This window comes from Pinus tabuliformis, chromosome 6 (assembly GCF_031772625.1).
Source record: "Pinus tabuliformis cultivar Carrire ecotype Pingquan chromosome 6, CPIR1, whole genome shotgun sequence".
Lineage (NCBI taxonomy): Eukaryota > Viridiplantae > Streptophyta > Pinopsida > Pinales > Pinaceae > Pinus > Pinus tabuliformis.
In genome coordinates, this window is record NC_142292.1 from 1,823,118,408 (window position 1) to 1,823,190,496 (window position 72,089).

Below are 72,089 nucleotides of genomic sequence, written 5' to 3' on the forward strand. Positions count from 1 at the left end.
TTCCCAAATGGAAAGATCCTTGTCTGACGTGGGATTTTAAGGTGCTTTATCTATTTCTCCTTCACAAACCCCTTTCCACATCTCATTAAAGATCAAGGTGTGTTTTATCTTCTGAGACTAGTCATGATAGTTCTCTTTTCCAGAGAGAATTACTCCCACATTGGAAATGAGTGAATGCATCATATAATCTAATATATTCCCAAGATAGTTACAATAACTACAACAAAAACTTGATGTCTTTGCAATAAACCTCACTCATTAAGTCTTCAAAAATATCAATTAAAAATATAGGCTCTCAAATATACCTCCATATACTTTCACTACCATAAAATTTCATTACCATATAAAAAGGGAGCGAATTCCACATCCCATACTACAAGCACTTCGTAAACATTATGGGTCCTTATTATAAATATTTATGAATAAAGGGTCATCATAATTAACTCAACTTACTTCCCATAACACCATACACACTTCATATTAACATGTCAATTTATGCCATATGTACTTTATATGATCCAACGTTATAAAAACTTCAACGAAAGTATTCTAAAGGCATCAAACAATTCGACCACCATAATATATGTCATCATGTAAACAAACTCCCATATATAAAACAACAACTCAACACAACATACTACCTTCAAAGACTTGTCAACAACATTCATGGTGTTTTAAAAAACATTCAAGGCACAACACATATACCTGGACCTTCGCATATGAATAGTTGAAACCATTGTGTCATGGTAATATTGAGGCAGTGCTGAAACTAGCCACACCAACCACATTATCTCTTAGAAAATCCCACACTGTTTCATTCCTTTCAAACTAGAGGCAGATTACAAGTGTGCATTCTCAGATCACTGCATTCCAGGTCGTGGACCTGCGTGTGGATGGGTTACAAATGCTAATGACTGCAAATGACTGCAAACCTTGGGAAGGGTATTGTGAGTTGAAAACATCTCCAACTTCAATGTACAATGTTCAACTCTTATACTACAGTAGTTCGTCATGCCTCGACCCAGTATCCACACCGTTCTTCACACACGACATCGCACAAAACACATAACCGACAATCATATGCACCAAGGAGTGAGAATCACTCCAAGGCTAAGGATGACAGGAATTTTTCAGACTGCAAAAATGGAAAGAGGGAGTTACTAGGGCAGAAAAGCTATTTTGGGAGCTGGCTTTGATACCATGTCAGGCCACGAGTAACTCCAAATGAATTTTCTTCCATTTTATTAAGATTGGACATAGATATATACATGGAGAGGGAGCCTATTGGTTTTATCTCCCAATGTCTCTTCTCCTTCCAATTCCGTTTAATTAGCTATTTACAATATTTACATAGGATTGATAATCCCAAATATTAGGTGTTCAACAAATGTACTGGGATCTTGTTGCAACTTTTGAATGAGTGTCCACGCCTCCTTTTAATTCTTCCATTGATACCTTTCTTTGGTTATCCAATCAAGTTGGATTATATAAATGGCACAAAGCAATGCTTCCACATCCTCATCCTTTCTTGTGAGGGTATCTATAACAACATTTTTCTTCCCTTTTTTGTAGATGATTTCAATGTCATAACCCAACATCTTTGTGACCCATTTTTGTTCCCCTTCTGAAGATAATATTTGTTCCAAAAAGTATTTAAGAATATCATGATATGTTTTGACTTTGAAGTTTCATCCCATTAGGTAATGTCGCCATTTCTTTAGTGCATGTAGTATTGCCAACATTTCCTTCTCATAAATAGGTTTGTGTAAATACTTTCCTTTTATTGGATGAATTTAAAAAACAATGGGTCTTCTGTCTTGCATTAAAAGTCACCAATTCGATTCCCTAAGGAATCACATTCCACAATAAAGGTTTTTGTGAAGTCTGGCATAGCTAAGACTGGTGATTGACACATTGCCTCTTTAAGATGTTCAAAGGCCTTAGTTGCTTCTGGAGTCTAAGAAAATTTTTCTTTCTTTAGTAATGTTGTTATAGGTGTTGCCATTCTCCCATAATTCTTAACAAACTTGTGATAATACCCTGTCAACCAAAGAAATTTTTGAAGATACTTTATGGTTGTTAGGATTTTTCATTCCTTAATAGCTTTAATTTTGTTAGGGTCTACTTTAACACCCTCATGAGATACAATATGACCAAAATATTCCACCTCTTATACTCCAAAGAAACATTTGGAGGTTTTTTCATATAATTATTTCTCCTCCAATAGTTTGAGCACCCTATCAACATGTTGAACATGATCCTTCCAAAACTTCTTGTAGATTAGTATGTCATCAAAAAATACTAACACAAATTTTCTAAGGTTGGGTTTGAATCGAATTCATCAAACCTTGAAATCTGGAAGGTTCATTAGTATGGCCAAAAGGGATGACATAAATTCATAACGGCCCTCATGAGTTTTGAATTATGTTTTCAAAATGTCTTCAGTCTTCATTCTAATTTGGTGATATGCTAAACGAAGATCCAAATTGTTGAAGTAAATTGCTCCATGTAATTCATCCAATAATTCATCAATGGCAGAAATGGGAAATTGATCTTTAATAGTGAGATTGTTGAGCGCCCTATAATTTGGACACATACGCCATGATCCATCCTTCTTATGCACCAATACTACTAGAATAGAGAAACAAATTTGACTAGATTGAATTATACCAACCTCTAATGTTTCTACAACCATGCGTTCAATTTCACTCTTTTGGGCATAGGGATATATGTAAGGTTTGATGTTTGGAGGAACACTTCCTCGAATCAAATGAATAACATGATCATGATCAGGAATAGGTGGGACGCCATTGGGAGTCTCAAATCCCTTGGAATGATTGTCCAACACTTTTTGGATATTTGGAGAAATAGATGATTCCGATGCTTGAAACTCTAGTGAGAATAATTGTGAAATTACGTCTTGTTGTTCTTTCTTCAGAATATTTTTCATTCCCTTAGAGCTAATTATATTTCTTGGTTTCCATGTGATACCCCTTAATTCAACTTCCTTTCCTTCCCCAAAAAATTTCAAGAAAAATTCTTGAAAATTAAAAGCTATTATCGCCAAATAGTGTAACCATTGGACTCCTAGTACAAAATTAGCACCACCCATTGGAATGGAAATAATTGGACTATTTAATACATATTTCCCCATGGTTATCTTGATATTATGACACTTTCTAGAGCAATTTATAGTTCCTCCATTTACAACCATCACTTGACACTCTGGTGTTGGATATAGGAAGAAATTCAATTCCTTTACTATCTTACAATGAATAAAATTATGGGTATTTCCCAAATCAATCAAAATAATTATCTTTTTATTCTTGATATATCCTTCTATCTTGAGAGTTTTAGGAGTGGTATTTCCTTCCAATGCATTACAAGATATGGTCAGATTCATTTCTTCTTTCTATGGAGTTGGTTCCTGGCATATATCCTCCTCTTTTGATGTTTCTTTTTCCTTTTCTTCCCACTCTTCACAATCTATGTAAAATAATTTATTGTCAACACACTTATGACCTTTAATGTAGTTGCTATCACAACTATAACAAAGCCCTTTTCCTCCTTTTTCCTCCAATTTTTTTGGTGTCAACCTTGTAGGTTATGGAAGGCTAGGAGAAGCAGCACTTCCATCTTTATATTTGTGAGTGGTAGACTTCCTTGTTGCCATAATTTTTCTTTCAACTTTTCTTGCCACCCTAAATGCCTTCTCCAAAGAATCAGGTTCCCAAAGGTGAACCTAATGTTGGATGTTATCCTTTAAATCCCTATGAAGACACCAATCCTATGCTGCATTGGAATATAATTTACCCTGATATTCAAGTTTTGGAAGTCCTCAATGTGCTTTGCCATTGAACCCTTTTGTTTCGTATTTATCAATTAGCTAAAAAAGGTGTTGCTATTCGTATCCTCATAATGTTCTATCATTTCCTCCATAAAAATTGACCAATTGACAAGTGGTTTATGAGAACAAAGCCATCAATACCATACAAATTGATTGGGTTTTAAATATAAAGATGTAATGCATGCCTTTTTCATGCATTGCACATCATGGAAATCAAGATGTTTCTCCATCTATAGTACCCATGTTACCAGATCCTTTCCATCAAATTTCTTCATATCGGTCTTTGGAATGTGGTGGGTCTTAAAACCATCATTGGAGTCTCTACAATCATAATTCATATTCCTTTTTTCCTCATCATGATTTTCATGGATTGTGTTGTCACCACTGGGAATCCTTTCTTGCAGTAACTTTGTCAACCCTTCCATCTTGACATTCATCATTACTTCCACGTCTTCTTTTAAACCATCCTTAAAACCTTCCATGTCCCTTTTTATTTTTACTTCTAAACCATCCATCTTAACATTCATCATTTCTTCCAATTCATTTTTGGTTACTCTTTGCGAGAGTGAATTTTATTGCACTTGGTCTCGTAATTTTGATATATCATGTTGCATTGCTTCCTTTTCTTCATGCGTCATAGTGGATCTTTCTATTCATTTATTAGGTGTGTCCATTTTTTTTCTTTAAGGAATTTTGGAATTAAAAAATTATATATATGCTTCACTATTCCCGTTTATTCACTTCAAACTCATTTTTCAACCAAAAGTTATTCAAAATTTAAAAACAATACACATTGTTTTCTTTCTTTTTAGGAGCTCAATATTGAAACTATTTTATGTTTGTAATTTTTGCTCTTCAAGGTATGAAATGTTGACTTGTAGTAGCACTCTGAGTCTTATTTCCAATCCACAAGTCAGATCAAAATTGGATTCTTAAAGATGAAGTTACGCCAAATCTACCACGATAACCTAATTATAGACTGGTTCAATACATCAAAGTTGTACAGAATTCCACGTGTCACTGTTTTAGCTTTCAACCTTGAAATTTATACATCAGAAACTAAAGTCTGTGAAATTTTTGTAACTTTTTATGAAATTCAAATCCGATGCTTGAAGATAATGTTATGAGGATTTTCCTTCGACCACTTGTTTAAGACTGAATTCTGGAGCATGCCAAAGCCCTACCTTCTTCGGCCCATAGCTCATAACATATAGAAAACCAAGATCTTAAATTACTACAAGAAGTTCAACAACATTTTATCTCCATGTGGTTGTAATTTTAGCTTTGGAAGCTTCGTAGAAACAAAGTTATAGTTAAAATTCCAAGATGACTTGTTTGAAGCAACGAAATTATTGAATCCAAAGCTCTGATACCAAATGTTATGTAACCAGATCATAGACAAGATAGATCAACGACTTAAAAAATATCCTCTTTGAGGGGGAAACCTCCTTTACATCATATAAATGAAAAATTATTGAATGATGCAAATTATAAGACCTCATTGGTATATATAGGAGTCTAAGGGGTCACAATATAATTAGAGCCTACATAACAATAGTAATGTAAGGGCACAAAAATAACAATAGTTGGCTTCTATGGGGCACAACAATAACAATAAGGGGCTACACTAAAAATAACCATAAGGGGGATACACTAGTATTATAGGGATGTAGCATAAATATTGTGGATCTATACCATAGGTTCTCATAAATATGGAGTTAGAAAACCACTCATAATTTGAGTAAGTTAAATTTACACAAACCACCCTAAAGTCAAATTTACCCAAACCACCCTAACACAAATTCATTTTGTTTTCAAAATTTTAAACAAGTTTCCCTTAATATATGTAACTCAAAGACGTTGTAGTATTAATATCGTATTTTTCAATGAGGGGAAACCGGTCCTTTACATTCAGGAATTTTCCTTCAATATGCCTAACACAAGGAGAGATTGAGTAGTGACATTGTCTACGTTCATGTGTGGAGCTGAGGAAACCTGTCTGCAACTATTAAGACGTAGGCGAAGGTCAACATTATGTTTGAAAGAAATTAGTTGAAAACTAGCATATGAATTCAAAAGTGTCAAATTCAAATGCCATTGGCTAGAAGATTCTTTCATGAATCCAGTATGTTAAACTCTGCCACTTAGGAAAAAATCTGGACTAAGTTTTCTAGGCTACAAAATGGTGTAGTTAAGAAATTTTTATAAGAGGAGAGAAAACTCTATTTTTTTAGGCTCTCAATAGCTCGATTGAGTGCTTAAAATTCTTGATTAAGTGTTTAAGGTAAAAATTCAAATATCTTGATTGAGGGTTAAGAAACCCTCAATCAAGCCCTTAACTTGGTTAACAATGGCTTGATCATTTTTTAAAGCTTGATCAAGCCACCCTTTTTATTTTTGTTCCCATGATGTATTGGTAGGAAATTTCGAAAAAATGGCTCGATCGAGCCCCTAACCTTGAGTTACACAAGAGCTTAATCAAAAATTTATTTGCATGCTCGATTGAGAAATCTTTAAGCCCTCAAATAGCTCAATCGAGGGCTTAAAAAGGCTTGATCAGGTTGCATCTTTTCATCTACAACGAGCCTTCTCTTGCCAAAAAATGTAACCCAGCTCCATGGATAGACCCAAGCCATAGATTTTACTTTATAAAATTTTGTGCTCATAAGCACAATTGATATTCGGTGCCCATTTTTTGAAAATAAATTTGAATATACTCTTTTAAAAAATATATTAGAAAAGGAACTTTTATAATATCATGGGGAAACAAGCTTGGAAGTAAAATAAATCTTCGACTTTCATGTGAAGGAAACGAATGATGAACGGAAATTAAACCTCAAGCGTGCCTCAAGTCTTTGAATTTTAGTGTGTTGTGTGTGGTTTCTTGGATAACACTTCGTGGTGACTTTCATGTGGCACTTGCAGTGTTGGCTTGTGGTTTCTTGGATAATTCTACATGGCGACATTCATGTGGTGTTTGCTATGTTGACTTGTCGTCACACCTTTCAACACAAAGGCATGCGATTTCACCAAGAAAATTTTAGTTCAGAAAGTTTGCATCTCTAATCGCATCTTATCTCTCTATAGGGGTTTGATTCATCTCATTGTCTTCTTCTTTGAGATTGTGATGGTATCCTATGCAATTTTGTTTTTAAATTATAGTTGGCTTCTTCTTGCAGTGTGACTGCTCTTTCTACTGGGCTACCACTTCGCTCTTGTCCTCAAGCTCCTCTCGACCTTTGCTATTTCTCTTGGGCACAGAAGAATTTCAAATGCTTCTCTCCTTAGATTCTTATGCAACATCATGCCTTGACACCATGTTAAAGATTGCAGAGGAGGAAAGAAGAGAAGAGAATAATGTCAAAATACGAAATGGAGTAGTCTCCCTATTATCATTATTCAGTGAATAAGGTTAGATAGGAGACATCAACATTAAATCACTGAAGTCAAACTCAACTGAAACTCAACTAACCAAAACTAAACTAGAACTAATTATGACACATGGATTGATAGTTATGGTACCCAGTGCATAGGAAAAGGTTGTTGGAATTATTTTCTCCAACACTCCCTATTTAACATAAAATAATTTTTTGTCTTTCAGTGGCATTATAGCCTTGGGAAGTTTATGGATTTTCATCTAGGTTTTTTCATAACTTGGGTGGTCTTTTTACATGGGGTTGGAAGGCCTTCAGTTGTACAAACTCATGAATTGTTCTATGACAATTACCCTGAGTACATCAATAGGTTATCGATGGATTTGGGAATAATTTCTTCCAAATTTTGTGGAGGTTCATATTGCTAACAGGTATGGTATCTTACTAGAATTAGTAGTCCAAGTTTGTGTAGACCTTGATTTGATCATGTCAAAAGCCTATATTTATTCAAATGACTAATGGTTTATTGATGTTAAGTTTTATATCTCATTTGTCATGGACACTAAGTCATCATCCCTTTCAACCTTTAGTCTCATGAATTTTCCTTCTCCATTGAATCTATGGATCTACATCCCAATAGGGGAACAAATTGATGGATACAATTGCATATATCATTAATTTTGATCATTTTCAAACTCAATGGTTTGTATTGTAGTGTCCCTTAATCAACTGGGTAATAATTGTCGATTACACATGACAGGTAAATTTAAGTAATATCCATGTCTAAATATGAGATAATCAAATGATTAAAGGTATTTCACTGATTTAATAAGGGATTTTGTATTTTGTTTTCAAGGGGAAGTTCCAAAACCAAAGTGAAGACTTGCTTGGGGTGTACTATAGTGGTTCAATCTATAAGAGAGCGCACATCCATCAAATTAATTGGCATATATTTTCTATAAGAGAGCACATAACCATTGAATAGATTAGCACATATTGTCCCCGGTAGGTTTTAGAGATTTCATCAGTGCTTACCAACCTCATGTAATATACCAAGGCAAAATAATTATGATGCAACACCACAATATTAAAAAATTCTTTGACCATTTTCTTCAAACACTCTGTGTAAAAATAATTCTCATTGAATATTTTAATAAATAGATAATGACCAACGCTTTCTTTGAACATTTCGTTGACAAAGTAGAAGAAACATCCAACATGAGTATAAATGGGCAAAACCATGAATGTCATTAATTTCAACCTGAAGGATTTACAAGGAAAATTAATTGAAACCCCTAAGACTTAGTTCCAATAACTACTGAAATAAATTGGACCTAAATAGATAGAATTTTCTTCTGGAATTGACTTTGATAAACATATATCAATTATAGGACCTGAATATTTGCTCATAAATTACCTGAAATGAAGTACAAATGAGAAATCTGAGTGATTTCTCCATAAGCCAATTAGGGTGACACTCGAATTCCATCAAAATCGACTAAGTACTAGCTAGGGTGGCAATGGATGTCCACCGAAACTAGTTTAAGAGATTCACCTTAAACCCTCGAGGGAAACTTGCTTGACCTCTTGATCAATCAATAATAAATAGTCATAAACCAAAATGAATAAGAGCTGGTATTTTATCCCTTTTTATAACATTTTCTAGATCTTCTCCAATCTTCTATAAATATATATTTTTATTTATTTGATTGACAAGGCCATTTTTCTCTCTAAATGACTTTTTACCCCTTTTTATCCAATGATATTTTTCCCCTTTTATTCAATAATATTTGTGTATTTCTATTTAATAATAATAATACCAAAATAGAGTTGGAAAACTTCTTTGCCCCCTTCATAATTTTCCCCTATTACTAGCTTAAAGGAGACAATTAGGCAACATGAACAATATCTCCATGTTTAAATAATTGGGGATATTACATTCCTCCCTCCCCAAAATTGTTTTTCCTCAAGCAATGTCATTACACATTTCCACCTCATAAACTAATACCATGGTCCCAAATGTGCCATTGAACCACCATCGACCATTGTTTTCTCCTGACATGAATCAATCCCATGATATTAAGTTTCCAAAGCTTCCTAATCAATGTGAAGCATCCCTAGCTCGACTCCCTATCCAACCTAGCATAGACACCAAAAACCCTCTACATAATACCAATGAGTAGAGCATCTTGAAAATATAAAATCTTGATCAACTCCTTCAGAAGATACAATATTTGGAAACTAATCCCATGTACTCTAAAAGTGGAACTGTAAAGATTCAATCCAATCCATGTGGAGAAGAATCATCATTCACATGAACTAGCCATTATCACCTCCTGTTGATCACACTTCCATTCTAATGAGGTGCCCCATATCATTAGTGAAACACTAAGGGGTGAAACGTTCTCCATAAAACCCAATGGAATATCTAAGTGATCCCCCCTATAAAAACCATCTCATCCCTAATGGTAGTTGAACTACCAAGCCCTTTAATGTTAGGGTCCCATGCGAACCTAAAAAATAAAAATCCATGCTAACATGATGTCACTTTGGTGGTTATCTGCTGATCTTATTGGATATCTCCATAACCGAGGGATTACTCACATTAAACATATTGGAGATCATGCAAACTCCTCTTTCCTCCAGCAAGCATGGTTATCCGCCCAAGCTTTAGAACTGCCTACACAGTGGATAAACGAATGGACGGAGTATACTATCGCTCTCACTCAAGCTCACATCAGGCTCACAGAAGGACCTGACGAGATCATCTGGGCGTTCGCCAAGCATGGTGTCTACACCCCAAAGCTAGGATATCTAAGGCTCATGGAACCTTATAGGCCCCCAGACATACTTCCCACCTGGAAAGCGCTCTGGAAGCTTAAGTCAGCCCCCCGGACGAGATTATTGATGTGGAACATCTTATTTGACAAAATTCCTACAGGCACCAATCTCATGAAGAGGTCCTTCTATGGACCTTTTCGCTGCCACTTATGTCATACCGCAGAAGAAAGCACTGATCACTTGTTTCTATTCTGCAGCTCTTCTATTCAATTCTGGCAATCTCTCACCTCACAAGTCCCGCTTTTGAAAGAATGGCATGGTAACAACCTCTCTGAAGCATGGAATAACTGGTGCCATAATCACACAGGGAAATCTATTAACCTGCCTCTGCTGGCTTGCTGGGCCATTTGGATCGCACGAAATCAGGCAATCTTTAACCTCAAAGCCCCTCACTGGCCATCTATAATCCTCCACACAGTTGTTGATTATAACATGCTACCTGAAGAGGATCCCCCCGCCCCGCCTCGAATCATCAGACCTGTACCCATCGACAAATCAATTCCTTGGGCTTTTTTTGATGGCTCGGCCCAAGAAGCGGGCTGTGGGGGTGGTGCTATTCTCCATCTCAATGAGAGGCATTGCTTCAAGCTTCAAATCAATCTTGGTAGAGGCACAAATAATTATGCTGAACTGTGCACGGCCAAACATATCATCCACTTTGCTATCCATAAACATTGCAGACACCTACAGCTATTTGGAGACTCTAAAATTGTTTGCAATTGGCTGAATGATGCATCTCATTGTCATGCATTTTCTTTGAGACACATACTTGATGAAGCAAAGAGATTGACTACTTCCTTTGAATCTTTTGTCTGCCATCACGTTTACAGGGAACAAAACACCGTCGCCGACCAGCTCTCCAAAGAGGCCGCGCACAGAGAAGGAGAAGACTGGTTGATCCAGGAGGAAATCGACGGCATATACTACCAGCACTACCACAGACCTTTTGATGATCATATGGACGATGGGCTATAAAGCCCACACTTTATCAGTTAACTTTTTTGTTTATAGCATGTACATAGACACTGTCTAGACATGAGTTCAGCTCAAATCTTTTTGTTTATATTCAGCATATATATTGCTCTCTGCGAAGAGCATAGTCACAATTTTGATCACTGATAGACATACTAGTTTTTTGGAAATGCTCCCTGCGTGGAGACATCTTGGTTTTACTCTGTCTAGAACTACAGTTTTTTGAACTCGACAGGCAATGCTGCCTCCATATGAATATGCTTCGGCATCTGCAAAATGTAATTTCTTAATACTTAATAGAAATTACGACTTTTTCCCAGGGGAAAAAAAATGATGTCACTTTGGTCATAAATTATTACCCATCATGGTCACAATGAATCCTCCTCAGTTGGAGCCACATGCCAAAATATTTATAAGGTTTTAACTCATACCCATGAAGCACATCCTACTAAGCCATCTCAACAAGGTCAGAGTCTATTGACCTAGAATTGATCTTGAGCAAAAACAGGGGAAGCTTGCCTTCCCATATGGTGAAGGTCTCAATGATAAGCCATATGTCAATCCCAAAATCAACTAGATCACTCATAGTCATAAAGCCGTTCATCAAAAGGTGAAGTGATCCATAGCCAAAACGGAAGCTCACAACTCCCAATCCCTACTAATTGTTGTGGTTAAATACTCAAAACTGATCAAACCCATATATGGTTCATCTTTGATCCTTGTATGCAACCAATATACTAACACCATGTATTGATACGTAGCGTAGTGCATACTAAACCACCCTGCTCTTGTCAGATCGCACAGATGAATCTGCTATAATGTCTCTTGATGATGCACCCCAATACTACTTGGAGTCTAAACACCTTCATGTAAGAAAGGTATACCATACACTTTATCTTATGTTCATATAGTTCCTCTAAATGTCCCATCGAAAGTTAAGTTGCATTAAAATGAATACGAGAGTAGATATAGATACATGGTTTGAAATCAATAAGACAAATCTTAAAAAATTCCGGATAGGGTATGGAAAATAAATGGAATATATCTATATATATATATATATATATATCTATATACATATATGGGAAAAAATAAAAATTTATATTACCATTTATCTTTTAAAATCTAGATTCTATATTTAAAAATACATAATCATCATCATGAATTCAACATAAATAAATCATCATCATCAATAGTTATTAAAACATTCAACATATCATCAAGATTTTGTCTCAAATTTCAATCATCAACATCATAACCAAAAGTACTAATGCATACTATATAGTACAAATTACAAAATGAACTATGACTCACAATCTACTATCATATGGCATATTGTGATATTCAATGTTCATTGTTCAAAAATTCAAAACATCATCATAAATTACATTCACATATCAATAAATATGTCTTCATCCATGTAATTAAGGTACACGTCAACATTTGGATCCTCTTAAAGAGTGGAAACATTGTTTCCATGTCCACATGAAGATGCAATTATTGGTGCCTCCTCATAAAACAAAGTCATATTAGACATGACATTGAATGTCATATCCAATTCAGGAAACTCTGGTTCCACATCCCATACTTTGCTGGGATGAAATTTGTAGTCGTCACTCCATTGTGATGGAAGGCAAAGGATTGAATGAGCATACACTAGTTCCTCAGCCTTCATGGAGCCTAATCAGTTTCGCTTCATCGAATGGATGAAGCCATATGTACTAAAGTTTCTCTTTATTGAAGAGGAACTCGCAACATGTGACAATATCTCGACGACCAATTGGATATGTGAAAGTTCCCCATTAGAGGAAATTTCAGCCTAAAAGTGGCCTCCTAAAGAAAAATACTAAAATACTAGTTAAAATAATACAATAAGAGTTATGAATTTTGGAGGGAAAAGAAGAAAATTAGTTTTTAATTGTATTTTTGGCTTATCTCCTTATAGGTTTACAAAAATTTCAAGTGTATACACTCATTGGATGCAGAATTAAATTTCACATCCAACAAGTACCCATTATGCATACTTTTGAGAAGTCCTACATTGATAAAAATTGAAGATACATTAAAAAACTGCTTTGAGTTTTTAATGAATACATTTTTTTAATGTATCTTCATTTTTTTTATCAATGTAGATCTTCTCAAAAGTATGCATAATGGGTATTCATTTGATGTGGAATTTAATTTTGCATCCAATGAGTGTCTACACTTGAAATTTGAGTAAAACTATAAGGATATACGCCAAAAATACAATTTTAAAAAGTGTTTTCTTCTTCTTTTCCCTCTAAAATATTTACATGTACCTCCTTTTAAATTTAAATAACTTTGATTGGTTTACATATTATCACATGGAAATTTCATGGGAACTTTTAGGCTGAAATTTTCTCTAATTATTAGATCTCAACCCACTGAGATGATCTAAAACTAACTATAACAATGAGTAGATAAAGATGAGACAGGGAGATTAATTCTCTCAACATGAACTGCTCCTTTGACAATATAGTCTCTACTGATGACCATTTTGACCAAATCCTTCATAGGATTAATTATGTTGATGAAAATATCAACAACATATGACTAACATTGCTCCCTTTCATATATCATATCTATAAGAGAAAATGACGTTTGTATGCCTTTGCTAAGAATCATCTTGACTAGCTCCTTCATAGGATTAACTGTGTTGACCAAAATATCAACAACATATCACTAAGATGGCTCTCTATTTCTATCATAGTTGTAGGGGGAAATGAGGTTTGTATGCAGTTCAATATAAGATTCTCCTCATAGTGGGGTTTCACCCAAGTTACCTCATGAAACTCAGTTAACCTAGACCTTAGACCTGGGAACTATTATACTAACAAAGGATACTCCAATCAATGGGAGGGGATATTCCAACAAACCACACAGTGGGATTTGGATATTATTGTACTACGCATAGCTAGGTTAGCATAGATATGAGTTCACAAAAACATACAATATGTACATTCCATCGACCCTACTACCATAATACGAGTAAGAACTAGCAAGTTGTTGGAGTTGTAGCGGTTGTTATACATCTTGGGAGATCCCATTCAGCTATCTGGAGGGTGTGTGTGAAGTGTTTCCGGTGACACCATGGATTTGATCCAAGTTAAAATAATTTTCGTTTCTATAGAGGAATTTAAGGATTGAACCAGTCATGATTAAAAGAAGCATAGCTCATGTCACCTCATATCGGTCATACCGCTTGTAGTTCCAAATGAATACATTTTCGTGTCAGCCAAATTTTAGTTTATTATTATTTTTCCTAGTATGTTGCGACAAATTCACCAGTACATGTTGTATGTATCAACACATAAAATCTTGGTTTGTCCTTCCCCACTACATGGATGCCTAACTGAAAGAAACTCAGTAGTTTGAGTTTATCGCAACCTCAAACATACCAAAAAATGTGGATGGCAAAATATTTTGACATGAACCAAGTCAAACTATTGTGGTTAGATTTTCAAAATAGTTTGAAGTTTGCAATGAACAAACTAAATATGATTGTGTGTGTGTGTGTGTGTGTGTGTATATATATATATATATATCTTAAATTCTAATATATTCACCACATATAGTAATAATAAGTAAAAATTATTTTAGATTTATAAATTAACATTTAAATATATTGTTATTTAATAATAAATATGTTGTTATAATGTTAAGGGAATGACTTTTCTGAATTAATCACAACAATATTTTTGGGTCAACGTTTCAAATCCTCCACTGAGGTTCAGCACCAAGACATATATGGAGGACCTTACTAGCAATGAATAAATAATATGGAGATACTTCAAAAAATTCAGTGAAAAATAAAAAATAAACGTGAGAACGTTAACCTCAATTAATAAAAAAACTAATAAAATAATTATATATTGAAACATATAAAAATTAAAAAGAAAAATAAGAAAAAATATTTATAAAAATGAAAATATACCAATAAAATAAAAACATTATATGAATAGAAACATTTCTTAAAGGGAAAAATATAAGGGAAGGGAACTATAAAACAATAAACCAATTAATATTTTATTAAATGCAAGAATAGATATCTAAAGCAATAAAATTTAAACTAAAAATAAAGAAAGAAAAATTATATTTTTTTACAAAAATAGAAATAAATAATTGAATACCTATGAAAAACGAACTCACCGTTACTATTTAAATGAATAATAATAAAAAAAAATCATAATTTCCTTTTTATTCTTTATATTTATTTTTCTGGATTTATTATTTATTTAAATAATAATGGTGAATTATATATATATATATATATAAATAAATTTTCTTTCTTTATTTTTAATTTTGATTTTACCAATTTAAATATCTATTCCGCTATTTAATCAAATATTAATTGGTTGACTGTTTTACGATGACCATCTATCACATTATCATTATCATCTTTATTATTTTTTTAATTCATATTATTGGTTTATTTTTATTTTTTAATTTAATATTTTTTATTTCCATTTTAGTTATATAGTTCTTCCTTGAATTCCTTATCTTATTTTTATAAATATTATATTTATAAATACTTATATAAATATTTATTTATTATTTTGATTCTTTTTATATGTTGAAATATAATATTATTTTATTAGTTTTTTGATTAATTAAGGTTGACTTTCTAAAATTTAAGTTTGATTTTTTTTAAGCATTTTTACATTATTTATTCCTTGTTAAACTAGGGCTTCCATCTATGTCCTTATGATGTGCCATAGTGGAAGGTTCTAAATGTTCACCCCAAAAATATTTGTTATCATTAATCCAAAAGAGTCATTCTCTTAACATTATGAATCACAGAATCCTAAGTTCACAAATGTTATAATTCAAAGCTTTGACTAAATTATCAAAAACTAAAATTCCAAACTAAAATGAGTATACATTGCATTAAATGTACGCCCAACATCATCAATTTCTAGCAAATACATGGGTGATCACATCGTCAATTTTCCATATTGTCTCATGGACAGTTTAACCAAAAAAAAACCAATACATACTATAAGCTTACAATTTAACCAAAAAAAACCCAATACATACTATAAGCTTATATCAGGCTATTGACTTATTACAACTTTGGAACTGAAATATATACAGAAGAGCAGAAACTAACTCAAAAATATTACATAATTTTAAAGAGTCCAAAAAACACAAGAAGAAAGAATTATGCATGTCCATTAGTCACCTTTGGATGTTAGCTTGTTGAGGTCGTTTTCATGCTTTCAAGGGACTTCCAAGAGGTGATCTTGTTCTGGACGAGAATTTTTGTTGATTGACAGGTTTGTTACAATAACCCTAGAGCATCCTTCTCATCTTCCAATCCCTAAATTCTCCTTGGACACTCAAAATTTGGTTAGTAGGTTCAATTGCATGTTCGATTTGTGCATGGTACATTTGGCAAAACTTGACCTGCATATCATACTCATCTTTTTATAGAGCTTCATGTGTAGTGAGGTAATGGAAATGGGGCTAGCAGCAGAAGAAGAGTTAGATTTTGAGTCTATGTTCATATTGGTACATTGAATAGGAGGATTCATGCACCAAGATTCAGAACGGAGGAAGTCTGGTGACCCAAGAGAAACAAGAAGATTCCGAGAACACAAGGGATGAGACTGAATTTCATAAACCTAATGTAAAAAGCCCCAATTATGCAAATAAACTTGTGAGTCAGAATAACGTTCTCTCGAGTCCTCAACTTGACAGGAATATGTTTGATAACCATAAGATTCTAAATTAACATGTTTATTACGAGCCCAAAATGTCCAAAAACTTCTTGCAAGGGGAAATATATATCCAACTTCCCCCAGATATTCTTCTAAAGTGATAAAACTAGAATTATGATTCAGAATGTTAGGAGTAAAGCCAATTTTGTAGGGGTTTCCAATCATGCCCTTCCATCTACAAGTTACCAAATAAAATCGTGGAAGCCAAGTGTTATCTTCATGAGGTGAAGCCCTTAGCCGGTTGTAGCTGAGGATTCTGGGCGTTTCCAATGTTTCTTAGGATCTAGTGAGACCTCTACACCAAACTTCCCATGAACTTGAGTGTCGATTCAACAAATTTGTTGACCTGAGAATGAGAGATTGATACCGGAACCAGAGCTCCTCGTAGAGCTTCCCACAAAAAGAACGTCTAGACACCATAATGAAACTAAAAGGTAGAGCTTTTGCTAAAGATGTGAGCCACAAAGGTGGTGGAGTGATACACATAACTTCTTTAGGAGAGAATGAGATTAGTTCCCGACTATAGGAAAATTTAACATCCATATGATTGTCCATCCACATGATTCTAATCATATTGCCATTAATTTCACCTATGCTGCTACCAGAGAGGTTCATCATGGTTCTAAGCAGAAGAGGGTTTCGAGGTCTTGGTAGAAGAGTTTCATAAATATAAGCATGCGAAGAGGGGCAGAGTTCTATTGGATGTCGGCGAGATGAATGATGTGCCACGTGAGGGAGTTTGCTTACACTAGAAAATAGACATGTTGTATTAATGTCAGGATATTTATGGAGAACTATGACATATTGAAGGTGAGAGGAAATTGAAGGGGAGAAGCAAAGATAAAGGATATGGGGAACGAAGGGTGGGATTAGAACATGGGAACAAAAAATCCAGTAAGGGGACCTATAGTGAATCCATAAAAATAAAATCATGTCGATTAGGGAATTGGGAAGAAACAATTTAAATTATTGATTTCAAGTTTTGATTCCTCCATGGAGCAAGCTTTGTTTGCTTGAGAGGCTTCTTTCATATTGTGATTTTTGAGTATATGGAATATCTCTTGAGAATGGAATATCATATTTCTTATTCTGTGAAGAATCTGGGTTAGGGAGTTACCTTTAGGGGTACCATCCTTGATGAAATATTGGATTGTGAATAATGAGTTACCTAATAAAATAATGTCTTGAATGTCATTGTTAATTGCAATGCCGAGTCCTTGAAGAAGACCATACATCTCAACCTGATTATTAGTTTTCCTTCCTAGGCCCCAAACATATTTAGTTTCAATTGATCCATAGAGATTCAGTAAAATCCCTTCCCCTCCTACCACCACTAAAATTCCAAACTATTAACCATTTAATAATAATAATAATTATTATTATTATTATAATTTAAAAATTAAATATATTAAAAATCATAAATTAAATATATTAAAAACTTTAAATTATTAACCTTTTAATACCATAAATTCTATTTATATAAATTAAAAATTAAATATATTATTCTAATTTAGTTTTTGACTTTTTGTCAATTGTATATTTTTTTACCTCACTAAATGTTTTTTCTTTTGACTTTCAATTTTATCCCACTCCTTTTAATTATTTTTCCTTACCTTTTTCACTGTTAATAATATTATTCTCAATTTAATTGAAAAAAATTATCCTAGTGATCTAGTCTAATTTCTATACCTTTAACTTTTTTAATAATAATAATATAAAGAATAATTTAAAAATTAAATATATTAAGAATTATAAATTTAAAATTCAAAATTCAAAATTATTATAAATTCTACAATTTTTAACTTTTTAATAAGATTGATTTTTTTGTTTAATTCTATTTTACTTTTTCACTTCTTTCTCAATTGTTTTTTACCTTGTTAAATTTTTTCTTTTGACCATTTATTTTAACCACTTTCTTTTATTATTTTTCTATTTTTTGACCACTCATAATCTAAATCTTATTTTAATAATTCTTATCGTATTACATCTGAATAATTCAAACAAAATTAAAAAATTCAATTAATTTGAATGTTTTTGTGTCAACATTTCTTATGTATTACCAAAATATTTTGTAGGTTTCTATTAAATTCTCGAAACATCTTAAGGTTATTGTTATCTTGGAATTTTTTTATAGAGTTCTCACGATATATGCATCTCTCAATTAGTTATTTTTTACTTTGCACTCTTCTTAGTGGTTTTTTTCATAACAGAGTATAGAGATGATATTTGGAACCTTCTGAAATGTTGGATTTAAAACTTTATGAGAATACATGGTTATTATGTTTATTTTATGATTGGACAAAACTACATTCAATACGTTTAGAATGTTTGGACTACCTTATAATCTAACCTAGTACCCTTGTATTTTTATGTATATGTTATAATGTTTCAATGTTTTCGATACCCCACCACATAATGCCTCTCAGAAGTTTCTTGACACTGCAGTTGTTGTGCATTAGAGATACCTTGAGGTTGATTTCACTATTTCTAGGTGGCATAGCTATCCAATTTCGATCCTTAGGGTTACAATCAAATGGCTCCTACTATTCATTAGGAGGTTAGGGTAACGAACTCCCTTGCCCTCGCTGCATTGCGGGATCATTTGCAACTTTCTATACTTCGATGAGGGTTTTGCTACTTTGTTACAAACCCTAGTCAAAATAGTTCTGGAATTAACCCTGCGACTACTCAATCCCTATCTTGGTGAGTTCTTTCTTCTTATGCTAGGGTAATTCACTATTGGCTTCCAAATTTGGTCTAATTTATTGTAGCTTCTTACAATTTACGTTTTATTACTTGGTTTCATTCTCAGCTCACAATTGTCTTACCATTTCTACTTTATTCCTTTGTTGTGTTCTCAGCTCATAGATGGGTTATAGTATACTAAAGGATCTCTTGCCCTCGTCGTCCAATATGCAAGGTATTTTCAGTCAGTGTCTCACTTTGTTTTCTTGAGGATTCCTTTCAGAGTTACTGTAAGTATTTTCTTGCTGCTAATGTTCATAATTTTGTCCTGGGCGGAGTCTACCAACAAATTAAGAAAACCCTAAGGTATTTGTTCTTTTTTGTAATTCTTACGCTTATTATAAATTTTGGGTATGAAAACTTTGTAATAACATTTAATTCGGTCTTGTTCTCATTGTTCATAGATGAGAAACTTGGTAACATTCTTATGAGGAAATGAGGTTAATTCTTTCGGTTGGATTTCACAACCCAATAGGTTTTCACCCCTTGCTCTTCTTTTATAGGTTCTTTTGTCAGCTTTCCCCATGGCCAGGTCATAGGGTTAGCTTGAAGGGTTTACATGATGTTAAGTTGTATGGATTTCATATTTTTTTTAGAAAATAAGGGAACAAGGGTTTCATTAAAATTGAGTACAATATTGATATAATGTTATGCAATTTTTCCTTTTATGGATTTGAGAACTATTAATCTATTCTTAGGGTTTATACCTAGTTAGGGCTATTCACATCTCTCTCTCTCTCTCTCTCTCTCTCTCTCTCTCTCTCTATATATATATATATATATATATATATATATATATATATATATATATATATATAGATCTATAGATCTATAGATCTATATATATATATATATATATATATATATATATATATATATATATATATATATATATATATATCTATATATATATATATATATATATATATATATATATATATATATATATATATAAGTTTATGAAATTGTTTCTCTCATGGTTCTTAAATTAACTCTTTCCAGTTTTTTTTTGAATTGTGTTCTGACGTTTCTTAAGTATTAAAATTTCAATGGAAAAGTGATCACAATTATAAAAACTATACTCGAATCTTTCTCCCTTTTTTCTATTCCACTACTGGTTATCCTATAAATTAACCCCTCTCTGTAGGGGTTTCATCAGCCCGGCCTCCGGAGGACACATCAAGGTCCGGCCCCTTGGTACACAAATGGTTGGATATTTAGAATTGGTTATGCATTGAGATTTTAAATGGCCTACATAGGCCTGTTGTAGATTTTAAATTAATATGTCGGCTTCAGAATTTTTCCAGGTTGTTGGTTCTCAATGGATGATCAAGGGATAAACTCGTTCATATAATTTTTTGGTCTAAATAAGGCTTATTCGACACTAAAATTGTCGATTTATTTGAATAGTGAATTTTTCTGTAGATTTTTCATTGTTAAATTATTCACAAATGGTACTAGAACTGCTATGAGTTTCCCTTTATTGTTTTCACTTAGAGGATACTGTGGTAAAATTTATTGTTTTGATATAAATGTATTTTACAGTTTCTATTGTTTTTTAATTAAATTTTCCTTCCAAAGGGGAAATTTACAATTTCCAATATCCAATTGTGTTCATAATTTACTTTTTTTTTATCTACAATTATGCTCAATAGCCTGTAATATTATTACAAATCTCGGGTTTTGGCAAGACCTGGTTTTGTTGGGACCTGCCATGACCCACTATATGTAGTTATATATAAAATACATAACAAGGACTATTCTGGATGGTAACCTACCAGTTGTCAGCTGGAACTAACCTTAGTTCACCTCAACTATATATTTACATTATTTCTAGAGATATATCATTCTTTTTTCCAACTACAATTTTCATTCTTAGAAAAGAAACTCATAGTGACATTCAAAAAACACACAACAACAACCATAACAGATTTTACATAACCATCTTACTATTTTGGCACAAGAACATCACCGTTCACAAACAATAAAACTACTAGATTGCATCCATCCCACATAATTTAAGTAGCAATACAAGTTATGGAATTTGAGGAGTACTTATTTGTTAGTTCAAATGACCAGGGAATTTACAGAGGAAAAATACCACTCCTCCCAACCAATGAGATTGGTAACCACTACCAATTCTCCCCCTGAGCCTTTTCACTTCTAGAATAGTAGCTTGACAGTGACCTAGCAAGGCATGTCCACAAGCATCAAGAATCTACAAGTCTATCCTAGGAACTCACAGATTCACAATTCTGTCTTAGGGTTTCCACTGGCCAAGAACCAGCTCAAGAATACCCTAACTAGAAGTGTCTTTCCTTGCCTTAACAACGTCCTATTCAAGGTACTCGTTTTCTCTTCTTCATTTTTAAATGCCTCAGTTCTTCTCTCATACCTTCCATGGCTTCTTTTCCCATTGAGTTGTTTTATCTATAGGGAAGGGAAGTAATTGTCTTCTAAATGTCTGGTAAGTGAAAATTTTCATTTAGAGTCTTCTCCCGTAAATTCCATGACTTCCTTAACCATATTTTAAAATTAAAATTAAAACAAACTTTAAACATTTTAAGTTTTCCATTAGGCTTCCACTTAGCCCATAGTTTATCAAGTTACTACAATAAAATTAAATAAAAAAATATTTACAACAAGGGGCATTACATCCCCCCCGGTCTTCAGTGAAACATTTTCCTCGGTGTTTAATCTTGCCCTTGGAACATCATAGGATATGCTTCTCACATAAACCTTTTATCTTCCCTGGTGGCCTCTTCCAGGCAGAAGTTCCTCCATTGCACTTTAACTGGGTGATAGCTCACCTCCATAACATTAATTCTCTCTAATCTAGAATATGTAGAGGCTCTACCTGAAATTTTCCATCCAGTTCAACTTTTTCGACAGTCATAAGAGTTGTCATTAGCTTATATTAATCATCAAACAAAGACATATACATATCAAAACATTTAATCTTCAATCTTACTTACACATGTTGCGGGTTAATGATATGTATAGGATCATATACATACTTATTTAAAAATGAGACATGGAACAAATATGGACTCGTATGTGACTAGGTAGTGCCAACTGGTATGCTACAAGTCCAATTCTTTCCAATATTTGGAAAGGGCTACAAAATCGAGGATCTAGTTTTGTATAACCACCCCATCTCAAGGTGTTTTTCTTGGATTTAACTTGTACACATACATGATCTCCAACTCAGAATTCTCTAGAAGTCCTCTTCCTATATTCATAAGCCTTATGTTTGCCTCGATCAACTTTTAAATTATGTTGAACTTTTCTTACAATTTGTTCCATCTCCGCTAACATATTAGGTCCTAATATAAACTTATCCTCCGGACTACTCCAATTGATAGGTGCCATGGAGTTCCTTCCATACAATACTTAAAATGGACTCATCTTTAATGAGGCATGGTAATTATTATTATATGCATATTCTACCAGGTGGAGATAGTCTTCTGAGTTGGTTGGTCATTGCATAACATACATCCTTAACATATATTCAAGTACCAACTTTACTCATTTAGTTTTCCCATCTATCTGCGGATGGTATGCAGTACTCAATTGGACTTGGGTGCCTAATCTAAAAAAAAGAGCATTCAAAAATGAATAAGTGAAGTTCACTTCTCTATCAGAAAATTTAGGTATACCGTGTAACCGAAAAATTTCTTTCATGAATATGTCAACAATTTGGATTATTTTATAAGTAGATTATACAGGTATAAAATGTGCAAATTTACTTAGTTTTTCCACCACAACCATAATCGAATCATTTTGCTTCTTTGATCTAGGTAAACTTGTGATGAAGTCTAATGTAATATTGTCTCATTTCCACTCAGGAATGGGTAATGGGTGGAGTAGACCAGCTGGGTGCTGGTGTTCAACTTTAACTTGCTGACACTCCAGATACTTGGCTAAATATTCTGCAATGTATTTTCTCATACTAGGCCAAAATTAATTTTTCTTTATTGTAGAAAATATTTTTCGATGTCAAAGATGGGAAACATATGGACTTTTGTGAAATTAATCTAAAATTAATTGTCTAACAATATGTTGATTAGGAACATATATTATTTTCCTATAGGTCAATAAATTATCTTCACTAATAACATATCCAAGTTGTTTTTAGAGATACTTTCTTATTTAGGTTGCTGCAATAGAAATTCATATTCTGCATCTTTTACAGTGGCCTATTTAATATGATATGAAAAGTTAAATTCTATTTGACTATAGGAAATTTCATATACACAGTGTAGTTTCCTACTTAATGTATCAGCCACTCGGTTTTCTTTCCCATTTAGATGTCCAATGTCAAAATCGAACTTGCTAAGAAAAAAATTCCACATGGATTGATGTGCATTAAGGTTGGGCCACTTGAAGAAACTAATTAATATTCTATGGAACTAGTTATTAGGATGAACATTATACCCAACAAATAATTTCTCCATACTTTTAGGGGATGAACTAAAACAGTCGAATCTAATTCATAATCAAAATATCTCTACTCATGATCTTTTAGTTTTAGATATTCATAAGCTATTACTCTACCCTCCTGCATTAGTACCCCTCCTACTCCTTCTTGGCATGCATCTGTGCAGACTACAAATTCTTTTTTTGGGTCTGCAATTGTTAGTAATGAGGTTGTAGTTAATAAATGTTTCAATTGTTCAAAACTATGTTGACATTTCGTTGTTTGCTTAAAATAGCTATTTTCCTTTCCTCTTCAAGGAAGTTTTAGGATAAGAAATTCTAGAAAACCCTTCAATAAAACAATGGTAATAACAAGCTAGACCCTTAAAAGATCAAATGTCTACAACAATTTTAGGGAAAAGCTACTCAATAATAGTTTTAATTTTTTGAGAGTCCATAACTATTCCTTCCGATGAGATTATGTGTCCCTAATATTATATCCGATCCTTATGAAAATCACATTTACTATACCTAGCATATAGTTGATTCTCTCGTCGGATTTGTAATAATATGTACAAATGTTTTTTATTATTATTCCAAACTCCTTCAATAAATTAGGATGTCATCAATAAACATTAGGACAAATTTAACAAGATAAAGATGGAAAATACCATTCATAAGACTCATAAACATTGCTAGAGCATTAGTAAGCCCAACTGGTAGGACAAGAAAATCATAATGACCATAACGAGCCCTAAATGTTGTTTTACATATGTCCTCCTCCCTAATTCGTATATGATGATATCCCAACTACAAGTCAATAATAGAAAATATTATAACACCATTCACTTGATCAAACAGATCATCAATCCTAGGAAACAAATATTTGTTTTTAATAGTTAACTTTTTTAGTTATCGGAGTCAATAAAAATTCTCAGGGTTCCATCGTTCTTTTTAGCCAACAACATAGGGGCTCCCTAAGGTGATGCACCTGGGAAAATATATGCCTTATCAAGAAGCTCATGTAGCTACATATTTAATTCAGTTAATTCAAGTGTGCTCATGCAATAAGGGGCCTTTATAACCGTGGTAGCTCATCGGACAAATTCTATAGTGAAATTAATCTCTCTCTTAGGAGGTAGCTTTAGAATTTCCTTCAGGAACACATCAGCAAAGTCTTGAAAAACTGGTAAATTTTCTAAAGTGGTTGTCTTGTCTTTGGAATTGGTGTATCATACTTGGAAAACATAGATCTGAAAGCCTTTTCTAATGTATTTTCTGACACGGATTTAAACAGGAACGCAAAAAATTACAGAGATAACCATAAACACAAAGATGCAGTGGAAATAATATTTCATTTCATTAATGTAAAATACTAAAATATGCTTAGAAACAACAATAGAAATAGACCAGCTAAGGCGAAGGTAGCTTATCTCTGAGAAGAGATGTGGCAGCTACATGCCTTTGAACTATGTTACAGTGAGGCTCGAAGGCCTATTTATTGTTAAGAAATAATGGAAAACCCTCAATATCTAAAAACCTAACCCTAGAATATGAAACACCAAACTGTGGGCCCTGTTTGGGTAAATTGGTACATCAACATCCCAGGGTCGTAACTTTGGCATACGATCTCCATTTGACGTGTACAATATCTCATTAGAAAGATCTATCCAAGAACTACAACTTTGGGAAGAGCAGCATCGGTCTATGGATCCATGTTGCTCCCAGTTTTCCCAAAAAAATGTCATTTAGGGCCTCAAAATAGCTCAGGAAGTTCAGGACCGGAAAAATTGCTAGAAAATAGTAAACTGTGCTACAATTAAGGAAACTGAAAAGCTGAAAGAAACAATGGTGGCGGTCCAAGTGGACTTGGCAGGTGTCCACCAATATCCACTTGGATCATTCCTCCCCCCTTAGGAAGCAATGTTCCCCATTGCGTTGAGTTCCTCCATGAGATGAGGAAACGTCTACCAAACTTGGTCTCTAGTAAGCCACTTGCCCTGGTGAAGGAATTGGCCTGCTTTGACAACTCGATACAATTGGATATTCTATTAGTGAGTGTGCTTGATTTGTGTGTGCATGATTCGATCAGTTGCAGCTTGTTCTATGCAATATGGATTTAACTCTATGGGTGTGAACTGTTCTACAATGTTAGATGTGTCTAGTAATGGTGGAAAGTATGGCCGAAGACGGTCCACATTGAACATTGGGTGCATGCCAAGGAATGGGGGAATGTTGAGCTCAAATTCATTGTCTCCCACAACCTTGGTAATGGTGTAAGTACCATATCAGAGTGGTCTGAGTTTCTGATAAGCTCCGGTAAGGCGTTCCTTTTGCAAATGCAACCAGACTTTGTCACCCACCTGAAACTTGTGTGGCACCCGATGTTGATCATGTCACTGCTTGTACTTGGCATTTGATTCCTCCAGAATGTCATGGACTTGCTGGCGAATATGTTGGATGTGCTTAATGAAGTTGGTTGCATTATCTGTTTTGGACTGGACATGAGCCGAATTTGCGTGGGTAGCTGCAAATGGCATGGCCACATCAATGGGACATAATGGCTGGAATCCCAAACCCACCCAAAAAGGGTTGTGGCCAGTCGGGCTGTGGAGAGCCCAGTTGTATATGTGTTGAACATAGGGGAGGATCTCGTCCCATGTGCGTGGATGCTTTGAGTTGTACATGTGTAGAATGTGTATGATCATCATATTGACAACCTCTGTCTAGCCATCTGTTTGAGGATGGAAGGCTGTGGACTTAGTGAGTTTGGTGTCCAGCATCGACCAGAGACTGGACCAAAATGTACTGAGGAACATGCTGTCTTGATCTGAGATGATAGACTGTGGATTCCCAAAGTGTACCCACACTTGTTCAAAGAAGAGTTTAGCGGTGGCTTTTGCTATGATATTCTTCTTGCAGGCCGCCATAATGGCCATCTTCGAGAACCTGTCGACGAGCACAAAAACACAGTCATTCCCATGCTTAATGGAAGGAAGGCCTGACATGTAATACATGGAGATGGATTCCCAAGTGTTATAGACATTTTTGTGCCTTACAGCATTGAGCATGAAATGTCCATAATTCAAGGGATCCAAATTCCCTAAAGGTGTTGTTACAGATCCTAAAGGAACAAGGTCAACTAATGACAGCTTCTCCCAGAAGTTCTCCACCAAAAACCACTCAGAAACAGTCAATTCAGGATCAATTCAGAGGCTCCACTAGTTGCCTGCGTTGAAATGCAGAGACTACACTGGCTAGGTGCACTGCAACGCAAGTGGAAGCACTACCAGGGTGCGCTGAGCGGGAAATGACAAATGGCAAGCTCATTCAACAAGGTGGAAAGACCCTGGAAGCTTCCAGAATCTTCTCCAATGACACTTGCCTCAATGAATTCGACTAGTGATGAGTAAGAGGCTCTCAACCTCCAAGTGGAAACAAGAACTGACAGAGAGAAGCCACAAGTCAAAACATAAGCTGACTCATCCTCTCTACTTACATCTATATATGGATCTCTCACCCAGAGGTTCAGAAGGCTGGAATTTTGTACTTTGCAGAGAATTGATGTTGGTTTGAGATTAAGATTAGTACATTGGGTGATTTATGCTTTGTTGGAGGAGAGGAAGGGTTTTCTTTGTTGGGAGGTAGATGCTGGATCGGGCCTCACTTGGTTGTATCTCCTCTTGGACTTTATTATTCTATCAATAAACTATTTGAGTTTCTCCTACATGATGTGTACCAATGATGTTTTGTTATGCTTACATGTTTAGCTTAATCTGATCTTGAGCTTTTTATGAATGTATATCTGTATCTTTGTGTAGTTTCTCTCTCTTGTGATCTTGCAGGAATTCGGTGAAGCTGGGCCGGTGAGGGAGCTGGGAGATGGGAGCTACTGAAGGGAGGAGCAATTGGATCAACAAACTAGCGAAAGACATAGGTTAGTTAGATCCTTTCTCCTCATGTACATTTCATAAAGAAGAATACTCAATTAGTTTACCTTGTTTGTTGCTAAGGCACTATCACCTCTTAGAGTGGGATAGGGGCATTCCGAATTGGATACTTTTCCCAACAACAAATTGGCAACTCCGCTGGGAAGAGTATCTTGTTAGTTTATTTGTGTTTCTATTTTTGTTCTTCTCATAAAATCAGGAGTGCCGAATTGAAATGCATTTGCCATTTTCAAATGCAAAGTAGAGATTTGCCACTCTAGTCAACTCACTGGGCCTGTTTTTATGATTTGAACAAACTGATCCACAAGTGCTCTAACAGCCCTTTGTGATAGATCTTAGTTCTCCTTTAAATCATCCTCCTAATTGTACCTAATTGATAGCTTTTATCCGGCCAAAAGCTGTAGATTAAACTGCAAACCGTAACCCAGAACCCAGAGACAACTCTCGTTTCTGCTTCAGTGCAGACTCTGTGAAGAGGTTCTGCATTTCAACACAGGTCCCGTGAAGGATACCTGCGCTGAAGTTCAGTTTCTCTATGCTGAGGATGCGCTGATCAGCCTTTGCCTTGTGCAGCTGTGGTTCCCTACTTCCTTTTGCTCAGTTTTATCTCTGTTTTTTACAGCCTATTATCAGTCAGTGTACCTATCTGAAACCCCTTTTCTTTGCCTCAATTCTGCCTCAGTTGTATAAAGAAATTGTATTTGTTCTTTGTGTATTTGTTACATCATTTGCAGTTTCCCATTACAAAAGTAAACTAGTCATACTGTCGCCCTTAGATCTAGACCTGTCATAAGTGTCGTCTTGATCTAAGGAGTGAGTTTGTTTGCTGATTGACAGTTGATTGAGCTTTTACTTTTGTCTTTTGGTTTGAATTTATGCATTTCTAGTGTCGAAACAAGTAAATCATAAAGTGTCGTAATCGTCTTTTTGATTTCGAAAAAGGAACTTGTTTGTGTTTTCACTTGAAATCGAATTCAAATTTGTACAACAGCTTTCTTTTTAGGCATCAATATTAAGAAAGCAAAAACAAATACATGCATATGTGCATTTGCATTTTGATAGTTTGTATGTTGATTTAGGAAAAGTGCATTACAGTGTGCTCTATGCGCTTTGAGAAAAGTTTGTGTATTTCTTTTCCCCTTGTAGCTAGTATTTTCATTGTTGAAAAGATATAAAAGCTTGCTTATCATCTTTAGACTGCATTTAGGAATTGTATCATACATCTCGTGGTGATCCAAAAGGCAAACTTATAAGAAATATCAACCTAAAATAAATTGAATGAACTTAACAACGCTTTGTAACTTAACGCACAACATAGAGGTCTAGGCTAGAGACGTGTTCCGGCGTCGTAAAACCTAGTGACTGTCGATCTCGCTTATGGTTGGGTGATTCTTCCTGAGAGACGATAGCGCCAGTACGGATTGTGCTCCCACGTACCATCGAGTATATATTGGGAGACCCCTATAGGCATAAAACATGTATCCTTAGGAAGCCGTGTCGGCCACCCTACTGATCGCAATGCACTGAACACAGCATTCGGGAAGATTGACTGCCCGTACCTTAAAAAGTATTCTACGGTTTTGCGAAAAGTTTGGCACACCTTCTACCTAGAACTCCAGAGCAGTTCCTTTTAGCCTTTTTCAGACTCTATAACGGAAAAATTCCATCCGAGCATTTGTCACTTCGGGCTCGTTAAAACATCGAAGGAGACTAGAGTCATCTTTAGCTTTTTCTCGACTCTTTAAAATTGAAAAAGCAAGCTGTGTCTAAGCGTCGTTAAAATTTATTTTAAACGGAACAATCACCCTTTTTCCTGCGTTGATCTTTAGGTTGAGAAAATGGAGCCCACTAACCAAGGAATTCCCCTTGGTGGAAATCCTAGTCCCTTCTCCTCTTGGGGAGGTGTTGGTGCGCCCCATATGGCCACATTGTCGCTTCCAGGACTGACAATTGGCTTGCCGGTCTGGCTCTTCTCAACCAATGTCATTCAGAACACCACTATTCCTGAACAGTCGAATCAATAGTTAGACCAGTCCAGAGTTACCCACCAGCCCTCTACTTCCTCTAATTCTTCCTCTCCTCCTTCCTCTTCACTTGACGGAACTGGTAAAACAAAAAACCAAGTTCCTAAGGAGAAGAAGGAAAAGAAGAAGAAAGAGAAGAAGAAGAAGGAGCCAAAAGCAACTGGGGGCAAACAAGTGTCGTCTGACAAAAATCCACACACAGCACTGACTAGGCCTAAATCGCCATGTGTCATATGCAAGGGAGACCACTTCCACAGAGATTGTCCCTGCATCCCTCGGATACTAAGGGACTGGTCTCCCCATTTGCACAATCCGGTGGCATCAACCTCTGATAGCCATGTTGAATGCATACTGTCAACTAGCGAAAGTGAAGCCCTTGGACAAAAAGGGAGAACTAGATCTCCCTGTAGACTGTGCGAAGGCAATCATGCCATCCACCGTTGTCCCTTCTTAGATGAAGTGAGAAGAGTTTTGGATGATCGTCCGGTTTCACCGTTACGACTTCCTCCTGGATATAAAAAACTCTTGCTGAGTCCTTCGTTAGTTGAAAATCCAGATGGCCCGCTCAAGTGGTCAGCTGAAGCGCCGGTCATTGAAGATGAACCAGCTGAATCCATTCCCGACGAAAGTCAAAAGGTCGAGGCGGCAGTTGACCCGGTCTTGCCTTCAGAGGAATTATCTTCGAATGATATAGTCACTGAAGAGGATAAAGATGACACCATCCAAATTCTCTTCATCAACACAGACTCCGACGAGCATGGGGGCAATCCCCCCATTCCTTTATCGCAGGAAGGAAGTTCGTCAGAGAAATACCTGGCCGTCTACTCGGTCCCACCACCAAGCAACCTAGTTGTCTCCTTCGACTGGAACCAACTAGGCAGACCCCGTTTGCCAGCAAGCATACCATTCAGAATTATCGTCCAAATATACAGAGTGATCATGACTGGCACCATCATTGATGAGGGGGCATCTGTGAGTATCCTTTCCTCTATTGCTTGGAAAGCGCTTGGTTCGCCAGCGCTTTTGCCTGAAATGACAAATCTGACAGGCTTTAATAAAGGAACCAGTCGACCTTTAGGGATCCTCCCCAATGTGCCTATCACATTGAAAGGGAAGACCGTTCAAATGAACGTGATGGTCGTTCAAGGACCCTTGGATTATAACCTACTCCTTGGACGAGACTATATATATTGCATGGGAGCCATCGTCTCCTCACTCTTTAGAGTAATGTGTTTTCCACACGAAGGAAGAGTGGTCAAGCTCGTGGACCAGCTTTCATTTCCCGGATCACGCATCGCAAATAGTCATATACCTTCCCTAAATGGTCTCTTCACGCAAGAAATGTCTCAACCCACGGTCCGTCCTCCCGATGAGCGCGAGTGATTCGGAAGGATATGACTGGAACGCAGGGGGCATGCGTCCTAGTCTGCTTCGGCAGGAAAACTTCAGGTATAGAGTAGGTTTCCGCGGGAGAATATGACTAGTCTGTACCCCGCCCATGCTCGAAGAGGGTTATTCTAGAATAAGATTCTTTTGTCAAAGTTATGTGAGTTGACAGAACTGAGTCAATCACCTTTGTCTATCTCGGTAGACATTGCCGAAGAGGTGTTTTGTTTGAAATATTAACAGAACAATCTTTAGGTAACCTGAAAGAGGTAGGCCTCTCTCGGTAAAACAATTGTTTTATTGGACTAAAGTAGGGGTAACCTTGAAACTCTGTTTTATACCTGGGGGCATGCAAACCTTTTGGAGTGCAAGCAAGGGGCGGCTATTTATTTTTTAATTTTTTAGGACCTCTAACCCTTTAAACTCGTAGGATTAGTCGTTTCCAAACTTGCATAAAGAAAGGATTCCAGGAGCAAAGCTTTGTAAGGCGCAAGCTCCATAAAAAATGGAATCTTACATGAGACATTCTTATCATATGACTGGATAATCGAGCAGTTTTAGCACATAGTTCATGCTCGTTAAAAAATAAACATAAGACCGAGCAGTGTTTTTCCGCGTTTAAGCTCGTTAAAAAATGAACTACCCTTCGGTAAATAACCACCGTGAATGTAACATTATCAGCCATTAAAGCCTTGGTCGTGTTTGCACTGTCACCTCCACTTTTCCATTGGCCGATCATTCACCTCCATATTGATTGTTTACCCATTTTGAGGAACAGCTGCGAAGAGTGATTTCACTAGCCATCCTTGTGACACTGCCGTGATTGGAAAATTCCAACCCTTACCTGGAATCAGTTGCTATCCCGTCTTATGACTAGTTCCTCAAAAGACGAGTCTTCTTTAAGCTCTTTTCATCTGACTCGTAAAATATGAAAAGATTGCCGAGTTTTGGCCTTCCAGCTTGTTAAAGCGACCGGAAGAGCTATCCCTCCTCTAGATTTTAATCTTTTTGGACCTGAGGGATTATTGCACAAAAAGATCGAGCGCTTGTTTTGTTCGGCTCGTTAAAACTATCGAAAACTCATCCCTTCTGTATTGTTTTATACTTTTTCGGACTTAAGGGATTAGATGACGAAAAAGGACTTCTGGAGTTAACTTTACGTACCTTTTCAGACTCTCTAAAAATGAAAAGGACCGAGTTATCTTTGTCGTTAGACTCATTAAAAAAATTAAATAGCGACAAACTTGTCTTTAGACGAGAACGAGCTTCACTATCGCTAGGCTCGTTAAAACATAGCGATGGGTTTGCCTGAAGGGCAGATTATAGAACAAGCATATGTTATCCTCCTCAAGCTTGACAAAAATAAAGAGGTATTTGTCAGCAATGACTGGGGAAAAATTGGGAAGAAACTCAAAGAACTTTATTGGTAGCAAGTCGCTCTTGAACATGACACTTCCGCTCCGTGCCTGAGTCGGGTTGGGTTGTTTCATTCACCAGTCACATCACCATGGTCTTGCCATACCATCCACCTTTGGGGTAAATGCTACCAATCCATCACATAAGTTTTGCCGATATGTTCAAGAGAAGTCATACAGAGAAGTCAACCGTGTCCCATCCACTACCATACATTATCCTTCATTCTTTCATGACCGCCACCCTGAACCATATATCATCAGATCGTTTTCACCTCCATCAAAATCATTTGCTCCGTTCCGTGTCACTGATGTGGGATACATCAAGGCCCTCCTTTGACGGATCGCTTCTTGTCGACATCAGCTCATTATCCAAGAAGTTGATCTAGGAACAACCCCTTCAGTACTTTGAAGCTTGCATGCCTCAATGGCAAGTTTCTCACTTCCGGCGACAGGTATACATCAATGACCTTTGATCGAAAGATTTTGCGTGGTGTTTGACGCCAAGTCCTTTATTCACACCACGTGAATTGTACTGCAGTACCTTGAGGGTCATTATCATTATCGGTGATTCCTCTCGTGCTTGTTAACGGTTTACATCATGGACCGGTAATCAAGCGATGTCTTTCCATGTTCGACTTCAGAACATTTCTCACATGGATCGACTTGTACTTAGAGTGAAGATTGGAAGAGATTGAAGACCCCGGATCTAGTTTCATCCATCCGGGCTGCGATATATATTCAGGAAAAATAAAGACATTGACATGTACAGCATTGCAGCAGATAATCATCCTACCAAAAGGATGATGATTTCATCAAAATCATCAGTCTACCATCAGACGATTGTCTGTTCTATGTACAGAAAAATGAATTTATAAAGCTGAGCATGGGAAGGCCCGCCTCAGCTAGATCATGAAAACAGTATGAAAAATAATGTATTGTATTGTATCTTCTTACAGGTCTCCTCCCAGCATTGGAAGAACTTCGGATCCTCCTAATAAAGCATTTCACCTGATAAACGGCCTCATACTTTAGGGGGCAACTGTTATAGACATTTTTGTGCCTTACAGCATTGAGCATGAAATTTCCATAATTCAAGGGATCCAAAGTCCCTAAAGATTTTGTTACAGCTCCTAAAGGAACAAGGTCAACCAATGACAGCTTCTCCCAGAAGTTCTCCACCAAAAACCACTCAGAAATAGTCAATTCAGGATCAATTCAGAGGCTCCACTAGCTGCCTGCGTTGAAATGCAGATACTACACTGGCTAGGTGCACTGCAACGCAAGTGGAAGCACTACCAGGGTGCGCTGAGCGGGAAATGACAAATGGCAAGCTCATTCAACAAGGTGGAAAGACCCTGGAAGCTTCCAGAATCTTCTCCAATGAAACTTGCCTCAATGAATTCGACTAGTGATGAGTAAGAGGCTCTCAACCTCCAAGTGGAAACAAGAACTGACAGAGAGAAGCCACAAGTCAAAACATAAGCTGACTCATCCTCTCTGCTTACATCTATATATGGATCTCTCACCCACAGGTTCAGAAGGATGGAATTTTGTACTTTGCAGAGAATTATTGTTGGTTTGAGATTAAGATTAGTACATTGGGTGATTTATGCTTTGTTGGAGGAGAGGAAGGGTTTCCTTTGCTGGGAGGTAGATGCTGAATCGGGCCTCACTTGGTTGTATCTCCTCTTGGACTTTATTATTCTATCAATAAACTATTTGAGTTTCTCCTACATGATGTGTACCAATGATGTTTTGTTATGCTTACATGTTTAGCTTAATCTGATCTTGAGCTTTTTATGAATGTATATCTGTATCTTTGTGTAGTTTCTCTCTCTTGTGATCTTGCAGGAATTCGGTGAAGCTGGGCCGGTGAGGGAGCTGGGAGCTGGGAGCTACTGAAGAGAGGAGCAATTGGATCAACAAACTAGCGAAAGACACAGGTTAGTTAGATCCTTTCTCCTCATTTACATTTCATAAAGAAGAATACTCAATTAGTTTACCTTGTTTGTTGCTAAGGCACTATCACCTCTTAGAGTGGGATAGGGGCATTCCGAATTGGATACTTTTCCCAACAACACCAAGGTCAACTAGGGGTAGGCAACGGGGTATAGAGACCTTGCTTCTTGATGGTCAGTTTGGAAATGGCACAGGAAGTGCATGATCTGATGTACTTTTCGACATCCTATCGAAGATTCGGCCAATAGAAATATTTCTACAGTACTACCACCATTTTCTCAACCACGAAATCCCCAACAACTCGACTGTAGTGTGCTTCCCAAATCATCTTGGCACGCTCTGATCCGGATTTAAGCAGGAACGCAATAGATTATAGAGATAACCATAAATATAGAGATGCGATAACCATAAATACAAAGATGCAGCGGAAATAATACTTCATTTCATTACTGTAAAATACTGAAATATGCTTACAACCAGAAATGGAAATAAACCAGCTAGGGCGATGGTAGCTATCTCTGAGAAGAGATGTGCGGCTACATGCCTCTGAACTGTTCCGAACTGTGTTACAATGAGGCTCGAAGGCCTATTTATTGTTGAGAAACAATGGAAAACCCTTCACATCCCGAAACCTAACCCTTGGAAGATGAAACGCCAAATTGTGGGCCCCGTTTGGGTAAATTGGTACATCAATTTCCGGGGTCGTAACTTTGGCATATGATCTCCGTTTGACGCGCACGATAGCTCGTTAGAAAGATCTATCCGAGTACTACCACTTTGGGAGGCAACATTAGTCCATGGACTCATGTTGCCCCAGATTCCCAAAAAAAACGTCGTTTAGGGCCTCAAAACGGCTCCGGAAGTTCAGGACCCGAAAAACTGCTAAAAATAGTAAATTGTGCTACAATTTAGGAAACTGAAAAGACTGAAAGAGACAGTTGTGAGGGTCCAAATGGGTTGGTGGGTGGCCACCAACATCCACCTGGATCATTCCTCCCCCCTTAGGAAGCAATGGTCCCCATTGCGTTGAGTTCCTCCATCTGCTGAACTTGTCCTGCAATCTCTGATGTGTCCAGTGATGGTGGGAAGCATGGTCGACGATGGTCCACATTGAACACTCGGTGCAAGCGAAGGAATGGAGGAATGCTGTGCTCCAAAGCATTGTTCCCCATAGCCTTGGTACTGCTGTAATGACCATGTCGGAGTGATTTGAGCTTCTGATGGGTTCTGGTAAGGCGTTCTTTCTGTCGATGCAACCAGACTTTGTTGCCCACCTGAAACTTGTGTGGTACCCATGTGGGTGAGGAGAAGTTGTTCCTGTGTTTTATCATGACTGTATCCCTTTTCTGTTGCTGCTGCGTGGAGGAACCCTTTGCAGGGGTCATGGATGTAGCAACGATCTTCCCCTTACTTTGGGAGTGAACCAGGCAGATGAATTTCCTGGTCTGTGATATGAGCTTGCTGCCTTTCTTGGTAGTGAACAAAGATGTGGCGGTAGGTGGGGCTACCTCCGGTATCCTGTATAATGAATTATTCAAAGAAATAATGACAGCACGAGGCCTGGACTCATACACAGCATGTCGCCTCCACAAGTATGGCTGGCCTAATAATACATCACAAACATCCAGAGGTGTAACATCACACAATACCTCGTCTGTGAAGGGCTTGATGCTGTATGGAAGGCGGCACTGCTGGCGAACTTTCAGATCTCGTCCTTCATGAAGCCACCCGATACTGTACGGCTGCGGGTGCGGTGTAGTCGGTAGGCCCAACCGCTTCACGACCTCTGCTGAAACCAAGTTCTTTTGGCTACCACTGTCGACAATGAATCGTAGCGGTGAACCCTTCACCCACATCTGTGAGTGGAAAAGACGCTCCCCCTCCTCTGAATCTTCGAGCTCATTTTTCTTGATCTTGGCAGTGGCAACAGTGGCGCTGGGATCCGCATCAATGATCTGCTTCCCTTTTCCATTCCCCTTGTCGGGTTCTGGCTCAGGGTCAGAACATGCATCTGATTCGGAAGCCTTCAATTCGGCCACTAGCGACTGCTTGGTCCGACACTCACTTGTGTTATGAGTGGGACTCTTGTGGAACTCACACCACTTTCCTGTGTCCTTCTTCGGCTTCATGGTGTTGTTCTTTTCTTGCGGCTTCGACGGGTTGTCTTGGGTCACCCCGCCTTGGCTTTGTCCTTTGGGTTTCGGATTTGCAGATCCAAAGTCTCGCTTCTTCTGTTTGAACTTTTGCTCGATTTTGACAGCGTATCGGTATGCTGTGCCGAGTGAGGGGATGTCCAAGAACCCCATCTCTTCCTGGATGTATCTATGTAGGCAGCCGCGGTATTTGAGTACCAGATGCAGCTCAGAATCTTTGATACCCAACTGTGTGCGAAGGGTATGAAAAATGTTTGTGAACTCCGGCACATCTTGGTCTCGTCCCTGCCGCAATGTGGTCCATTTGATGTATTTGTCCTCATAGCTTCCGACAGGGTAATACTGCTCCTTGATGGCATCCCGAAAGTCATTCCAAGTGGGTGCGGCTGAAAATAGTGAGCCTGTACTTTCATCCTTCTGCTCGCAGTAGATTTCCCACCAGTCCTTGACGTGGGGGGCTGCTTTGAGAAGAGCAAAAACAATCTTTTCCCGACTTGAAAATTCATGAACAGAAAAATACCCATCTAGCAGATTTAACCATTTATCTACGGCATCTGCGTCTATTTGACCCTCGAATATGGGGATTTCAAAATTAACTTGTACCTTGAACGGTGTGGCGTTTCCAGAGTTGCTGTTGGAAGCCGATGCGTCGCCTCTGGGTAGCCGCTGAAGGATCTGCGCAAAGCTATCCATCATCGCGTTCCTTTGCCGCTCGAGCGCTTCTTCGAGCAAGATTTTGATAGGATCTCCTGCTCCCTCGTCTTTCTTCTCATCCGCCATGGGAGGCCGTCGGGATTTGCGAGGCTGGTCTTGCAACGGTTTGACCAGTTCAAGCCCTAACTCCTTATATCCCGACCTCGTTGGGGACATGCAAAGAAAAACAGAGAAAAAGCAGACCGCTCTGATACCACTGATCCGGATTTAAGCAGGAACGCAATAGATTATAGAGATAACCATAAATATAGAGATGCGATAACCATAAATACAAAGATGCAGCGGAAATAATACTTCATTTCATTACTGTAAAATACTGAAATATGCTTACAACCAGAAATGGAAATAAACCAGCTAGGGCGATGGTAGCTATCTCTGAGAAGAGATGTGCGGCTACATGCCTCTGAACTGTTCCGAACTGTGTTACAATGAGGCTCGAAGGCCTATTTATTGTTGAGAAACAATGGAAAACCCTTCACATCCCGAAACCTAACCCTTGGAAGATGAAACGCCAAATTGTGGGCCCCGTTTGGGTAAATTGGTACATCAATTTCCCGGGGTCGTAACTTTGGCATATGATCTCCGTTTGACGCGCACGATAGCTCGTTAGAAAGATCTATCCGAGTACTACCACTTTGGGAGGCAACATTAGTCCATGGACTCATGTTGCCCCAGATTCCCAAAAAAACGTCGTTTAGGGCCTCAAAACGGCTCCGGAAGTTCAGGACCCGAAAAACTGCTAAAAATAGTAAATTGTGCTACAATTTAGGAAACTGAAAAGACTGAAAGAGACAGTTGTGAGGGTCCAAATGGGTTGGTGGGTGGCCACCAACATCCACCTGGATCACGCTCGCTTAAAGGAACACAAAGGTGACCCTTGTGGCATAACAGAGCATCCTGGAGGTGAAAATCTCGAACATGCTAACCCTCCAAGAGTGTCTGGTATGTGTGGCCGAATTCCAGGTCGCTTTTGTAGAGAAGTGGCCAATCAAAAGTCTCGTGCGCACAAGAGTTGAGCACGGTGGTTAACGCCATGATCGGTGCTCGACGGAGCCAATCTGCAACATTATTGGTGCTGCCCTTCTTATACTTGATATTCAAATGGAATTGTTGCAGGTATGAGGACCACTTATGATGGCGATCATTCTGCAATTTTCCTTGGGTCTATATCAACTGCAGGGGTCGGTGGTCTGTGTGGATGACCGTTACCTTCCCCAAAATGTAATGCTTCCATTTTCAGCAGGCCTGCACAATGGAATACATCTCTTTGTCATAAGTGGGATACTTTTGGACTGTGTCTGAAAGTGTCTCACTGTGATATGCCACTAGATGCTTGTGTTGAGTAAGGACTGCCCCAATAGCATAGTTAGAGTCATCTGTCTCGAGCTCAAATGGTTGTTACAAGTCTGGTAATGCGAGCACTAGTGTTGTGCAGAGGCGATCTTTCAACTCTGTGAATGCCTTCTATTGAGATTCAGACCAAAAGAATTTTGCTTTCACTCCTCCCTTGGTGACTTGACTCAAGGGCCAAGTAATATGAGAAAATCCCAACACAAACCCTGTGGTAGAAGTTGGCAAGACCTAGAAAGCTGCGAAGCTCTGTTAGAGTGGTTAGAGATGTCCAATCCGAAAGACTTGGATCTTGGCTGGATCCACATGCACCCCCTATTCATCAATAATGTATCCCAAATACTAAACCTGGGTCATGCCAAAAGTGCATTTCTCCAAATTGACACATAACTTGTGTTGCTATAGTGTTTGGAGAACCTGTCGGATGTGGTGGAGGTGCTTTTCCCAACTCTGGCTGAGGATTAGGATGTCATCCAAGTATACCACTATAAATGAGTTGGTGAATGGCCACAAGATGTCATCCATTAGCCTCATGAAGGTTGCAGAAGCATTCATCAATCCAAAAGGCATAACCAACCATTTGAAAAGGCCCTCCTTGGCTTTGAAGGCATTCTTCCACACATTAGAGGGTTCGATTAGTACCTGGTGATATCCTGACTTCAAATCGATCTTGCTGAAATATTGTGCCCCCTTCAGTTGGTCCAGGAGGTCATCAATCCATGGGATCAGGTACCTATTACGAACAGTGATCTTGTTCAGCGCCCGATAGTCAATACAGAGTCTCCAAGTCCCATCCTTCTTCTATACCAACATGGTTGGGCTCTCACAAGGTGATGAAATTGGACAGATGTGACCTTTCTATAGCAGATCCTAAATCTGCCTCTTAATTTCATCGTTCTCTAGAATGGAGCACCGATAGATTGGTCCATTGGGTAGCGGCGCACCTGGGGTCAAATCGATGGAGTGCTTGACCTCACAGTGTAGAGGAACCCCTGCGAGGGAGGTGAAGATGTTCTCGTACTCCTCCACGACTTTATCCATCTGTAGTTGTCGTGCAGAGGGGACCTGTTTGGAGGTCGTGGCCACTATCTTCTTCTTTCCTTGAGGGTGTATCATTAGGAAAACAAATTTACCAGTTTTGGAAATGAGCTTACTGCATTGTTTTGCAGTAACCAAAGAGATGGTGGTAGGTGGTGCTACCTTCGATATCCTATACAACTTATTTCCCAAAGTAAAAATAACAACACGAGGCCTTGATTCATACACAGCATGTCACTTCCACAAGTATGGTTGTCCTAATAATACATCAGAAACTTCAAGGGGAGAAATGTCACACAATACCTCATCTGTGAAGGGCTTGATGTTGTATGGAAGGCGACATTGCTGGCTAATTCGAAGATCCCGTCATTGGTGAAGCCACCCGATGGTGTACAATTGTGGATGCGTTGTGGTTGGTAAGCCCAGTTGCTTCACGACCTCTACCAAAATGAGGTTCTTTTGGCTCCCGCTGTTGACAATGAACTATAGCAGGGAGCCCTTTACCCACATCTGGGAGTGGGAGAGGTGCTCCTCTTCCTCTGGATCTTCTGGTTCCTCCTTCTGGATCTTAGTAGTGGTAATGGGGGCATTGGGCTCTGCATTGACAATCTGCTTCCCTTTTTCATTCCCCTTGTCAGGTTCTGACTCAGAGTCAGAACATGCATCTGATTCTGAAACCTTTAGCTTAGCCACCAGTTACTGCTTGGCCCAAGACTCACTTGTGTTGTGAGTGGAGCTCTTATGGAACTCACACCACTTTCTTGTGTCCTTTTTCGGCTTCACGACATTTTTATTTGCTTGCAGCTTTGGTGGGTTGTCTTGGGTTGCCTTGCCTTGGCCTTGTCCTTTGTTCTGTTGTTTGGGGGCACCTTTCCCTGGCTTCAGATTCACAAATCCAAAGTTTCGCTTCTTCTATTTAAAATTTTGCTCGACCTTGACGGCATATCGGTATGTTGTGCTGAGCAAGGGGATGTTCAGGAATTCTATTTCTTCCTTGATGTACTTGTTATACTCCTATACCAATAGGTGTCATATTTCATGATTGACTTGTTGATCTCTATAATATGTTCATCCTTTTCCTTGTTGCAAAGGTTTCCATATTATCAAAAAATCAAAAAATGTAAAAAATGTAAAGAGGGTATACCCTAAAAGAAAAATCAAAGGTAAAAAGAATAAAATGGTCAAAAGAAAAGTGAAAGAAATGAACCCCAAACAAAGAAAGACGAAGAAAGTGTGCAAGTCGAAAATGCCACTACTTTTTCATTTTCTGTAAATAAGCATTGTGTGCAGCTTGTTATTTTATGCCACAATTGATTGGCTAGTTCATGTTTTGAATTTCCTATTTTAGAGATAGAGAATAAAATCTGGCCAAGCTGTTTAAACTTGGTAGATAAGTAGATAGGTAGAGAAGAAAAGGAGCTCATCAGTTTAATCTGAGCCCTTGGAAGTAACAAGGGCAGACTTAGGTAGGCTTACCATGAAAAGAAAAGAAAAGTTGATGAGGGTTTTCTAGTCCAAATGCACCCAAAGGAAGATGGAAAAAATTCTAGGCAACGTAGGCAGGGTAGGCAGATTGGTGTTGCAGAATGATACTTGTCATGGATTACGTTTCTAAAAATGTGTGTTAACTTTCACTCCCATCACAAGTGCAAGGCAGATATTTGGATGCAGCTCAAGCGAGGTAGGTTTCATTACGAACTCCCCTTCATACTTTTCCCTAACAATCATTCACTAACTTCCCCAAAGGTATTAAGATCTTCTTAATATCACTCACAAGCCACTCCTTCCATTTCATAAAACATTGCCTAAGTAAATTCCTATTTTACTTAAGAAAATGGCCATATTTCTCATATAAAACCACTTTTCCCTTTTAGCCTAAGTTTTTAACCATATAACTTAGCACTTTCCACTTCAAAAATTATATTAACTTTAATTTATATTATTTAAATCCCGCTTTATCACCCTTCCCCGTATTATGTAAATATAATAAAAACCCCAAATATTAATTTATCCCCGCCCCGGTCGATTACAACCATAGCACCGTTTTAAATAGGGATTAATACGTTTCTCTGGAACTTGTTAATAGCCTCCACCGTGCATAAATGGGTTAATTAACCACCTAGATTAATTAATAACCAACCTCGAACCAATGAAATTGCCCCCGATACATTTAAAAACATGGTTTAATATATCGGGCCCGCGCATTAAACCTCCACCATATTCCATGAGCATCCGCCGTTCGATCCTCGCTCCACCATCCGACGATCGACGATCATTTCACAACCCCCCTAACCACCACTGTTTAACTCACGGGATTCTGACGGTTTTTTCTGCCCGTACAAAGCCACACGTCGCCCATCTGGGGTGATCGCTCCCTCTTCGCCCGAAACCGCCCAGTCCCAAAAGCGGTGCGGGCAAAACCGCTTACTGCCCCCCCTTGCTGATTTCCTCCATCCCTCTGTTGATGTCACTGCCATGTCACCTGCCGTGTCATCTGCCCCATACTCCCACTGATGTAATCTGTCCTTCAAACCAAAAATTCCTGCCAAAACTACATTTTGTCAAATAAAGGGCAAAAAATGCCATTTTTCTATAGTTTGCGCAAACTGTGCTCCAGGCACAACAAACGACCGAGTCTGCTCTAGTTTCCGACCAAAAAGGCTCCATCGATGAGCTCCTCGGCCTGTCAACTGACCCTCCAGTGTACGGTTTCCTCCTCTTTTGACACAGGTAGCTGTAAATTTTCTCAATACATGGCTATCACCGCATCAATTGCCAAGACTTCTCAGCAATCTCCACAGAAAGGTCTAAGTGTTATGGACTAAAAAAAGGTGTAGAACAACCTCCACTATCCCAAACAAACAAGTGTTTAGCCATACTTATGTTGTTACCCTTGGAAAAAGGAAGTTTTGGGTGAAATTCCAGTCAGCGGTTAGCAGGGGGCAGTTCAACATTAAAGTGTATCAGATCCACATCAAAACAAGTCAAAGAGTATTAGTTCAACATTAATGTGTGTCAGAGCAAAATTAAAGAGTAGAAGGTTAGAATTAAAGAGCACAATTAAGACAGATAGTCGGCGCAGAGTTATTACAGATGGACAGCTGCAAGTCGAACCCTAAAGGCCTGCCTCCAGCAAAATATCAGTTAGCTGTTTCTATTTTACTTGTAAACTCTTATTAGTTAAACCTAGATATTATCTCACAGCTGTTATGAGATATAGGTTGTACATATTTTTTGTATAAATGCCCCCTCCATTGGAGTATTGGGGTAGTGTGTGGTGATGTGTGGATTTTCTAGACTCTGCTGTAATACTGAATATTTTGGAATACAAAGCTATTGGAACCAACTATTGTATGGCCTACTGGATGAAGAATTGAAGCAGAGGACTTGTCGCAGAATTCTTGAATCAACCTCCGAATCAATAATTCCCCTATATCTTGTGTTTTACAGTTTTCTGGTTTATTATATCATCTGTGTCTCATAATCTGAATGATAAAGTAAAGGTTAATTTCAGAATATGCTTGATTGCACTCTATATTTAGTATTTATTGTTCTCTGTGTTTTCTTCAGAATTAGAATAAATAGTGAACTCTTAATTGCTCCTGTTTCCTTATTCTTTCATGTTGATTATTTGGTGAAGAATTCTTAACTGCTCTTTCTCAATAATCATCCATTTTCTCTCTTTCAATATGTTGAAGGATTCTTAACTGCCCTTCACCCATTTGAGCCCATCCATCTGTTTCAAGTCTTTCATTTGTTCCCTGTTTGACTACCTTGCTCTGTGAAGCCATCCTCTGTTAAAAAAAAAACCAAATCCAGAGAGCCATCTTCTTTGACTCCATTAGCCCAATGGACTGAACTGCTCAGTTTTACCTCTCTGTTCTATTAAATCTCACCCCCAAACTCAAACAAATCCCTTGAACTTCATAACTAGCCTAATACCTTTAAAACAACAAAGATAAATCATAAAGAGAGAGCCCTCTCTGGATACAGATTGGCTAGATTATGTATCTAAAAGATTGGTCTATGGTTACCTCAGCATCCTTCCCATTTCTTACAACTCTGGGGAAAACTTGAGTGATAACGTCATTGGCGACTCCACTGGGGACCTAAACAATTGTTTGTTACTATTGTTTATTTCATAAGCTACAGATGGAGCTTGAAGTTAGCCAGGTAGCTTTTGAAATGCTTTTGCTTTGCAATTTGCAGAAGTAAATGAATGCTACTTCAGCCTATCTCCGGTCTAGTTTATGGATTGGACAGTTGGTTTCAAATACCTAATCAGTTCCTCTTTTCAAAAAGTCTTTAGGAAAGTTCAAACCTCCCACGTCTAAAAACCTATTAGAAGAGACTGTTAAAGTTGTATTGTCAAATCTATTCCAAGAAAAAACCAAAAACACACCTAGAAACTAGCTTCAGAAAATATTTGTTACACCAGATCAAATCCTGATCCTAATCCTCCACTTTTGTTTGAAAATCCTAATCTGATTCCTAGGATTCTTAGTAGACAAGAGAGCCAAGGAAATTATGCTAGTTCACACTTTGACAAACATTTGCAGAACTCCATTCAACCTAAGCTTACCTCTGAGAGAACAACAAACCTTTTTGTGATTACTACAGCTTCTCCAAGTTCACCATCAGCACCTCCATCTACCCTTTCCACTCCTCCGTCTACAACACACATTCCCATTGTTATCCTTACTTCTCTAGCTGTCACATCTATTTCTGCAACCATGGCAAACCGATATACTCCTCGAAACTTACCTGTCAATCTAGGGGATATGCCTCAAGACTATCAAAGTAAAATCCCTTCTTTTGAAGGTACTGACACTTACACAACTCAACAACATACCAATAAAATGACCGACTATTTTGGCAGATATGAAGTTGATGATGATGATGTTAGAATGAAAGTGTTTGTTCAAAGTTTAACTTGAGATGTTAGAACATGGTTTAGAACCCTCCCTGCAAATAGTATATATGACCCACAAGCTCTTTATCAGACCTTCTTGAAAAAATGGGAAAAGAAGAAAGATCCTCTCCACATTTTATCGGAATATGAAAACCTAAGAAGAAGCACACAAGAAACTGTCCAAGATTATTGTACTAGATTCAATAATGCATACAATGCTATTCCTCAAAATCTCAGAGCTCCTCCAGATTTGGCCTTGATCAAATTCCCTGATGGATTTGATTCTGATATGGCATACCAACTTAGGGAAATAGCTCCTCGAAACTTAGAAGAGATGCAGAGAATAGCTATCAGTGTTGAGGCCAACCTGATATCTAAATGATCTAGAGCCAGAGCTGAAAGGAGGACACCTTTCAAAGAAGAACCTTCTCCCTTTGAACAGAAATTTGATGCTATCATTAAAGGAATGGATAGACTTGGAGATAGAGTAGAAACAATCGAGAGAAAATCCCCTTGGGATGGTCAACCAAGGAATACTTGGAGAAATCCAAATTTCAGGAAGAACCAAAATCCTAACACTGGAAAGACAGGGCCTGACCAAAATATTAGGCCCCCATTTCAAGAAACTTATGCTCAAGCTTCAACTTCTGATGAACCAACAGAAGAAACTCAAATTAATCTGATAGGACTCAACAATGAACAACAAGTTTTCTTGACCCAAGAGGATCAAGAAGTTCACAGCCTTAAACAATTCCAAACTCAGTCAGGTGAATCATTTGACTTTAGGGAGGGATATGATACAGCCATTTATGAAGTCCACAAACAGTACAATCTGAGGAGTAGAAAAATAGATATCCCTGAAATAGAAAGATACCAAGCAGCCCAACAAAGGTAAGAGCAATAACCCCCCTGTACATATTTTTTCTAGAACAGATCCGAGCCCTGATAACCAAATTGTTGAAAATGTATCAGACAATCAGCCACCTAATAGACAACCTTGCATTTCTATTCCTTCTAAAGGAAAAATAAGAGAGCCTCTGGAACTTGATTTGGAAGAAATTTCAGCCCATAATCCCACTCCTGAAGAGGAGAAAAACGCAAAAAATTCAGTTGTCCGAAATACAAGAACTCAAACCGAAAAACCTTTCAATCTTGAGACAGAAGTAGGAAAACTAAAGATAGTTGTTCCATTATCAGAATTAGCTAAACATGATGTCTACAGAAGTCAAATCAGCAGATCACTCAAAATTTCTGTGAACAAAGATTTAGTAAATGTTTTTGATGACCAACCTGAATTGATATTTGGCCCTGGAGTAAATGGAAAAGCAGAAGAGGGAGAAGTTCCTCCTTTCTATGTAGGTTTAAAGATACATGATAAAATACTCCATAATGCCATGTTTGATTCTGGTGCCTCCCATAACTTAATGCCTAAATCTGTAATGGAGAGACTTGACCCTTATATAACTAGGCCATATAAAGATCTTTTCTCCTTTGATTCAAGTCAGGTCAAATGTTTAGGTTTAATCAAAGACCTATGTGTGTCACTTGTCCAATATCCTGCCAAAACCATCTTAATGGAAATAGTAGTAGCTGATATTCCAGCAAAGTATGGTATGTTATTGTCTAGATCTTGGGGTGAAAAGCTTCAAGGGACTCTATAGTTAGACATGTCTTACGCTACTATTTCAGTGTTTGGTCAACCCAAGAGACTATACAGAGAAACCTTAATGAAGTATGTAGTAAGTAGTCAAGAGAAACCTCAAAATTTCCCTATCTACTCAATACATTCAAATATGGATTCTTTTATCCTTTACAATGCTGAAATTGATCCCCCACATGAAATAAAACTTCTAGCAGGTGAAATAGAAAAAATTGCAAATGAAAGGTCTAGCTTCTGAATCCAAGAAATTGCTGAAAATCATGAAAAATCAGATAAACCAGAAGAAACTGAAGAACCAGATCTCCCTATTGAACAGATCCCAAAAAGTCCAGATACTAATTGTAAACAGGAAATCATGTGGTACTTAGAATTTGATGGTTTTGTGAACATATTAGGATTAGGAGCGGGTCTGGGTGCACAATCTTGAAAACAATCATGCTGAAGGCCATGCCTATAGATTAAACTTTAGGTGCACTAATAATATGGCTGAATATGAAGCTCTATTGCTAGGTCTTAAATTGGTCAAGAAATTGGGAGCAACTTGAGTGTCAGTCCTAGGAGATTTTGATTTAATCATTCAACAGATAAAAGGGAAGTTCTTGACAAATGATCCCAGATTGAGAAAGTATAGAGGAACAACTCTAGAGATCCTCAACACATTTCTAGAAATTCAGCTTGCCAAAATCCCAAGAAAACATAACTTGCAAGCTCATAGCCTAGCAATGTTTGCTAGCACTTGTAAATTACCATTTGAACCAAATCATCAATTCACAGCAGAAATTAGACACAGGCTAGCCATACCTGATAATGTAAAGAATTGGCAAGTGTTTGACAGTGATAATCAGATCAACAATTTTTTAACCCTAGAAGAAGAATTTTTCACCACTAATGTAGATGGAGATACGGTTAGTAAGTTTGATCCAACAAATCAGATAGAAACAGACATTTCAGCAGAAAATGCAACTCAAATGCTCCATCCAACACAATTTACCAAAGAGGAAATACAGGATCTTAAAGAAACAAATGTCGAGGAGATTATTAAAGGAGAATCCGAAATTATCAATTTGAAAGACGATTATTTGCCCAAAGGATTAACTCCTTTGAAGGATCTCTTTGATTTCAACGATATTCCAAAGAAACTCTAGATGGAACCTCCAAAATCAGACATTGAAGACCACAACATAGGAACTAAAGAGAATCCAAAGATGATAAAATTGTCCAAAGCTTTGCCCCGTGATAAAAAACTTAAGTATGTTGAACTAATCAAAGAATTCCAGGATGTTTTTACCTGGAGCTATGTAGACCTGAAATCTTATGACACCTCTGTAATTTAGCATACAGTACCCCTCAAGGAAAATCAAAAACCATTCAAACAAAAGCTCAAAAGAATCAACCCTGTACGCTTCCTTTAATTGAAAAAGAAATGAAACGAATGAATGATGCAGGGATAATCACTCCAATTAGATTTTCAGAGTGGGTATCTAATTTAGTGCCTACTAGAAAGAAAACAAGAGAAATCGGATTATGTGTTGATCTAAGAAATGTAAACAAGGTTTCCTTGAAGGACAATTACTCTTTGCCTAAGATGGATCACATTTTACAAAGAGTAGTAGGTGCTTCTAGAATTTCACTTTTGGATGGGTTTTCAGGTTTTAATCAGATTCTAGTTCATCTTGATGACCAAAAAAGACTGTATTTACAACACCATGGGGCACATTTAAATATGTTAAAATGCCATTCGAACTTAAGAATGCAGGGGAAACCTTTCAATGAGCAATGGACATAGCTTTTGAAAAAGAGATTCATAATTTTCTGGTTGTATATCTAGATGACCTCACTATGTTTTCTAGATTAGATCAGCAACCTTTAGATCATTTGAGACAAGTGTTTTTAAAATGTAGAAAGTATGGTATTCATTAAATCCTAAAAAGTCTTTGTTTGGTCTAGAAGAAGACAAACTATTAAGCCATATCATCTCCAAAGATGGCATCAGAATTGATCCTGCTAGGATAGAAGATATTCTGCAAATACCCCACTGCAGAAATGTCAATGAACTTCAAGCTTTCCTAGGGAAGATTAACTTTCTAAGAAGATTCATATCTAATATGGATGAATTAATTAGATTGCTGAACAATATGTTAAAAAGGATTCAAAGGTTAAATGGACAGCAGAAGCCAAACAAGCATTTGAACAAATCAAAATGGCTTTAACCAGAACACCAGTCCTCACAAGTCCAAAGTTCGATAGAGACTTCATAATTTTCTCATTTGCATCAGAACACACTATAGCGGCTGTTTTACTGCAAAAGATGACCAAGGATGTGAAAACCCCATAGCCTTTTTTAGTAAAACACTTAGAGATGTATCTTTGAAATACAAAATCATGGAAAAACAGGCTTTTGCACTTGTGAAAGTTATTCAAGACTTCAGAGTCTATATATTGTACTCCCATGTAATAGCTTATGTACCAAATGTTGTTGTCAAAGGCATCCTGACTCAGGATGGAATTGAAGGCAAACGAGGTAAATGGATAGCTAAAATATTGGAGTATGACATTGAAATAAAACCTACAAAGCTGATAAAAGGACAGGGATTGGCTAAACCAGGGAAAATTTTAAGAACCCCCCCTAAATTTACATATACAATAAATGGGCGAATCTCCATGGTATATAGGAAAAATGGAAGGCGATTTTATCAATAATATGATATGTATATATAATTTTTTGGCGAATCTCTCACCAGGCATGGCGAATATTTTACTCAATTATAAAATCTTGTGTTTATTGAATACACAAAAGAAATCATTGCATTTCTTTAAAATATCTTTTGAAATCAAAATTACCAAAATTACATATCGATAACCTAGTGGGTTTAGGATAAAATTCACCCGTGCCATTCAAAAGCATGAGGAAAAACCTAATACTATATATAAAACCAAGAAAAATTCAAATTCTTCACTTCTAGGGGCCTCGTAACCACCCTGCCAATACACAAGTATGTTCCTATTTTCAATTAGAAAAATTACCCAAATTACAATCTGTTTACTCCAGCATATGTTGGAAAGTTATAGAAGGATGACTAGTGCAATCAATCCATTCCTTTTAGCCCTGGATTTGTTTCAGTTTAAAACAGAAGTATACAAATATACTTGTCCAATGTCTATGCTTTAACCATTCACATGTTTTTACAATATAATTTCCTCAGTCTATTTAATATCTTCATTATCATAAAAACCAACCTATATCCATCTTAACTTCACATCTACCACTCTTAGGGGGATGAAATCTATTTATCCCTCTGAGCACTTGGTAGACCCAGAATTAAGATGGATCTAAGATGATAGAATTTCCCCTTTAAATAGTCTATGCTCACATGAATACCATGGTATTACCATGGGTCAATACCATGGGTTATCATAAACCTGGAGCTTAGAAATTACTATTAGTAATTTATAAAAATTAATAAAATTAATAGTTGATTTTTATTTTATTTTTTCTTTTAACCAAGCTAAAATGTTTAACATACATTAAATTACAACATCCATTTTTACTCTTGATCGGATCAAATATTTTTTCACTCTATGCTAGTTTGCATATCACGATATTTGATACCTCTCGAGGGTTAGTAGATCCAGAGTAAATATGGATCTATGCTGGTTTAATTCCCCCATTTAAATAGGCTACATTCCCGTGAATACCATGGGTCAATACCATGTTCCATTTTGGTGAATACCATGGGTCAATACCATGTGCCATTTTTATTTTTATTAATACTAATATTAGGGTTAATAATGTTTTTTTGCATGGTATTGTCCCATAGTATTTTGCCCATAGGTTTCACCTAAATATAACGCATTTTTTGAGTGTTCGTAAATATAAGGTGACTTATGGAGTAAATATAAAAAAATGTTTTATTTGTTTACCATACCTCTCATTTATTTATATTTTTATTAATTTATTCACTTAAATAAAACCTCTTTCTTGAGCCTTCATAAATAGAACGAGGGTTATGGACTAAATATAAAAAGAGGTTTTATTTATTTACCATGCGTCTAGTTTATTTATATTTTTATTTATTTACCATACCTTTTGAGTAAGTATTAAAAGACGTTTTATTTATTTACCATACCTCCACTTTACTTATATTTTTATTTGTTTACACCATTGCATGTATATAAGGTGACTTTGAAGTGAATATAAAAAATGTTTTATTTATTTACCATTCCTCTCATTTATTTATATTTTTATTAATTTACCATACCTCTTTTATAAATATGGTATTTGGGCCTTTGGCCCATAGGATTCACTTAAATAAAACCTATTCTTGAAAATGGGCGAATGGATTCACTTAAATAAACCCTATTCTTGAAAATGGGCGAATGGAAGATTGTAACTCCTAATTTCAAGGGCTAAATTTACCTTTTTTACCCTCTCCCTTAAAATAAGGTGGGCTATTTGAGGTGATTTGTAAAAATGTACTATGATACAAAATATTCGCCCACTAAAAATTTAAAACCCCTTAATTTCGCCAAAGGGCGAACATTCGCCCCTAAAATTTTCTATGGGCTAAACTCATGACTGAAACAAACTTTCAAGCCCTAGACATTAATGAACTGGATAATGAACAGGAGATGGTGACTCCACAAATCAGCCAGGCCTTCTTAGAATCACCTTGGTATGCTGATATAACTCATGTATTATTAAACCTGCAGGCTCCTCCAGGGTTATCGAGAACAAAGAAAAGGTTTTTAAAGATGAAAGCTTCAAAATTTTGTATTTTAGATAATGCTCTTTTTTGGAAAAATCATGAATGTATTCTATTAAATTGTTTAATAAAAGAAGAAGCTAACAAATTTCTTAAAGAATTTCATGCAAGGGACTGCGGTGGACACCTTTACTGGAAATCAACTACAGACAAAATCCTAAGGGCTGGATTTTACTGACCAACTTTTTTCGCTGATGTAAAGAAGTTTGTCACTGATTGCCACAAATGCCAAATTTTTGAAGGCAAAAGGAAATTGTTACCCTTACCCTTGAGACCAATTTCCACTGAAAATCCTTTTCAACAATGGGGTTTGGACTTCATTGGGGAAATACACCCTCCCTCTTCTGGCCAACATAAATGGATTCTTACTCACTGAATATTTCACCAAGTGGATAGAAGTCATTCCTTCTATACATGCCAATGATGCAATGATTATAGGATTCTTAGAAACCAACATATTGTCTAGATTCGGTTGTCCTGAAAAGATCATCACCGACAATGTTGCTGCCTTCAAGTCCAAGAAAATGATAAATTTCTGTAACAAATACCATATCACTTTAGGCCATTCCATAGCCTATTAATCTCAAGGTAATGGTCTAGCTGAGTCTTCCAATAAAAGACTGATTAAAATTATTAAGAAATTGTTGGAAGAGAACAATAAAAACTGGCACAAGAAACATACAAATGCACTATGGGCAGATAGACTTACTACAAAGAGATCTATTGGAACTAGCCCTTATGAGTTAGTTTATGGCATGGAGGTTGTATTTCCTTCATCTTTAGGAGTTCTTGTAATGAAATTACTGCAAGAAGCTCAGGTGGAACCCAATGGCATTCAAAGGAGAATAAATTAGACCATCCATTTGCAGCAAACTAGAGAAGAAGTGCACCAAACATCCCAAGTGTTACAAGAAAAACTCAATAAAATATTTGATAAAAGGACCAAAGCAAAAGACTTCTACATTGGAGACAAAGTTCTAAGCTAGGATTCTAGGAGAGAAGACAAAGGAAAACATGGGAAGTTTGACTTCCTATGGAAAGGGCCATTTATTATTCAGGCATTGCAAGGGAACAATACTTACTTTCTGAAGAGCCTGGATGGTACAAAAATAGAAGAAGGACCAGTGAATGGTCGAATGCTGAAACATTACTTTGATCCAGTTTTGTGATGGATTTTGACTCTAACATGTACATACTATATCCTTAATGATTTCACAGTTTGGATTGGATAGTAACTTTCTACAGTTAAAGCCCGAAGAGAAGGCCCTAAGCTTCACAAGTGTGCTATCATATATACAAATAAAGAAACCAGCAAAGGGAAATTTCAGAGAACAACAAAAGTTATTCAGAAGGCCATCTAACCTACTGTTCTTGACTTTCCACCAGGGAAAGCCATCCCCAAGTGGTGCCACTATTATACTCCTATACCAATAGGTGTCATATTTCATGATTGATTTGTTGAGCTCTATAATATGTTCATCCTTTTCCTTGTTGCAAAGGTTTCCATATTATCAAAAAATCAAAAAATGTAAAAAATATAAAGAGGGTATACCCTTAAAGAAAAATCAAAGGGTAAAAAGAATAAAATGGTCAAAAGAAAAGGTGAAAGAAATGAACCCCAAACAAAGAAGGAAAAGGAAAGTGTGCAAGTCCAAAATGCCACTACTTTTTCATTTTCTATAAATAAGCATTGTGTGCAGCTTGTTATTTTATGCCACAATTGAGGAATGGCCAAACAGTTTAATCTTGGCTAGTTCATGTTTTGAATTTCCTGTTTTAGAGATAGAGAATAAAATTTGGCCAAACTATTTAAACTTGGCAGATAAGTAGATAGGTAGAGAAGCAAAGGAGCTCAACAGTTTAATCTGAGCCCTTGGAAGTAATAAGGGCAGACTTAGGTAGGCTTACCATGAAAAGAAAAGAAAAGTTGATGAGGGTTTGCTAGTCCAAATGCACCCAAAGAAAGAAGGAAAAAATGCTAGGCAAAGTAGGTAGGGTAGGTAGATTGGTGTTGCAAAATGATACTTGTGATGGATTACGTTTCTAAAAATGTGTGTTAACTTTCACTCCCATCACAAGTGCAAGGCAGATATTTTGATGCAGCTCAAGCGAGGCAGGTTTCATGACTAACTCCCCTTCATACTTTTCCCTAAAAATCATTCACTAACTTCCCCAAAGGTATTAAGATCTGCTTAATATCACTCACAAGCCACTCCTTCCATTTCATAAACATTGCCTAAGTAAATTCCTATTTTACTTAGGAAAATGGCCATATTTCTCATATAAAACCACTTTTCCCTTTTAGCCTAAGTTTTTAACCATATAACTTAGCGCTTTCCACTTCAAAATTCATATTAACTTTAATTTATATTATTTAAATCCCGCTTTATCACCCTTCCCCGTATTATGTAAATATAATAAAAACCCCAAATATTAATTTATCCCCGCCCCGGTCGATTACGACCATAGCACCGTTTTAAATAGGGATTAATAAGTTTCTCTGGAACTTGTTAATAGCCTCCACCGTGCATAAATGGGTTAATTAACCACCTGGGTTAATTAATAACCAACCCCGAACCAATGAAATTGCCCCCGATACATTTAAAAACATGGTTTAATATATCGGGCCCACGCATTAAACCTCCGCCATATTCCATGAGCGTCCGTCGTTCGATCCTCGCTCCACCATCTAACGGTTGACAATCATTTCGCGACCCCCTAACCGCCGCTGTTTAACTCGTGGGAGCCCGGCGGTTTTTTCCGCCCGTACAAAGCCACGTGTCGCCCATCCGAGGTGATTGGTCCCTCTCCACCCGAAACCGCCCAGTCCCAAAAGTGGTGCGGAAAAACTGCTTACCGCCCCCCCTTGCTGACATCCTCCGTCCCTCCACTGATGTCACCGCCATGTCACCTGCCACATCATCTACCCCGTACTCCTGCTGACGTCATCCATCCTTCAAACCAAAAATTCCCGCAAAAACTACATTTTGTCAAATAAAGGGCAAAAAACGCCATTTTTCTATAGTTTTCCGCAAACTGTGCTCCAGGCACAAAAAACGACCGAGTTTGCTCTAGTTTCCGACTAGAAAGGCTCCATCGATGAGTTCATCCGCCTGACAACCGGCCCTCCAGTGTATGGTTTCCTCCTCTTTTGACACAAGTACCTGTAAATTTTCTCAATACATGGCGATCAGCGCATCAATTGCCAGGACTTCTCAGCAATCTCCACAGAAAGGTCTAAGTGTTATGGACCAAAAAAGGGGCAGAAAAACCTCCAGTATCCCAAAAAAATAGGTGTTTATCCATAGTTACGTTGTTACCCTTGGAAAAACGAAATTTTGGGCGAAATGCCAGTCAGCAGTCAACTAGGGGTAGTTCAACATTAAAGTGTATCAGATCCACATCAAAACAAGTCAAAGAGTATCAGTTCAGCATTAATGTGTGTTAAAGCAAAATTAAAGAGTAGCAGGTCAGAATTAAAGAGCACAGTTAAGACAAACAGTCGGCGCAGAGTTATTATAGGTGGATAGCTGCAAGCTGAACCCTGAAGGCCTGCCTCCAACACAACATCAGTTAGATGTTTCTATTTTTACTTGTAAAATCTTATTAGTTAAACCTAAATATTATCTCACAGCTATTATGAGATATAGGTTGTACAAATTTTTTGTATAAATACCCCCTCCATTGGAGTTTTGGGGTAATGTGTGGTGATGTGTGGATTTTCTAGACTCTGCTGTAATACTAAATATTTTGGAATACAAAGATGTTGGAACCAATAGTTGTATGGCCTACTGGATGAAGAATTGAAGCAGAGGACTTGTCGCAGAATTCTTGAATCAACCTCCGAATCAATAAGTCCCCTATATCTTGTGTTTTACAGTTTTCTGGTTTATTATATCATCTGTGTCTCATAATCTGAATGATAAAGTAAAGGTTAATTTCAAAGTATGCTTGATTGCACTCTGTATTCAGTATTTATTGTTCTCTGTGTTTTCTTCAGAATTAGAATAAACAGTGAACTCTTAATTGCTCCTGTTTCCTGATTCTTTCATGTTGATTATTTGGTGAAGAATTCTTAACTACTCTTTGTCAATAATCATCCATTTTCCCTCTTTCAATATGTTGAAGGATTCTTAATTGCCCTTCACCCATTTGAGCCCATTCCATCTGTTTCAAGTCTTTCATTTGTTCCCTGTTTGACTACCTTGCTCTGTGAAGCCATCCTCTGTTAAAAAAAAAACCAAATCCAGAGAGCCATTTTCTTTGACTCCATTAGCCCAATGGACTGAACTGCTTAGTTTTACCTCTCTGTTCTATTAAATCTCACCCCCAAACTCAAACAAAACCCTTGAACTTCATAACTAGCCTAATACCTTTAAGACAACAAAGTTAAATCATAAAGAGAGAGCCCTCTCTAGATACAGATTGGCTAGATTCTGTATCTAAAAGATTGATCTGTGGTTACCTCAGCTTCCTTCCCTTTTCTTACAACTTTGGGGAAAACCTGAGTGATAACAGTACTTATGCAGGCACTCGCAGTATTTGAGTACCAAATGCTGCTCTGAATCCTTGATACCCAACTTTGTGTGAAGGGTATTGAAAATATTGGCAAACTCCGACATGTCTTGGTCTGTCCCCTGCCGCAGCGTGGTCCACTTTATGTATTGATCCTCATAGCTCTCGACAGGGTATTACTGCTCCTTGATGGCATCTCAGAATGAATCCCAAGTGGGTGTGGTTGAAAATAATGAGCATGTATTTTCATCCTTCTGCTCGCAGTAAGTTTCCCACCATTCCTCAACATGGGGGGCTACTTTGAGAAGAGCGAAAATAATCTTTTCCCGACTGGAAAAATCATGAACAGAAAAATAATCCTCTAACAGATTTAACCATTTATCGACGGCATCTACATCTATTTGACCCTCGAATATGGGGATTCCAAAATTAACTTGTACCTTAAACGATGTGGCATTTCCAGAGTAGCTATTGGAAGTCGATGCATCGCCCCTATGTAGTCGCTGAAGGATCTGGGCAAAGCTGTCCATCATCACATTCCTTTGTCACTCGAGGGCTTCTTCGAGAAATATTTTGATAGGATCTCTTGCCCCCTCATCTTTCCTTTCATATTCCATGGGAGGTCGTCGGGATTTGCGAGGCTGGTCTTGTAAAGGTTCGACCAGTTCAAGTTGTAACTCCTTATATCCCAACCTCATTGGGGACATGCAAAGAAAAATAGAGAAAAAGCAGACCACTCTGATACCACTGATCTGGATTTAAATAGGAATGCAACAAATTATAGAGATAACCATAAACACAAAGATGCAACGGAAATAATACTTCATTTCATTAATGTAAAATATTGAAATATGCTTACAAACAACAATGGAAATAGACCAACCAGGGTGATGGTAGCTTATCTCTAAGAAGAGATGTGGCGGTTACATGCCTCTAAACTATGTTACAATGAGGTTTGAAGGCCTATTTATTGTTGAGAAACAATGGAAAACCCTCAACAACCCAAAACCTAAAGCTAGAAGATGAAATGCCAAACTGTGGGCCCCATTTGGGTAAATTGGTACATCAACTTCCCAGGGTCGTAACTTTGGTATATAATCTTCGTTTGACGCGTACAATATCTCGTTAGAAAGATCTATCCAAGAACTATAACTTTGGGAAGAGAAACATCGGTCCATGGACCCATGTTGCTCCCAGTTTTCCCAATAAAATGTCGTTTAGGACCTCGAAATGACTTCGGAAGTTTAGGACCCGAAAAACTGATAAAAAATAGTAAACTGTGCTACAATCAAGGAAACTGAAAAGCTGAGAGAAATAATGGTGGGGGTCCAAGTGGACTTGGCAGGTGGCCACCAATATCCACCTAGATCATTTTCCTAATTGTGAAACTGTAATGGGGCATAATTTTATAGGGCTATTTACTCCCTGAATTTCCTGCCTAACGCCCTCTTCAGTGAGGAAGCTAATCATTTTCTCCTTACAATTCACCACGGACCAATTTCCTTTTAACGAGTCTATTCCAAATAGGATGTTATAGGACCCTTAAGGACACATGTTTAGATTTACCTTAATTGGTTGACCTATTACTTCAATAGGGAATTTTTCTACCTTAGCAATTACCCTTCTCTTAATGTTGGGCGCAACCCAACTTGCCCTAGATTTTGGCAAAGACTCCACATTTTGTGGGGTAGAGCACATAATGGAGCATGTAGTAGAGTGAATTTTGAGGAAATAAATATACCGCATGGTGTCGTAAGAGCTTTGAGGTGGGTTGAAGCCCCTACTTTTTGTAAAAGCACATGATTTTGTAAGGGATCAATGGTTTTGGGGCCATAGTTGCTTGTTTTAAGGAGTCCATAGTATTTGGACCATGGTATTTTGATGATGTAACCTTATAATATAATAGGATATATAGGGTAAAATAATAAGAAGAGAATCATCCATTTTGATCTAGTTTGGTAGTAAAGGAGAGGCTCTGCAACTGAGTGTGTAGATGCCTGAAGGAGGGTCTGCATCTAAGTTTGCAGATGGTCTGTAGCTTAGTTTGCAGGCCAAGGACTATTTGTTGTTCAAATATTCATTATATTAAGCAATGACTCTTGTGGACGTAGACCTACACTTGGGTGAACCATGTTAATTTGGTGTTTTGGTGTGTATATTTTCTTATTATCTGTTGTAGAGTAGCAGTTATTATAGTTGCATTTTACTTTAGCACAGTGATGGTTTATGGTTTTATATGGCATGTTTAAGTGATTAACATAATGTGGCAAAGTGATTTATAAATAATAATAATAAGATAACATAATAATACCATATCTTCTAGTCCTTCAAGGCTGCATAAACCTAGTTCTGCATCCTACCGTAGTCACTTTGGGTGAGACCGCGATCTGCTTGTAGGTCGTTGCCAAAAGGGCCAGTGATTAAGGGTTGTGTTGGTGCGTCGTATATATTGAACCTGGGTTGGCCCAAATCTAGCCAAAAAATGGTTTCAATTCTAGGACCAAAATCTATTTGAGGGATATGTGGATGTGGTACCCATCGAAGAAGGAGATTCAAGACTATATAAACCTAAAATTACGAGAATTTACAGATCAAGAAAACAAAAACCCTCATTTGACATCCAAAGCTTGGTTACAAAAGTATATTTTTACAATTGAATATCAAGGTTGAATGAATTGAAGAATTGTTTTAAGGGTGAAGAACCTATAGTATGGATTCCTGAACTGATGTAGCAACTCAAGGGAACTGACAATAGGATTTCAAGGGCTATCAATTTATGGATTGATAGCATCTTGGTAGCATTCATTACTGAGTTCACTGTAGACTCGACCGTATCCTACGATGAAGTGGAATCATGATTCTTCAAAGGACCGTGAGGTAAGTATTTAAACTTTCTGAAACTTTGGATTAAGATGCTTCTGTGTGAAAAGGGAGTTTTACGGATGCAATCAAATTGCTAGTTTACTTATGTTTGAAATAAGAGAGAATAAATCTAAGCAAGAGATCATAGTAACAAGAAGTGGAAAGAGATATACAGTAGATACCAGAATGAGATCTTGTGGACAAGACTCGAAGACCTTTGTAGAGATTAATTACAGTACCCTTTCGAGTAGATCTAAAAGTGAAAGAGAAGAAAGCCACCTCGATAACCCCCAAGTAACTTCACAGTATTCACACTCCCAACTTGAGAGTTTGCAGAAGCTAGGATGTACTAATAGCCAGGGTGTATTTGGCTTTCCTCCTCCCCCTAGCCCTCCTACCCCCCATCCCCCTCCCCCTACTCATTTCCCTTCCTCCTCCAAGAAGAAGTATGGATGATGATATTAAGTTATCCATTTTCAAAGGAATTGGATTGGAAGATCTAGAATAGTTTTGGTTTTTATGTGAAGTTGTATGGACAATGAAGCAAATCAACGATGAGAATATAAATAAAGCACAACTCGTTACGATGCTCTGAGATAGAGCATTGACATGGTATATGAAGTATTCAAATAATCAAAACAGAACGTTTGCAGATATTAAAAAAGCACTGGTAAGAGAGTTTAAGAAGTCGAAGTCTGAGTCGCAATGCATCACCGAGTTGAAAGAGATCAAACATAAACCTATTGAGTCTATTTGGGATTTTGATTAGAGATATAAGGTGTTATTGAATCAATTAAGCTTTGACATAACTCTGTAACAACACCAATAATGATTTATAGTTGTGCTGCTACTGCATATCATATTGCCATTGATGCAACAAAAGATAGAAGTAAAACTGAAGCTCTACAGATTCTGATGAAATTGGAAGCTTCACCTATCAGAGATATTAATGCAAGCATGCGACAGTTTCATAATCAGCTAGCAAACCTAACCCTACAGATACAAGAGATCAAGAAAAGAAAATAAGTTAGAGAAGAAGTATGGTGTATGAACTGCAGATCTGAGGGCCATTATAAAGAACAGTTCCCTATCTTTAGGGATTACACAACTCGTGGGGCACCGAATCCCTTGAATGCATGATCCATCCTGTGGTGCGAAATATGTAAGACTAAAGGCCAGAATTATTAAGAAGACTATTATGTATTACAGAAATATGTATAGACTCCGATGAATCTATATTGAAAATTATGTAAATCAGTAGGACACGATGAGAATAATTGTCAGGCTTACGAACTAATGATGGAGCGCAGTGCTAACGCTTATAGAATGAAAGCAGAAGAGCACAGATATGAGGACAATGGACAGTGCGGTGGTCTAGGACATTGCCAAGGAAGAGGTCGATGTGGTGGAGCTAGTCGAGGATGTGGACATATCATTTTCTATAACTGCGGCCATCCAGGTCATTTTGCGAGAGACTGCCAGAACCTCACAATGACATGTAAGTACTATAAATCATTTGACCATGTAATTGAAGAATGTATTGTACTTAAGGTGAAGATGCAAGAAAAAAGGAATCAGCAGTCGACAAAGAATATTTAAATGATGACTGCCGAAAGGAGGATGGACAAACCTTGAATTAGTATGGTCACCAGAAGTGGAGATGTGACCAGTAGGGATAAAGCAAATAAAAAGAAAGAATTTGAAAGTGCGTGGGTTAGAAAGACTGCTGAGAAATTTCCCTTCTTGATATTCAGAAAGAAAATGAAGCATTTATGGAAGAAAAGTGAAGTTTTATGGATGTTGGAGCTTCAACCTCTTGTTTAGTCAATTTAGCATCCTAAATTGCTTGCATAAATTATCAATCGAGGTTTGTAGACTGATGAAGTAAGATGCACTATATGTGCTTAGTTAACTTTTCTCCTACTTCGTTGTTTTTTATTTTTGTGTTTGTTTTTGGGGTTTCTATTCTTTGATGTCTAAGAATATACAATCTATGAGAAATTTACATGGATCTAATGACTTTTTAAAGGAAGGATAGGTTCTTAAGTTAGTCTAGTCTCCTAGAAATGGGCTAAGAATCATTTTTTACTAGTTAGGACCTAATAAGAGAAACAGAGTATCTATATTATCTACCATTTAGTCCTAATCCATGGATCTAATTCTTACAACCAAAAGTAATACTGATGCAGAAGGTAATTCAATAATTGCATTCATTTAACCATTCAACCATTCAATTTTGGAACATGATAGAATCAATCTCCTTGAAATGATTTTTTTGAATGTCATGTGATGCAACTAAGTAATGAACTAAAAATAGAAAAGAAAAGATGATAGATTGTAAAATTGACGGTATGTTGAGTAAGCTTCAATCACTGCATGAATTAGATATTCAACCAATTAAGTTATAATTATCATTATTTTGAAATGGTTTTGAGAACATCTATTAATACAAACAATTGACAGTTCTATGCTAAGAAAATGAGTAATCAAAATAGTAAGAAGCTAAGCAACTCTGTATTCTCATTTCTCCATTTTTCATTCAGTCATTTCTCATAAAATATCTCATAAGAATAAGACTTGCATAGTTGTGATTTTTACCCTTACAATATTCGTTACAAAACTGAAATGAAACAAGACTAGAGAAAATGGACTTGCAGACTCTGTCAGTCTAGTGACAGTCTGACCATGAAACCGAATTAAAAGAAGAGCATGGCCGGAGGAGAAAAGGACACAGCACGACTCAGCCACTGAATTAAATAGTCATGGAACTCCACTGCCATGATCAATCCGACCACCTGAAGGACAGCACGATACCAGAACTGATCAGGTTTTCGTAGAGGAGAAAGAAACTACGTTCAAAGACGCTATCAGCAGTTAATGGTAGTTGGTGGTCAATTAAGACCCCTCCATGCCCAAACAGCTAAGGGCCATTGTAATGATAGATTATAAATAGCTAGAAGAAATATGTAATCAAGGTTCGAAATTATGTTTCGGTTCAACTTCTGGAGACTGTAGAAATTCTGTAACTTGCAGTGTCTCATCTTCATTTTTAGCAATGCAAGCTTCTTTTGTTGTTAACTGCTCAATGCCCATTCCTCCTCTGTTCTAAGCTTGTGCCTAAAGTGTTGTATTCATGATTTGTTCTACATATAATGCTAGATAACTGTCATCTTATCTTTGGATTAGACAATTGAATGTATCAGTGAGTAGGTCACTCAGGTTTCTTCTGTATCAAATGCAAGATAATTGTCATCTTATCTCTGAATTGACAGATTAGATTTGCAAGTTTCTTTACTAGTTGCAGCTGGCCATCATACAATCTGTATGCATCTGCTGGTGTGGTTAGTATTCTTTCTCTATTCACCTGATTCCTAAACTGTTGAGCATTGGTGGTCTAAAGCCTTGTAGGCTGAGGGTGTTCATGGATGTCTAGAGTGAAAATAGAGTAGAAGTGGTTATCTAGCTTGAACCAAGCCATCATCCATCCCAATAAGTTCCTAGAACCATATTGAAGATTATATGTTACCAGGCATCTCCGAGATACAATCTAGGAGAGTTTCTTGGAGCCTTAACATAATTGGCGCCGCTGCCGTGGAGAGGAGATTGAAGCTCAGCTTCCCTGGGAGAACGATATAGATCCAACTTTGATGATAGACAAAGTATGGACACATTTTTTGTTGTAATCATCTATCTGGCGACTCTACTGGAGGCTGAACCTCTTGGTGACTCCACATCATAGTTCTGGCTCAGTTGGTGAGACATACTCGGAGAAATCCTCAGAAGTCACCATTTGACCCAATACCTGACCTTGAGAAGATCATCAAAGGAAGAAAGATATCACAGAAAGGAGCATCAGGATTAGGTAAACCTAAACAATCTTATGCATATCTGCAAGAAAGGCTTGTAACAGAGCACATACATATTGAGAATATAGCCTCTAGCACTAGCAGTGAAGAGAAATTTTTAGAGATTCATAAAGCTCCTTCTTCTTTAGGTCCTCCTTTGGATTTCATCCCAAAGGAAACCTCCCCTCCTGTCTATCATATTCCTTTAACCCTGTCAGTTGTTTCTCAACTCTCTACCTTTCAGATTGCCAGCACTCTTTCATCTACCCCAGTCATGGCAGGCCCACAAGCACCCACCAAAATGGAAAGAATCATAGCTACTAGGTATGGGCCCTTGGTACTACCCACTCCTTTGAATGCAATTCCTGTAGGAGAATATCAAAATTCCATGCCTAAGTTCACTGGGACAGAAGGAGTCACAACATAAGAACATCTTGATTCATTCTATAGCTATGATGATAACCTAGACATTAGTGAAGATGATGTGTGGATGAGATTTTTTTTCCAAAGCCTAGATGGAGAGGCTAGAAAATGGTTCAGAGAATTAACCCCTAGGTCTATAACAGACATTGAGGGCTTAGATGATGTGTTCCTAAAGAATTGGGGGGATAAGAAAGATTTTCTCTATTATCATACTGAGTTTAGCAACCTAAAAAGGGAAAATGGGGAGTCATTGTTCGATTTCAATAAAAGGTTCAACCGCATGTATAGCAAGATACCAACTGAAGTGAAACCTACTCCCACCTCTACCAAGCTCACCTATGCCAATGCCTTTGATTCTAACTTCTTCCTGCTATTGAGAGAAAGAAGATGTGCTTCTCTGGCTGAGATGCAGGATGCAGCCTTAGAGGTAGAATCTAATATCATGGCTGTAGAGAAACTCAAAGGACATGTTGATCGAAGGAAACAAAAGGGTGAATCTTCTTCATATTCAAACCCAAAGATAGACAAAATGACCAAGATGATTGATGCATTGGCCTCTGAAATCTCCAAGCTGGGTTGAGCAGCATTCGGGAAAAGGAAGGAGACCTAATACATTTGCTCCTAGAAACCCAAATCCATATAGGAGAGCAAATGAACAATTGCAGATCATGGAAATGGCCAAAGAGGCCAGTGAAGAACAGAAGGTGAAGACTCCTTTCCAGAACGCAGTCATGGAGGAGGAGCAGTTTGATGAAGAGGATGATATCCACTGCATGGAAGACGAAGGTAGTACCTCCTTTTTTACCTTAGCTGCCTATGAGGAGTCGTTACTCAAGGACCAGCCTAGCCAAGAGTGGGACAAAGAAGTTGTTCTGCAAATTGAAGATCAATAGAGATATAATCTGAGGTCAAGGATGAGTAATGGTAAAGAAATCCCTGTCCAAAGAGATGATGTCCCCACAGAGCAGAATGTTAGCAAGCAGAAGCGACCAGTAGCTGATCCCAACATCCTCAAAGCACCGTTCCCCTTTCAGTTTTGAATCGGAAGTTCAAAGGTTGAAAATATCTATACCTCTGATAGAACTAGTAAAGAATGAGGCCTTTAAGAAACCCATCCTTGATGCCCTTGACCTCAAAGCCACACAAGCATCAAATGATTGTGTCAATTTGCAAGATAATAAACCTCTTGTTGTTCTTAGTACCATGACTGAACCTGCTGATGACAATTCCCCATCATTTTATGTCTCCTTGACCATTCATGACAAAATTCTCCACAATTGCCTACTGGACACAGGCGTCAGTCATAATCTAATGCCCAAGGTTGTCATGGATGAGTTAGGCCTTGACATCACCAGACCTTATCATGACTTTTTCTCTTTTGATTCCAGAAAGGTGAAATGTCTGGGGTTAATCAAAGACTTAGCCATCACCTTGTCTCAGCTGCCCATGAAGAGCATGATGATGGATATTGTGGTAGCAGATGCCCCCCCTCAGTTTGGCATGCTACTCTCTAGAGGATGGATTAAGAGGTTGGGTGGGACATTGCAAAATGACCTGTCCTATGCCACCATCCCAGTTTTTGGGGGAGAAAACAAAAGGTATATATCATTAGTGACGAAAAGAATCCCACTAATCATCCCATCTATGCTGTTGATACTGACTTCAGAGCCTGTATTCTCCAAATTGAAGAATCTCAATTGGCCTCTGTGCAGCTCAAGAAACCAGTATGCCAGGTCATGGGGAAGGAAGGGCCATAGATTTGTGATATGTTCTTCGATGGAGCTTGTTCTAGGGAAGCTGCAGGAGCAGGAGTAGTGATGGTATCCCCAGCACAAGAATGCATACATCTGCCTTTCAAGCTGACTTTACAGGTTACCAACAATGTAGCAGAGTATGAGGCTTGATATTGGGCTTAAATGCTACTAAAGAAATTTGAATCAGAGACATAAAGGTGTTTGGAGATGTCGATCTCATCATTCAACAAGTAAACAAAATGTTTCAAGCAAAGCACCTGAGGTTGAAAGCGTATAGAGATGAGGTATGGAGGGTCAAAGATTCTTTTAGTAGCTTTTGTATCTCATACATTCCCAGAATCAAAAACTATCTTGTTGACTCCCTTGTTGTGTCTGCTAGCTTGTTCATCCCTCCCATGCCGCCTAAATTAGCTTATGAAATCCAAGTGAAATATAGACCATCTCTGCCTGATAATGTCAAGTATTAGAAAGTTTTTGAGGATGACGATGAATTCAATAGGTTTCTGCAAGTCATTGATCAATTCACTGAAATGCAAATTGATCAAGAGAATGAATCCATGGAGGAATGTCACCAGTCACAGCTAAGAAACAAAATTTGCCAAGACAGCATTCTACAATTGCCTAGTAACCATATACCTAAAGGGTTGGTACCTCTAGGGAAGTTGTTTGATAATAATGATGTACCCTATAAGACTGCCCAAAAATAAAATAAATCTACAGTCCATAAGCACAATATAGGGAGTCCAGATCATTCCATGTACATAAACCTATCTATCCACTTGTTTGTTGCCCAAAGTTCTGAATATTGCACCCTGATGGAGAAATTCAGTGATTTCTTTACCTGGGAATATAGTGACCTTAAGACGTATGACAAAAACATCATTCAGCATAAGATCCCACTGGAGAAAGACACCATCCCTTTCAAGCAGAAGCTGAGACCCATAAACCCTGTGCTACTGTTATAGACATATTTGGGTACTTCAACCCCAATCTTGTATGTCAATAAACTAGGGATCATAAACCCCTAAAAGAGTTGTTTCATACCCTAAAAGAACATGGTCATCTAATTACATCATTCCCCAAAAGTTCCACCTGAAAAACCATCCAGAAATGGCCTAAACTGAACCATACTGACTGCTACACTGGCCAGGTGTGATGCATACTGAGTGATACACTACTCAGGTGTGATGCATACTATTTGGGTCTTCTATAAGGTGCAATGGGCGAGAATGGACAAGTTTCCGAGATAGTTTGCTAGGTGGTTGCTCATGGAATCTTCCAGAAACCTCTCTTATGACACTTGCCTCTCTGAATTTGCCCAAACATGAGTAAGAGATCTGAACTTCAGTTATCTCTTACTCTTGTGGAACCAAATGTAACAAGTGGAATGACACTAATAAAACCCCAGAAGATGACTAACACCCTTGCACACATCTATAAATGGATCCCCCATCTAAGGAGTTCCAGAGGCTGGAATGTTGTGAATTGCAAGGAAGTGCTGATAGTTTGTAATTGAGGAAAGAGCATTGTATTTTTTGTATGATCTTGCGATTTCATGAGGTAAAGAGGGCTTGACGCTAGGAGGATGATGCTGGATCAGACAACTGGGTTGTAATTCTCCCTTCTATTTAATAAAGATATTCAAGTTTTCTTCCATATGATTGTGTAATTGTGAATGTTATCATTTGTGAATGCTATTATATGTTCATTATATTTCTGATTCTATAATGTGTATGTTGTAATAGATCAATATGCTTTGACGGTTCTTTGTTACTATGTTTCTACAGGTACCCTCTAAGCAGGATAAGTACGGGAAGGAGTTGCAAGCTCTGTCAAAGGGGAGAAAAAATCAAGCAAGGGATTAAGAGGAAGTTCCAGGTTGGTCCCATTATCTTTCTCTTATCCATTACACATAGAAGAAATATTTGAATTGCTTTAGACTATTGTTTCTAGGGTAGCTGCCAAACCTAGAGGGCTAGTCACTCGAAAAGACACTAGCTTTCCCAGAAACAAAATGGTGACTCTGCTGGGGAACGAATAGATGTTTGTTTGTTGTTATTGTTTGTTTTATAAACTATACATAGAGCTTGAAGTCATCTAGATAGCCTTCGAATTGGTCTTGCTTTGCAATTGCATAGTAGATGAATGCTGCTTCAGTCAATCTCAGCTTTAGTTTATAGATTAAACATTTGACTCATAAGCATTTTAGATGCCCTTTTGGTAGCTCAGTAACCTCTCAAGACATTCCTTTGTACTTTTCTCTTTATTATCCATCATAGCTCAACTTAACTCATTGAAAATAGCTCTCCATTTGAACCAAAACCCATCTCAGTTGCGCTCCCTGGACCATTGCACTGTCTCCCACTGTGACTCAGTATGCATAGCACTTCTTGAGTACAGTAAGTGCGATGCATCTAAATTTCTGTGAAGCCCAGGAGCGATGACTGACTGAGCCTATTTCCATTCTTGAAATTTGGGGTTTTTGTTCTTGTTTTCAATTCCATTTAGTTGATTTTGCTGCTTATGAATAATACCTCATTACTGAAGCCTGCTTGCATCACATAGATCAGCCTCGATTGATTAGGATTAGTAAAATTTTTTATGTATTTTTCCATCATTTACAATCCTTTGTCGAAAAATTTCTTAAATCGATCTGTCGTTTTGGTACAAAAAGTGTCGTAACTGTCATTTTTTGTCAAAAAGAGAAGTTTCGTAGAGTCTTCCTTCCCTGGATAGTCGATTGAACTTTTCATCATGTATTTCATTTGATTTGTTGATATTTGAAGTTTCAAAAGAATTTTCTATTCAAAATTGAAAAGTGACATTTAGTCTTCCTTTCTATTTTGAAAAAAGAAATTGTCGAAAATGTCACTTTGAGTAAAATATTTCAGATCTTTACTACACTTCGTTTTCCTTTAATTTTTCACATTAAGGGGAACGAAAAAAAAAAAATACATGCATTTGAATTTTCATTTAGTTTTTGTGCAAAAAATGATTTAGGAAAATGCATTAGTGTGTGCTCTTTTCTCTTTGTTTGAAAGAATTGTAATTTTCTTTCCCTAGTAGCTAGGATTTTCATTGATCAAAATAAACAACGATTATTTATCATTGTAGATTGAATTTTAGGAATTTCAAATTAACATCATGTGGTGAACCATTTGTTATAGGGAAAAGTGTCTATATAGAACTGCTCTATCCCACTAAGGTGTGACAGCTGCCTTAGAAACAAATAGAGAAAAGCTACTTTAGTTTTTCCTTTATGAATTATAGATAGAGAGGAATAGAAAGACCAACCTCTGTCTTGCGCTAATCTCCCGATTTGATCACTCTCTTCTTTGATAGTCCTTCAGCTACCTGCTCCCTTGCACGCCCAGCTTCACAAAGTACCTGTAAGATCACAGAAGCATAGCACTATACAAAGACATGGATCTATAATCATAAACAATCTAGGATCAGATGTAAATTGACCATACAAATGTAGCAAGCATCAATGATACAAAAGCATGGAGGAAAACTCGAATAGCTTTTATTGATAAACAAGAAAAGAGCTAGGAGGAGTTACAACCAGTTGTTCTGACCCAGCATCAACCTCCCAGCAAAGAAGCCCCTCTTCACCTCAAACAAAGCTTAGATCACCCAACAATCTGATGTTTGTCTCAAGTAACCAACAGCAATTCCTTACAATATGCAAAATTCCAGCCTCTGGATCTCTGGGATGAGGGATCCATATATAGATATCTGTAAGGGGGATGAGTCAGCTTGTGATTTGATTAGTGTCTTCTCTCTGATAGTTCTTGCTTCCACTTGGAGACTGATGGCCTCTTACTCATCCTTGGTCGAATTCAGTGAGGCAAGTGTCACAGGAGAAGATTCTGGAAGCTTCCATTGCCTCTCCACCTCACGGAATGACACTGCCATTTGTCATTTCTCGCCCATCGCACCCCACAGAAGGTATTTTTGAAATGCAACGCACCCACACAGTGTATTTAGGTGAGATGCAACGCACCTAGCCAGTGGAGCAGCTGAAATGATCCTGTTTTGACCAATTCTGAGCATTTTTTCATGGAGAACTTCTGGGAGAAGCTGTAATTTGTTGACCTTGTTCCTTTAGGGGTTAGAGCAACACTTTTAGGGACTTAGGAGCCCTTGGTTTATGGACATTTCATGCTTGGGATTGTAGGGCCCAAAAATGTCTATAACAGTTGCCCCCTAAAGCATGAGGTCGTTAATCCTTTGATGTCGGGTGAAATGCTTTATTATGAGGATCCAAAGTTCTTTCAATGCTGGGAGGAGACCTGTAATAAGTTACAATACAATACATTATCTTCATAATGTTTTCACGATCTAGCTGAGGCGGGCATTCCCATGCTCAGCTTTATAAATTCATTTTCATGTACATAGGACAGACAATCGTCTGAGTGTAGACTAATGATTCTGATAGAGCCATCATCCTTTTGAGTGGATGATTATCTGTGCAGCAATGATGTACATTTAATGTCTTTATTTCCCTGAATATATATTGCAGCCAGGATGGATGAAACTAGATCCGGGGTCTTCAATCTCGTTCGATCTTCACTTGAAGTACAAGTCAATCCATGTGAGAAATGTTCTGAAGTCGAACATGGAAAGACATCACTTGATTACCAGCCAATGATGTAAACTGTTAACAAGCGCGAGAGGAATCACCGATAATGATAATGACCCTCAAGGTACTGCAGTACAATTCACGTGGTGTGAATAAAGGACTTGGCGTCGAACACCACGCAAAATCTTTCGGTCGAAGGCCATTGATGTAAACTTGTCGCAGGAAGTGAGAAACTTGCCATTGAGGCATGCAAGCTTCAAAGTACTGAATGGGGTGTTCCTAGATCAACTTCTTGGATAATGAGCTGATGTCGACAAGAAGTGATCCGTCACAGGAGGGCCTTAATGAATCCCACATCAATGACACGAAACAGAGCAAATGATTTTAATGGAGGCGAAAACGATCTGGTGATATAAGGTTCAGGGTGGTGGTCATGAAAGAATGGAGTATAATGTATGGTAGTGGGTGAGACACAGGTGAATTCTCTGAATGACTTCTCTTGAACATATCGGCGACACTGATGTGATGGATTGGTAGCATTAACTCCAAATGTGGATGGTATGGCATGACCATGGTGATGTGACCAGTGAATGAAACAACCCAACCCGACTCGGACACAGAGTGGAAGTGTCATGTTCAAGAGCGACTTGCTACCAACAAAGTTTCTTCAAGTTTTCTTCCCAATTTTCCCCAGTCATTGCTGACCAGTACCTCTTTATTTTTGTCAAGCTTGAGGAGCATAACATATGCTTGTTCTATAATTTTCCCTTCGGGCAAACCCATCGCTATGTTTTAACGAGCCTAGCGATAGTGAAACTCGTTCTCGTCTATAGACAAGTTTGTCGCTATTAAAATTTTAACGAGCTTAATGACAAAGATAACTCGGTCCTTTTCAATTTTAGAGAGTCTGAAAAGGAACGTAAAGGAAACTCCAAAATTCTTTTTTTGTCATCTAATCCCTTAAGTATGAAAAAGTATAAAACAATACAGAAGGGATGAATTTTTTATACTTTTAACGAGCCGAACAAAACAAGCGCTCGATCTTTTTGTGTAATAATCCCTCAGGTCAAAAAAGATTAAAAACTAGAGGAGGGATAGCACTTCCTGTCCCTTTAACGAGCTGGAGAGGCCAATGGCTCGGCAATCTTTTCATATTTTACGAGTCAGTTGAAAAGAGCTTAAAGGAGCTCGTCTTTCGAGGAACGAGTGATAAAATGGGTAGCAGCTGATTCCAGGTAAGGTTTGGAATTTTCCAATCACGGCAGTGTTACAAGGATGGCTAGTGAAATCACTCTTCGCAGTTGTTCCTCAAAATGGGTAAACAATCAAATGGGGGTGAATAATCGGCCAATGTAAAAGTGGAGGTGACAATGCAAATATGCCCAAGGCTTTAATGGTTGAAGTACTACATTCACGACGGTTATTTACTGAGGAATAGTTGATTTTTTAACGAGCTTAAACGCGGGGGAAACATTTGCTCATGGCTTATGTTTATTTTTTAACGAGCTTGAACTACGTGCTAAAACTACTCGATGCGGGTTTATTTTTTAACGAGCTTGAACCTTGCGGTAACACTGCTCGATTAATCTAGTCGTGTGATAAGAATGTCTCATATAAAAACGGCAATTTTTAGAGTTTTTCCCCACATCCTTTCTTTATGCAAGTTAGGAAACGACCAATCCTACGAGTTTAAAGGGTTAGAGGACCTACAAATTTAAAAAATAAATAGTCACTCTTTGCTTGCAAGCCAAAAGGTTTGCATGCCCCCAGGCATAAAACAGAGTTTCAAGGTTACCCCTTCTTTAGTCCGTTAAAATAATTGTTTTACCGAGAGAGGCCTACCTCTTACAGGTTACCCAAAGATTGCTCTATTCACAGCGCAAACAAAACACTTCTTTGGCGATGTCTATCGAAATAGACAAAGGTGAGTAGAGGAGGTTACTCCACTCACGCAACTTTGACAAGAGAATCTTGTTCTAGAATAACCCCCTCTTCCAATCACGGACGAGAGTACAGACTAGTCATATTCTCTCGCGGAAACCTACCCTATACCCGAAGTTTTCCTGCCGAAGCAGACCAGGGTGCATGCCCCTTGGGTTTCAGTCATGTCCCCCCGAATCACTCGCGCTCATCAGGTGGACGGACTGGGGATTGAGACATTTCTTGCGTGAAAAGACCATTAAGGGATGGTATACAACTATTTGCTATGCGTGATCTGGGAAATGAAAGCTGGTCTACGAGCTTGACCACTCTTCCTTCGTGCGGAAAACACATCACTCTAAAGAGTGATGAGACAATGGCTCTCATGCAATAAATATAGTCTCGTCTAAGGAGTAGATTGTAATCTAGGGGTCCTTGAACTACCATCACGTTCATGTGAACGATTTTCCCTCTCAATGTTATGGGCACATTGGGAAGGATCCCTAACGGTCGACTGGTTCCTTTATCAAAGCCTGTTAGATTTCTCATTTCAGGAAAAAGTGATGGCGAACCAAGTGCTTTCCAAGCAGTTGAGGAAAGGATACTCACAGAAGCCCCCTCATCTATGATGGTACCAGCCATAACCATTCTATATATTTGAACAATGATTCGGAATGGTATACTAGCTGGTAAACGGGGTCTGCCTAGTTGATTCCAGTCGAAGGAGACAACTAGGTTGCTTGGAGGTGGGACCGAATAGACGGCCGGGTACGAATCTGACGAACTTCCTTCCTGCGGTAAAGGAACGGGCAAAATTGCCCCCATGTTCGCTGGAGTTTGTGCTTATGAAAAGAATTTGGACGGTGTCATCCTTGTTCTCTTCAGTGACCGTATCATCTGAAGATGGAACCTTTGAAGGCAA